This window comes from Sciurus carolinensis, unplaced genomic scaffold (assembly GCF_902686445.1).
Source record: "Sciurus carolinensis unplaced genomic scaffold, mSciCar1.2, whole genome shotgun sequence".
NCBI classification, from domain to species: domain Eukaryota; kingdom Metazoa; phylum Chordata; class Mammalia; order Rodentia; family Sciuridae; genus Sciurus; species Sciurus carolinensis.
In genome coordinates, this window is record NW_025920193.1 from 455,129 (window position 1) to 527,217 (window position 72,089).

At 37.1% G+C, this 72,089-nt stretch overlaps 1 pseudogene; it reads left to right on the forward strand.

Annotated features, from left to right (window-relative positions):
• Positions 1 to 24,779: 24,779 nt before the first annotated feature.
• Positions 24,780 to 47,775, forward strand: LOC124974949 (flavin-containing monooxygenase 5-like; annotated as a pseudogene).
• The last annotated feature ends 24,314 nt before the right edge of the window (positions 47,776 to 72,089 follow it).

Genomic DNA, 72,089 nt, shown 5'->3' on the forward strand with positions numbered 1-72,089 from the left:
TTATACTGAATAGTGGGAATTGTTATGCCATATTTGTATATGCTCATATCTAGAATACACCTTCAAATGTGGAAAATAGATAATAAATGATTCTCATAAGAAGTATGGGTATAAAATAAAACTTTGTAAAGTCAAATGGGCATACTTCAGGAGATGCCTGAATCCACTTATGACTCTAAATTTGCTCTGATATACAAGGAAAAAGAATACTCTCAAATAATGAAAATATTTGAAGAGTTTGCATCCCCAAATACTGTGATATTTCTGAGGAAAACATAGGCCCTAAGGCTCCTATTCAAAATCCTGTGAAAACTATATGCTCAAAGATGTTCACATCAAAATTAACTTAAGCAACTCAAAAAAGGGGGAACTCATGACTCCTCTCAATAGAATATTTAAGTAAATTATAAATTCTCTTGATGGCATTTTATGCAGCCAGTTGAAAATGATTGTGAATATAATAAAATGCAACATTACAGTGGCAGTGGTACATTAACAAATAGAAACCATATGAGCTATATGTGCACTATAATTTCATTGATATAAAATATACATTGCTGCTTGCAGGTGGTTAGAATGCTGAGATGATACAGTGGCAGTTCACTTTTTTTGACATGATCATATTAATTTCATAAAGAAACTAATTTTCTTATTTAACTATCCCAGTCCAAACTGTGCCCAGAGAAACCCTCTAATAACTTACTTAACTGGATTAAAATCATTCTTTTTAGCATTCCCTGGGGATACAATTTAGAAAAAGTTTATCTTTTATTACCAAAAATCAGATGTGTCTACAAAATTAATTTGGAGTCATTAGTGAATTGTATCAAACATCTAAAAATTAAATAATAACAATTCTACACAAACTCTTCCTGAAAATTTAAGAGGAACACTTTTCAACTTATTCTATGAGGCCAGATTTACCAAAATACTAAAACCAGACAAAATTAATATAAGAAAGGAAAACTTCAAACCAATATTCTTCAAAATGTAGATGCAAAAATTCTAAACATACTTCTACCAAAACAGATTGGGAGTTTGTATATATTTAAAGAATTTAAACTAGAGCTCAAAAGGCAAAGGACAAGTGGAATTTTCTGGCTCTCAGTGAAGTCAGTAGAACAATTTCAATGACTGAGACAAAAGAGATTATGGGAAGGACACCTCACCTCCAGGAATCTGAGTTTTACTCTACTTTCATAATTCTCAGAGCAGGAATAAAACAGGAACATTTTCTTTGCCCAAGAAAGCTAAGAGGGATCAGTGATGAATCTCAGGGAACCCTACTGAGATGTCATATTGTGTTCTGAATAATGCCAAGGTTGATGAAGTACACCTGGATTAAATAAAGTAGCCTTCAACATATCATCAGACTAGCCCACATGCAGCACTGCTAGAGCTCAAACTTTATATATGTGAGGTGAGCATTGTAGGAGATGATGAACTTCTTAAAAGGTTATGAGATCCTTGCTCATTCTCACCAGTGACCACTGGTGAATGTTTCTTGGGATTAGGAAGATTTTATCTTCCTAATTTCTGATCAAGTTGCATGTGATATATATCATAATTATACAAGGATGTCTTTGGTATCCTTCAGTTAAGTAATCCTTGTGTGATTAACCTGAGAACTGAACAAGGTGCCTCACACATGCTAGGCAAGTTCTCTAACACTGAGCTAAAACCCTGGCCGCATACCTCAACCTCTTTTAAGGCCATTAGATGGCTAAGTTGTATTTTAGAAAATAGTGTACTTCCTCTTCATTTCTCTATCAGAGTATAAAATGGGAAGCAGCCCCACCCCAACCCACCTTCACTGAGGAAGGGAACTTAAAATTAGAAGCAATACAGTTAACTTCATAAAGTGTTATTAAGGAGGTCAGAGTCAATTTGATCCTTGGGCAAGTATATATAAACAAAGAGAAAAGTCCTAAGCCTGGGCCCATTAACTGCACTTCTAACTCAAGTAATTAACTCTTCTCATAGGTACATGTCAAAGTTCTAATAAAATAAGGGTAATGACATGATCCTTAAACACCCCCACAACTGGAAAAATCAACTCCAAGATTGTGATCTCTTAATAAAAGTGAGGCATTTCACATTCTAATATAAAAATAGATCTTGTAGCTAGTAGCTCAGACAGCTACATAATGAAATATGAGGAGGTATTTTGGTGGAGATGAACAGTGCTTGTTCCACACTAACATACCTAGCAGGTATTACCAAGGCCCATCTCATTTTCCAGGATGCAGCCATTCTGACAATGGAACCATTGGACCAGTCAGTTAACTCCCTCTAGTTGATAAGGGTGTAGATGAATTCCTAGAAATAAAAAAAATACAGAAAAATCAGAGAGTAGACATATATGTGGGCTAAGCTCTAAGACTCTGAATGAATAACATGGTTTACATTCCCTTAATGTCAAACTTTACTACCCATATCTTTTACCGGAAAGTTCTATGTATAAAAACATTAGCTGATTTCCAAATTACTTTATGTACACCCTTGGGTCACCAATCAAAGCCCTAAAACAGCCTGTTGCTATTATATTATCCACTCAATAGATGAGAAACTCAGCTTGGGATTTGCTCTCTAATACCCAGCTCTTGCCATTGTCCTTTCCTGGAAATGAAGCGCCCCTGGTAATGATGCAACCTAACAAACAATATATGGATAGTTCACATGCTTGATTAATGGCACCTATCTGAATTTGCCATTTGTGCTGTGTTGTTACTAAGGAAATGGGAAACAGTAAAACACCATGACCCTGAATGCTTCCTTTCTGTTCCCAAAAACCTACCAAAATTAATGGAACAATGAGAGCAAACCTGATCTGGAAAGTTCAGATACATATTATATTAAAGGACACTGGATTTCTCTCATGCACACTGGGAAGTGAGTGTTATGTGTAAAAATCTACTTTCTTGCTTGTACACTGGGTCAGTTGCTCTTTGGAATGCTGGTCATATAAGCAAACTAATGCTGATGTCACTGCTTCTTCAGTCTAATGCATAAGCCCCCCTGAATGGGGATGAGCAAAAAACTGAGGACACAGGAAAGGACATATGTCATTTATTTGGGCAGTGCCACTAGGCAAAACACCACAGAAAGAGAGGTACTGCTTGGAGAAGCACCTTAAGAGACACAGATGCTCTCCATCAGTCTGTTGCCATGGAACTCTTCCTGGAGCTGCCACTGATCTGCTATAAGCTTTCCCCAATGAATCATGTCTCCCAAGCTGTCTTCAAGCAGCTTCCCTGGCCTTCCTACAACCTAGCACTACTGGGCTGTAGAGTGTCACATGCTAAAGGACAAAATAAAAGTAGGACTGTATGCTTCAACAGAGAAGCAGAGATAAGAATGGAAATGTATGAGCATCTATCTATCTATAAATAGTTCAAAAGTAAAAGGTTGGAGTGGTAGATAAAGAGTGGCCTTCAAAGAGTTCATGTGTAGACCCCAAAATCAGTGAGTATGTTACTTTATTTGGCAGAAAAGACCACAGACACAATTAAGGTTCAGGGTCTTGAGATGGGAAGATTGTACTGAATTATCCTGGACTACCCAATCTAATCACATACATCTTTAGGAAAGGAGAACTTTTACCAGTTGTGATTAGGAGGTGACTATAGTGAAGCAGACTAGGTACCTCCACCCAAAAGACCCTTGCCATAATTAAGCTTCTCCTCTTGTCAGATCAGCAGGATGTCTTGGGGTTTGAAGCTAGCCCTTTCTTGTAAATGCCAGGTTTGCACATAAAAGGTGTGTCAGAGTTAGTGTGCAAGCTTATTGTACAAAAAGATATTATCTCTGTTTTCTTGATAAAAATTTATGAAACCTGGTCTAGGGGATGGATCAGAGAGCAAAAGTCATGTAAAACCTCCAGGTCCCTCCTCCCACTGGATATAAAGTTCAAAAAATTTCCAAAATCTTTGTTCAGAGGAAGAATTCTTAGGCAAGAGCCACCCTGGACCCTGCAGTCAATAAATCTGTTTCCTGAAATCTCCTCAGGTGTCAAGCCTCTTCTGTCCTACATCAACAAAAGGATCAATATATACAAGTTGCAGGATATTAAAAAGGAGGCAGAGGCCCTGGCATGTTTTTAATAATTACCTTTTTTGTTTAGTTTTTTGGAAGAGTGGTCACACCTGATCTGTTGGATCTCCAGAGTTAGGCCTCTGTCCTAGAACTCCAGTAACAGAAATGTTCAGGCTCTTGACTATATCAAGTAAATGTCTGGGCTATAATATTTTAAATAATTTTGCAAGATATTACCATTGGAGAAACTGAGTAAGATTACATGGGATCTCTGTTGTACTTTTTAAACAGAATGTGAATGAATCTGTAATTATCATAAAAGACATTTAATTAAATATGAAACTATCACCACAGAGATAACAGTATTTAATACCTGAGACAACTGCAAAAATTAAAAAAAATCAAAAAATTTAGGCAGAAAATAATTTAATATAGGGAATTAGGTCACCATAAAATTGTTGGAAGGTCTAGAAGAGTAGCCTCCAGGTTTAGTTTCCTGGTACAACTACTGAATAACTACCATAGAACTGGTTCATTAAGGTAACATCAACCTCCATGACCAGGAATCCAGGAACCAAACTGAAAGCACTGGCACAACCAAAAGCATAGGCTATGTCCGCAAATATTTTACAAAGAACACGAACTACTTCTGTAATTAGGAAAATTAAAAATTTTAACTCACAAAGAGTAGTTTCCCAAAATATTAACTTATTTTGGCAAATAGGAATTACAAGTTACAAGATTCAATAATTATGCCTTGGGCTACTTCTGCTTTCTGTTTCCTTCCCTACACTATCAGTTTATAAACACCAGTTGATAAGTACCCCCACTAATTTTCCTATATACTTCTGCTTTTACTCATTCTATCTCAATCTCTCCATCTTCACACCTCTTGTCTACTCATTTTCACTAACTCATATCCACATGTAGTTCTCTCTGTAGTTGGATATCAACATGCACACACTGTTGATAGGCAAGCACTTAGCCATTTACACTTTAGTCAAGATACGCTGACCTCACAAAGGTCAGTCCAAAAATTTGTACTTATATTGGATAAACACTCTGCCAGACTCCTACTCTTCAGACATACACCTTCTCCATCCATCCGCATCCATCACTCTTCTAAGCAGAACACAGAACTACACCTTTTGTTTCCTTCGAAGAACAACAAAACCTCACAATCCCATGGTATTTAGTGCATAAGTATGAGCTGAATAAATGCTTGCTTTCATACTTTGAAAAGCACTGGTTACTAATCCAGAAACTCAGTGGACAGGGCCCATCTTTGCTTTGTTGTCTCCCGCACCCAAAACCCAATAGCATGCTCTCACTAGCATTTTAATAGAACGATGAGTAAATGGCTATATTATTATTGAGCATGATTCTGTCACTCCTGTCACTCTGCTAAAGCACCACCTCATTCTGGGTCTGATAAATAAGGAAAAGGAGGTTGGAAGAGGCTGAATGGAGGGTGGATGCTGTAGGTCGCTACCCGCACTCTCCAAGCTTAGAAGACCAAGAGGAGGTCAGGTGGACCTGAAATCCTGGAATTGACAACACCTGCGGTAAGGAGCCTACAAACTTTTGCTTGTTTGCATTTGTCAAAATATAGCCTTGAGGTTGATTAACCAGTGGCAAATCATCAACTGCGCCTGCACAGTCAATGGAGAAGAAATCAAAAGTGGAACATGAATTTTCAGTTTTTACCAAAGCAACGACACAGGCCAGGCCTCCAAACCACGGGAACCTGAAGGGCAATTGCACAGCCTGGGGCGCCAGGACACAGATCCTGTTCTGAGACCTGTGCTTCGCGCACCTTTGCAAGTCTCCCCTCCCACCAGCCAGGCCAACTGGATGGGACCTAGGCCCAGCTCCAACACCCATGTGTGCGGCTGGAGCTTGGCACCTTCTGCACCCACCCACCGCCCGCAGACCAAAGGCCCTGGCCCATGGGAAGACTGCCTTCACGACCCGGCCCGCAAAAGGCCAGTGCTCAGGAGTTGTCGGGTCTGAGCGGTTGTTCGCCCAGAGCCCACTTACCCGTCAGGTCACACTAGCTAAGTCCTGCTCCTCCACCCAAGTCTCAACTGCCTCGGGTCTGCCCTTCACCTGTAGTGCTAGTAAGCCAGGCACATCACCCTCCATCTGGCCAGGAGAGGCTCGGCCTGGGGGCCCTGCGCACTTGGCCTTTCCGGTGCTTGGGGCAGGACCCAGCAGGCGCTGCGCAACCGCCAGGGGGCACACGCTGAGGATATCTTGGAGCTGGAGCTGCTAGTCAGCCTCAAGGTTAGTCCGGGAATTCTTGGGTAGAGAGCTGGAATGGCTACTTGGTTCTCAGGAGCGTGCTCAATTCTGTTGACTCTAGTGATAAATTGGTTAGGACGCTGAAATCCCCTGACCTGTTCCATGTTTGCTGTAGGCCATGTGAAAGCCTAAGAATGTAGTGAATTGAAATCACCAAAGATGTTTTGCCACCAAGGATGTTTCAAGGAAACCATTGGGAGTAGAATAACCAATGTGTTAACTTAAGGGTGACTCAACATCAGTTTTGAGTGACTTTATGATGAAGCATACCACTAATACAAATATGATAATAACAAAATAACTGCATTTATTTGTGTAGTTCTATGTGCTATCTGAAGGAGTTTTCACATATTTTCTCATTTAACACTCACAACAACCTATAAATAGGTCCTATTTACTATAACTGAATGGTAATTGGCAAAACAGGGAACACAAACTGTATTATTCTCTTGTTTTATTGTTCTATTTAGTTATGCAAGACAGCAGAATTCATTTTGATTCATTGAACCAAATGGAGTACTTTTCATTGCTCTGTTTCTATACCATGTAGATTCACACCATTCGTGTAATCATACATATACATAAGGAAATGATTTGTCTCATTCCATCATCTTTCCTTCCTCCTGTCCCCTCCATCCCCTCATTTCCCTCTACACAATTTAATTTTCCAACCCCCTCCATGTATCAACATCCACTTATCAGAGAAAACATTTGGCCTTTGGTTTTTTGGTATTGACTTATCTCATTTAGCATGATGTTCTCCAGCTTCATCCATTTACCTACAAATACCATAATTTTATTCATCTTTATGACTGAATAATATTCCATTGTGTATATATACCACAATTTCTTTATTCATTTATCTATTGATGGGCATCTAGGTTGGTTCCACACTCTAGCTATTGTGAATTGAACTGCTATAAACATTGTCATGGCTGTGTCAATGTAGTATGCTGATTTTACAACCTTTGGTATAGGCCAAGGATTGGAATAGCTGGGTTCAATAGTGGTTTAATTCCAAGTTCTCTAAGGAATCTCTATACTTCTTTTCAGAGTAGCTACACCAATTTTCAAACCCACCAACAATGTACAAATGTACCTTTTTCCCCACATTCTCACCAACATATGTTCTTGCTTGTATTCTTGATAGTTGTCATTCTGATTGTAGTGAGATGAATCTTTAAGTAGTTTTGATTTGCATTTCTCTAATTGCTAGAGATTTTGAACATTTTTTCATATGTTTGTTGATTGATTGTTTATATTCTTCTGTAAAGTATCTGCTCAGTTCCTCAGCCCATTTATTGATTGGGTTATATATATTTTTTGGTGTTAAGTTTTTTGAGTTCCTTAGATTCTGGAGATTAGTGATCTATCTGAAGTGTGTATGGTAGAGATTTTGTGTCACTCTGTAGACTCTCTCTTCACATTATTGATTACTTAGGTGAGAAAAAGCTTTTTAGTTTGAATTCATCCCATTTGCTGATTCTTATTTTTATTTCTTGTACTTTGGGAGTATTGTTAAGAAATTCAGGTCCCAAGCTCACATGATGAAGATTTGGATCTACTTTCAGAACCTGTATCATTTTCTAACTAACATGATCAGAATGTTGTTTCCATGTAAGTTAATCTTGGCACTTCCATTTTAGAAGTGTACCCCCTTCAATAAATTCATTGTTAACTACAAAGGAGTTCAATTTAGGTTGTTTTTTTTTTCACAAAAACTCCAACAAATACCATTTTATGAAGCTAATTTTGTATCTTGAGTCTTGGTGAATACTGATTGAGCCACCTTGTTTATGTGCCAAGCACTTATGGTACTAGAGATAGAGGCTACTAATCTCATGGAGCTTATATTTGAAAAGAAAAGGACAAACAATAAATAAAAATCTGGTAGTAATCAATGCTAAGATCACTGCTGAGACAGAAAAATTGTGTCACAGCATAGGGCCATATTGATTTTGTGTAGCACCTTTGCTGTTACCCAAGTCCTACACCAGAGGCCTAACTCTGGGTGTCCTAACAAATCTGAAATGCCCCAAAAACCAAATGGAAAAAAATAATGAGGAAAAGAAAGAAAGAAACTTTAATCAGTGTAGCTGTATTGGAAAGACAGGTGATATCAAGTGTCTCAGTCCTGTCTTTCAGGTTTGATGTGAACTTTGGCTTAAATAAAGAAAGAACTGGGGCCAGAGACAAGAGGTATGTGTAATAAGCAGGCTTGGTCAAACTGTGGTTTGGTTTATCATTTTCTTGAGTTATGATCACACCAAGTCTTACTGGTATTGAGGAAATTGTAGCAGTTCCAGGGGCATCATGGATTATTTATCTATTAGATCTATGACCCTAGAATGGGGGGCAATTTAGTTCCCATGGGACTATACTGCTCCTGCTGAGAGAGGGCAATCTCTTCATGGTTGATCTGTCTGCAAGACTCACTGTGGAAAATTTAGCATAATAACTGAAGACTTTTAGACACTACTGCAGGACCCTGGAACAGTACACAGTAAAAGCATGCAGTTTGCGGGAAATGCCTTAGTTGTTCTGACCCTGATGTCTTTGGTCTTGAAGGAAGCACATTATCAACTTTAGATGAATACTCCTTAAATAATTAATATACTTATGCTTATATAAACTAGTATAGCCATTATGAAAATGCTATGTGGCTCCACAAAACAACTAGAAGTAGAACTATCATATGATCCAGAGTTGAGCAGAAATCTGACCCAAAATTTAATAAGGTAAAAAAAAAGAGAGAAATACTAAATGAAGTCAGAGATGCCAAACTTTATCCTGCTTTTAGTTGTCCACTGGGCATCAGCAAATCCAAGAGTAGAGACAGGGCTTCTTAGCAAAGGCATCCTAAGTCCCTGTTTTACTACCCTATTTGGGTGTTTTCTGAAAACCTTATGATTTATAACTTTTGGTGGCTTCTCTGGAAGATCCTCTGTTCTATGATACTGCTACTGAGTGTTTTTGCATCCTATTCTCTGTTTGAATTATTTCCTCCCATCCAGATTCTTATGCACTAAATTTATCTGGTAAAGTAATGATATCAACCACCTGCCACTTAAACAAAAGGATGCTGATTATTTTTAACTTTAACAAACCAAGTAGACCATTGATATAATGAGTCTAGCATTTAAAATATAGTTGACAAAGGCTAGCTGAGAGACTCCAGGAGTCTGGGCAAAAAGATGATAATTTGGGGGCCAGCATGGTAATAGTGGTGTGGTGAGTAGATAATTGAACAGATAATGCCTAGAAGATTCAGAAATTGAGAATTGGGGAGAAATAGGAGAATAAAAGATGATTTCAAGGATTTGGCATTAGCATGTGATAGAATGGAGTTGCCATATGGAAGGAGGAAGACAGAATGAAGAGTTTGGAGAACATCATGACCTCATTTTTGTGCTGACAAGTATGCAGACATAGGAGAGCTCTCATACATTTCTGGTGGGAATGTAAATTAGTACAGCCATTATGAAAAACACTATGGGGCTCCTCAAAAAAATAAAAACAATATAAATGAAAAGTAGAGCTACCATATGATCCAGCAACTACATTACTGGGTGCATAGCCAAAGGAAATAAAATAAGTATGTCAAAGACATATCATTTCCATGTTTATTATAGCACTATTCATAATTGCCAAAATATGTAATCAACCTAGGTGCCCCTTTGTAGATGAATGAATAATGAAAATGTGACATATATATACAGTGGAATATTTTTAAGCCAAAAAAGGATGAAATTCTATCATTTAGAGCAACATGGATGAGCCTGTGAGACATTAAGTGAAGTAAGTCATACACAAAAAAAAAAAACCACAATTTTTCACTTAAATGTGGAAACTGAAAAAGTTGATGTCATAGAAGTGGAGAGTAGAATAATGATTTCCAGAGTCTAGGGAGAGTGAGAAGAAGAAGGGGATGGAGAAAGAATGGTTAATGGGCACAGTGGTGGAGCTGAATAGGAGGAATAACTTCTAATGCTCTCTAGCACAATGGAGTTCTTATGGTTGATGATAATTAATTGAATACTTCTAAATGTATCTAGCCCAATGTAATGATAAATTTTTGAGGTGATTAATAAATCAATTACCCTGGTCTGAATATTTCACATTGTACACACATAACAAAGTGTCACTGTATTCCATAAATATGTACAATTATTGTGTCCATTAAAATTTGTAAAATACATGTATTGAAAGTTTTTTTTTTCAAAAGGAATTCATGTTGAGAAAAAACAATTCAATTTTGGACAGAGTATAATGAGACAGTAATACATATCCAAGTACAGGTTTTGAATAGTTAACTGGATAGACTATTCTAGAGTTCAAGGGAAAGGGTGAGAACTGAGCACAAATAAGGAAATCATAATTTTAGGATGGAGCTTAAGTTCTAATATCCCCAAGACCATGACTGTGACTGGAACTATAAAAAGAGACTAATCCTTGGTTAACTAATATTTAGAAATTGAGAAGTGGAGGCAGCAGAACAGACTAAGAACAGCCAGTGAAATGGTATGAGAACTAAGAATATAATATCCCTAAGACCAAAGGAATAAGAGTTTCAAAAGTAATGGTCTGCATCAAATGCAGTTAAGATGTGGAGTAAAGGTAGGATAGAAAATAAGCACTAAATTGAACAACATTGTGGTTTTCATTGGTCTTGGAAAGAGATCCAGTGCCTGACTGGAGTGATTAAATAAAGAGAATGAGAGGAAAAAAGGTGGAGACAGACCATCTCACCCCTTTTGAAGAGTTTTGATGTAAAAGGAAGCAGAAAATTGGTAGCAGTAACTACCAGGTCAAGAGCAGTTTATTTTGTTTTAAGATGATGATCTTAGAGCATATTGATTGCTGATGGGAATGATCCAGTGGAAATAAAATCCAATGATACCAGGATAATGTTCTTGAGTGAGAGGAGGTGGGATCTAATGCACAAGTACAGGGATTGGCCTAGACAGTTTGAAAACTAATTTGGTAGTGACAGCACCTGATCTCTCCTGAATCTATTGTCTAAATGAAATAAGAATGGAATCTGGTGAGCTTGTGTGGGAGGGGTGTTGAGGGTTTGAGAACAGAAAGATGTGAAATAGTTGTCTAAGGAAGTGGAGCGTGAATGGACAGGAGGAATATGGTACCATTACCAAGCAGCAGTGAGGGCCACTTGAAGTTGATGGTCAGGAGACCAGGCAGCATGGTGTGTGTTGGTTGCAGATGGGGAAGAGTTAGAGAATTGAGTCTTACCAGGGTTGAATATTTGCCAGATGAATGGAGTGATAATAAATTTGGTCATATCCCCAGTGTCTAGAACACAGGTTAACACGATAGATAATATCCCTGTACTTGTGGATTTCAGGTTCCAGTGATGAGGAAATATAAAAAGAAAAGAAAGTACAAATGAATTATCAGGTAGAATAGTGCTAAGAAGGTAAAGATATTGAGAATAGGGCTGGGTACCAGCTGAGTAGAGCAGGTTGAAGAGGATAGCGCTAGAAAGATGACATTCAAATTAAGGTCTGAATGATGGGAAGCCAGCATTGTAAAATCAGAGGAAGAAAATATAGGTGAAAGGGATCGCAAAGTCAAAGTAATTGAGATAAGATTTGTAAGGGATAATAAATATATTTAAAAATTGGTGACAGAGCTGGGTGCAATGGAGCACACCTGTAATCCCAGCCACTTTGGAGGCTAAGATAGGAGGATGGCAAGATCAGGGTAACCCTGGGAAATTTAGTGAGACTGTCACAAAATAAAAAAATGACTGTAAAATGAAATAAAAGGTATGTAAATTAAAAAGCTATGTAGCTTAATGGTAGAGCAATTACCTAGCATATGTGGTGCCCTGTTTTCAATCTCGACTGCTGAAAGAAAAAAAAATTAATGAAGATGGACATGAAGGGATTGGCCATTGATAAGCACATGGTTGAAGGTGACAGAAACAGATTCCAGGGGGACTCCCACGGTTGTCTACCTGGGATATGGATGTTTGTGCCACCACTGAGGGATTATAAGAGATAAAAGCTGATTTGAGGGAGGGAAGATAATAAATTCACCTTTAGGATGTATTGGATTTGTACCTAGAATAGTGTCTGGCCCATAGGCAGCACTGAAAATGTATTGTTAAATGCTTGAGTCAGGGTCCTTTGGAGCAGTTCAAAGATATAGGACCTATGATTGTTATAATCTTGAGGAAAAGAGAGAATATTTAACAAATGGGCAAACTAATGCACAGAAAGTTTAGAAAACTTGTTCAATATTTTCTAGTGAGTCAGTATTAACTGCCAGAATGAAGTCTAGCTCAGTTCCTTTTTCATTCATTGCTCAGGTTATATAGTCATAATGCTTGTATTAATTCTATTTTATTTCTCCACAAAAGGGATTAACCTCTGACAACAACAACCCAGTAACATTAACAGTAACCAAATCATTTCTTTGATAGATCTTATCATCAACCCCAACCAAAACAAGAAAGATTACAACACAGGATAGTGAACAGGTTATATTTGCTGTCCACTATGTCCATGGTCTCCTGAGTTAAAATAGGATACTAGTTGGCAGGATCTAGTGAGTCAGATATGGAGCTTCAGTAAAAGATGTGACCATAGGAGAAAATGTTTCAGACCTCTTCTTGCATTCATGAACTTGGACTTTTGGGTTAAGATTAGTATTAGGTCAGTGCCCTACACTGAGTTGAAAGTTGAAAGCAACTTGGATTTTCTTTCTCCCAAGCAAGAAAATACTACACTTGACTTTGATGTCATTATATATCTTAGGCATCAGATTTATATAATAAATGTGAAACCCAGAGAGCCTAAGAGCCTGAGAATATATACTAACAAGACTGTGCATTTAAGTATAGCAGGAAGTGCTTTACAGAACTCTTGACCTGAGAATTCTCACTCCCTCTCAATACCAAAGGTAAGGGCACACACTGAAAAATTATCAAAAAGTCATTGACATGATCCAAGATGGCGGCCTAGAGGGAGGCTGCATTCCTTGTCACTCTGTAACTCTGGTTTCAAGCAGAAGATATCTGTTTCTTGGTGAGGCAGTTTTTGCTGCTTATCGATCCCCTGCTGTTTACCCCATTTGTCTGCTGTGCCCACCTGCAGTCTGCCAGCATATAGACACCTTTTTTGAGTGCAGATTGCTCACTGTCCATTACCTATCATCCACCATTTGCCTGCCTCTTGCCTGTCAATCACCTGCTTACACCTATCCATCACCCAATGCTCGAGGTTCACCTCCCAATCATCCGACAACAGTCAGCAAACTGATCGCTGACCACCAGTGGAGCACCAGCTCCTGCTGTTGCCTGGAAGTTCACTGTTACAGTACTTGCAGGTTTGATTACACATGGCTGCCACCATTTTGAGACAACAACCAGGGCCCATAGAACCCCTGGCTGGACTAAATGAGCCCAGTCTCCAGGATCACTCAGCCCAACAGATCACTCACTGCCTCTGGAGGACACACATTCACTGAAGTCTCCCTGCCTCTAGGACTCCCAGACCAACTGATTGCACCCTATCACCAGGACCCCAGACCAAATAATTGCACCCAACCTCCAGGATCCCACAACCACACCAAACACACCCGACCTCCAGTACCCCTGCCTGACCATCTGCACCCCACCTCCAGGACCTCCAGCTGACCACATCCACACCTTGGGCTGCAGCTCCCCATTTGCCAAAACATTTCAAAGCCAGAGCGGCCATCTTGGATAATCCTGGAAGCTGTACCTCTGATCTTTAGGTGGGGCAAATCCCATCCTGAGACACCTGCTGGAAGCTTGAAGCTCATTGTCAGGTACTTCTCATGCATCAGGTTACTGAATACTGGGAGGTTTCATTACTATATGACTATTATACTGTAGATTTTCTTTCTCCTCCTTATTGAAAAAATTTAAGTTTTTATTTATTTACTTTCCTTGCTCACTTTTCCTTTTGATTACCTGTTTTCTCAGAGTCTCTTTCTCCCTTTTTTGCATGCTAACATCCAATTTCTTTTGATTACACTCTCATCCTTTCTATTATATATTACTTCCCTATATTCTTTTCTTAACCCATTAACAGCTACATTCCACATCCCTCTGCATCCTCTTTGTCCTCCATTAGAAACTGCAATCCATATTGCAAATCTGTTTGTTACACTGAAGATAATATTTGAACTAATTCTGTTTATTATGACAATATTGTTATTGTCCTCATAGGGGCCATTTGGTCTTGGGTTCCATAGTGCCTGAATTGGGCACTGCTAATATTGATCTCCCTTTAAAGAAAGGGTTTTGGAAATGTATAGGGCCAATATAAGCCTATAGTGAGAAATCTGCAATACCGCAGATCTGCACTGCTAGAGAGGAAGGTACATGAGCAACATGAAAAAACAAGGGAAGAAAATGATCCAAACAAATGTAGATTCTATATTAATAGAATCCAATGACAGTATGTTAGAAGAAATGTCAGAAAAGGACTTCAGATTACACATGATTAAGATGATATGCGAAGCAAAGAATAAGATAAGAGAGCAAATGCAGGAAATGAATGATAATACCAATAAGCTGAAAGAGCAACTGCAGGAAGCAAAAGATCATTTCAACAAAGAGATAGAGATTCTCAAAAAATAAATAAATAAATAAACAAATGGAAATCCTTGAAATGAGGGAAACAATAAACCAAATAAAACCTCAATGGAAAGCATCACCAAAAGACTAGGCCACTTGGAAGACAGAACCTCAAACAATGAATACAAAATATTTAATCTTGAAAATAAAGTTGCCCAAACAGAGAAGATGGTAATAAATCATCAACAGAATCTCCAAGAACTATGGGACACAATGAAAAGTCCAAATTTAAGAATTATTGGGATTGAGGAAGGCACAGAGAAACAAACCAAATGAATGAACAAACTATTCAATAAAATAATAACAAAATTTTCCAGACCTGAAGAATAAAATGGAAAATCAAAATCAAGAGGCTTACAGAACACCAAATGCACAAAATCACAACAGATCCACACCAAGGCCCATTATAATGAAAATACCTAACATTCAAAATAAAGAGAGAATTTTGAAGGCTGCGAGAGAAAAGCATCAGATTACATATAGGGGGAAACCAAAACAGAGAGCAGCAGAATTCTCAACTCAGACTCTAAAAGATAGAAGGGCCTGGAACAACATTTTCAAGCTCTGAAAGAACATAGTTGCCAACCAAGAATCCTGTACCCAGCAAAACTAACCTTCAGATTGAAGATGAAATAAAATCCTTCCATGATAAACAAAAGTTTAAAAAGAATATACAAATAGAAAGCCTGAGCTACAGAATGTTCTCAACAAAATATTCCATGCAGAGGAAATGAAAAACAACAATGTAGGTCAGCAAAGGGAGGAACTACCTTAGAGAAAAACTACTCAATGTAGAAACCAAGCCAACTTAAAAACCAAAAATAAGCCCAAATGACTGGGAATACAAATCATTTCTCAATAATAACCCTGAACATTAATGGCCTAAACTCATCAATCAAAAGACAGACTGGCAGAATGGATTAAAAAGAAAGACCCAACAATATGCTGCCTGCAAGAGACTCATCTCATAGAAAAAGACATCCACAGACTAAAGGTGAAAGGATGGGATAAAACCTACCATGCACATAGACTCAGTAAAAAAGCAGGGGTTTCCATCATTATATCAGATAAAGTGGACTTCAAGCCAAAGTTAGTCAGAAGCAAAAAAGAAGGACATTTTATACTGATTAAGGGAACCATAAATCAGGAAGACATAATGATAGTAAATATTTATGCCCCAAACAATGGTGCATCCCTGTACATCAAAAAATCCTTCTCAATTTCATGAATCAAATAGACCACAACACAATAATTCTGGGTGACATTAACACACTGCTGCCACCACTAGATAGATCTTCCAAACAAAAACCAACCAAAGAAACCATAGAATTCAATAACACAATCAATAACCAAGACTTAATAGACATATATAGAGTATTCCATCCATCAACGAGTGGATTCACTTTCTTCTCAGCAGCACATGGAACCTTCTGGAAAATAGACCATATGTTATGCAACAAACAGGCCTTAGGAAATGCAAAAAAAATAGAGATACTGCCTTGTGTTCTCTCAGATCATAATGGACTGAGAATAGAAATCAATGACTAAATAATATGCTATTGAATGAAACATGGATAACAGAGAAAATCAGGGAGGAGACAAAATAATTCTTACAGGTCAATGAGAATGATGACAAAACATATCAAAATCTCTGGGACACTATGAAAGTGGTACTAAGAGAAAAATTCATTGCATGGAGCGCATTCCAGAAAAGAATGAAAAGTCAACAACTAAATGACCTAACATTACAGCTCAAAGCCCTAGAAAAAGAAGAACCGAAAAACAGCAAAAGTAGTAGAAGACAGGAAATAATTAATATCAGAGCTGAAATCAATGAAATTGAAACAAAAGAAACAATTCAAAAAATTGACAAAATAAAAAGTTGGTTCTTTGAAAATGTAAACAAAATAGACAAACACTTGGCCACACTAACAAAGAGAAGGAGAGAGAAAACTCAAATTACTAAAACCATGATGAAAATGGCAATATCATGACAGACACCACTGAGATACATAATATAATGAGAAGCTACTTTGAAAATCTGTATTCCAAAAAAATAGAAACAACTGAAGACATTGACAAATTTCTAGAGAAATATACTCCTCCCAAACTGAACCAGGAGGACATACACAATTTATATAGATCAATATTAAGCAATGAAATAGAAGAAGCCATTAAAAACCTATCATCCAAGAAAAGCCCAGGACCAGATGGATTCTCAGTCGAGTTCTACAAGACCTTCAAAGGAGAACTCATTCCAATACTTCTCAAGTTATTCCAGGAAATAGAAATGGAGAGTCCCCTACCAAACTCATTCTATGAAGCTAATATCACCCTCATATCCAACCCTTGAAAAGAGACATCAAGAAAAGAAAATTTTAGACCAATATCCTTGATGAACATAGATGCAAAGATCCTTAACAAAATATTGGCAAACCATATCCAAAAATATATTAAGAAAATCGTGCACCACGATCAAGTGGGTTTCACCCCTGGAATGCAAGAATGGTTTAACATGCATAAATCAATAAACATAATCCATCATGTCAATAGACTTAAAGATAAGAATCATATGGTTATTTCCATTGATGCAGAAAAAGCGTTCGACAAAATACAACACCACTTCATGTTCAAATCATTAGAAAAAATAGCGATAGGAGGAACATACCTGAACATTGTAAAGGCTATATATTCTAAGTCCATGGCCAACATCATTCTTAATAAAGAAAAACAGAAATGATTCCCTTTAAAAGTGGGAACAAGACAGGGATGTCCTCTTTCACCACTTCTATTCAACATTGTCCTCAAAACTCTAGCCAGAGCAATTAGGCAGACTAAAGAAATTAAAGGGAAATGAATAGGAAAATAAGAACTTAAGCTGTCACTCTTTGCTGATGACATGATTGTATATTTAGAGGATCCAAAAAACTCCTTCAGAAAATTTCTAGATCTCATCAATGAATTCAGCAAAATAGCTGGCTATAAAATCAACACGCATAATCATCTAAAGCATTTGTATACGCAAGCGATGAAACATCTGAAAGGGAAATGAGAAAAAAAACTCCATATGCAATAGACTCAAAAAAAATAATTGGGAATCAATCTAAACAAAGAGGTAAAAGATCTCTACAAAGAAAACTACAAAACATTGAAGAAAGAAATTGAGGAAGACCTTACAAGATGGATAGATCTCCCATGTTCTTGGATAGGCAGAATTAATATTATCAAAATGGCTATACTACCCAAAGTGCTATACGGATTCAATGCAATTCCATTTAAAATCCCAATTATGTACCTCACAGAAATAGAACAAGCAAACATGAAATTCATCTGGAAGAATAAGAAACCCAGAATAGCTAAAGCAATCCTTAGCAGGAAGAATGAAACGAAGGTATCGCAATACCAGAACTTCAATTGTACTACAAAGGAATAGTAACAAAACCAGCATGGTATTGGCACCAAAATAGACAGATCAATGGTACAGAATAGAGGACACGGACACAAACCCAAATAAATACAATTTTCTCATACTAGACAAAGGGCCAAGAATATGCAATGGAGAAAAGATAACCTCTTCAGAAAATGGTGCTGGGAAAACTGGAAATCCATAGGCAACAGAATGAAACTAAACCCCTATCTCTCACCCTGCTCAAAAATCAACTCAAAATTGATCAAGAGCCTTGGAATAAGAACAGACCCTGCATCTTATAGAAGAAAAAGTAGGTCCAAATCTTCAACTTTTCGGCTTAGGATCAGACTTCCTTAACAGGAGTCCCATAGCACAAAAAATAAAAGCAAGAATCAACAACTGGTATAAATTCAAACTAAATAGATTTCTCTCAGCAAAGGAAACTATCAGCAATGTGAAGAGAGAGCCTACAGTGGGGGAAAATCTTTGCCAATCATACTTCAGATAGAGCACTAATTTCCAGAATATATAAAGAACTCAAAAAACTCAACATGAAGAATACAAATAACCCAATCAACAAATGGCCTAAGGATATGAACAGATGCTTCACAGAAGAAGATCTACAAGCAATCAACAAACATATGAAAATATGTTCACCATCTTTAGTAATAAGAGAAATGCAAATCAAAACTACACTAAGATTCCATCTCACCCCAATTAGAATCATGATTATCAAGAATACAAGCAACAATAGGTGTTGGAGAGGATATGGGGGAACAGGTACACTCATACTTTGCTGGTGGGGCTGTAAATTAGTGCAGCCACTCTCGAAAGCAGTGTGGAGATTCCTCAGAAACTTGGAATGGACCCACCATGTGACCCAGCTATAGCACTCCTTGGCCTATACTCAAAGGACTTAAAATCAGCATACTACAGAGTACAGTCACATCAATGTTCATAGCTGCTTAATTAACAATAGCCAGATTGTGGAACCAACCTAGATGTCCTTCAATTGATGAATGGATAAAGAAACTGTGGTATATGTATAAAATGGAATATTACTCAGCTATAAAGAAAATAAAATTATGGCATTTGCAGGCAAATGGATGAAATTGGAGAATATCATGCTAAGTGAGATAAGCCAATCTCAAAAAACCAAAGGATGAATGATCTCGCTGATAAGCTGATGATGACACATAATGGAGGGTGGGAGGGGGGCAACACTGGAGGAAGGAGGGACTCAATAGAGGGAAAAGAGGGTTTGGAGGGCTGGGGAGGACAGAAAATATAAGAGATTGAATCAAACATCATTGCCCTATGTAAATGTATGATTACGCAAATTGTATGCTCTTACTCCATGTACAAACAGAAACAACATGTATCCCATTTGTTCACAATAAAAATACATTAAAATTAAAAAAATCACTGAAAACACAGGTAATAGATTGTAAATAGCTTTGCACTGAAACTTGTCTGTGTGTCTTTTGTTTGTTAGAGCAGTTCTTTTTTCCATTTCATTTGTTTAAAGTACTAAAATCGAACTTAAGGTTTTATGTGTGTTAGGAACACTCTCCTACTGTGCTATCCCCATTCCTTTTTATTTTATTTTATTTGGGGTGTGGGTAGTCTGGCTAAGTTTCCAAGGCTGACCTCAAACTGATTTTCCTGCATTAGCCTCCTGAGTGGTTACGATGACAAGCTTGTGCCATTGTGCCCAGATTTTTTGTTGTTGTTTTTCTAATTTAATACTTTTTTCAAATTGGTTACAAGCAATTTCACTGTTTTTGGTCCAGCAGGAAAACATTTTTGCAATCCACCTAGCTAGTCCCTGAAGCCTTTGAGTGTACTATTGCTAGAGTTTACTTTTCTGACAGATTTTCATGTAAGGAGCATATTATCTCAGCAGTAAAATTGCATAAAGCCAAATGCTCCCCCCAATTCAGCCTACACTGAAATCCTAAGGACACTCTGTGACCTTCCTCTTCCTCTGGGTTGATAAGAACCCAAAGTCATCTTATACCCTAACTTCATAAAACCTTGGTCTTAGGTTTGAAAAATGAGCATACTTTTTCACATATATCTGTATTCCTGAGGTACAGTTGTAATATTTAGTCAAGGAAGTTTCCCATTTTGATACCCCAAAAAGCTAAAAAAATGGCATGTAAAATAATCTTTAACCTCAGAGGACTTAAATAATCTGAGAGTGCCTCCAAAATGTCCATGATGTATAGTAATTCATAGTGGGGACAATAGTAGTTGTCCTATAACACTGTTGAGAACACTAAATAGACCACTTTTTTAAAAAAATATTTTTTAGATGTTGATAGACCTTTATTTCATTCATTTATTTATATGCAGTGCTGATAAATGAGCCCAGTGCCTCACACACAGTAGGCAAGTGCTCCACTAGGGAGCCATAACCCCAGTCCCACCTTTTTAAAAAATAAGGAAAAAAACCCACAAATTTGAATTTCCAGGGTAGTGTAAAAGTCCAAAATACTGTAGCTGGAAATAAATCTGGAGATCACCCAACTGTTTGCATTTCACCAGTAAAGACTCAAGATACAAGGATTTATCCTTCATGGTTGAGGTTCCATGGTAATCTCATTAGCTTGTGCAGTCCACAGGCATAGTGTTTTTCCCATTTTTATGACCATAGATGTGGTCTCTGAAAGCAAACAGAATCACAGAATACACTTTATCTTCTCAATTTTAGTTCATGCATAGCCAAATTGGTAGATTGTGTTCCTATTCCCAACACTCCCTCTTCTCCCCTATAGAATTACTGTGCATCCAGACCCTTAGTCATGTGACTTTCTGTGTCTCTCAATGGACAGAACCCGTGTGCTTTGTTTTGGAATGTTTATGAACATGATGTATGAGTTGAAATTTTAAAAGTGCCTGCTTAGATTGTTCCTACTGCCGGCTATGAAAGCTATATAAATCAAATAAGTGCCATAGTGATTAAAATTTTTCCTAAACTTTCATGTAAATATTAATTCATATCATTTAACAAAGTGTATGTGTATAGATTTTGTGTGTGTGTCCTAATATCATCACCTGTAGAGGTGTAACTAGAGTTGTGCCTGCATTCTCCTTCATCATGCCTCTTTATGAGTCCCATATCTCCTTTCCATGTTAAGTCTCCACCTTAGGTCTTCTGCTAATAAGATAAAGGTAACTGTTTTTTAATTCAATGGCTATCTTGCACATGTGTTTGGCCCTCACCACCTAGATTTGCACTTATTGTTTGGGAAATTATCTGCTATTAATATTTTCTTTATATTTTAATTTAACATTTTATTTGTTATGTTTAGTTATACATGACACTAGAATGTATTTTAGCATATTATACATACATGAAGTATAACTTTCCATCCTTGTGCTTGTGCATGATGCAGAGTTATACTGGTCATGAATTCATTTGTGAACATAGGAAAGTTATGTTCTATTAATTTTACTGTTTCCTATTCTCATTTTCCTCCTTTTCCTTCATTCTCCTTTATCTAATATTTTTCTATTTTTCCCTTCCCCCACCTTATTGTGCGTTAGCATCTGCATATCAGAGGGATATTCAGTCTTTGGTTTTCCAGGATTGGCTTATTTCACTTAGTATGGTAGTCTCCATTTCTGACCATTTATTTGCAAATGCCATATTTTCATTCTTCTTTATGCTCAGTAATATTCCATTGTGTATATATACCACATTTTTTATCCATTCATCTGTTGAAGAATATCTACTTTGGTCCCATATTTTAGCTGTTGTGAATTGAGCTGCTATAAACATGGATGTGGCTTTGTCAATGTAGAATGTTGATTTTAACTCCTTTGGATACAAATCTAGGAGTGGGATAACTGGGTCAAATGGTGGTTCTAGTCCAAGTTTTCTGAGGAATCTCCATTTTGCTTTCCAGAGTGGTTGCACCAGTTTGCAGTCCCCCCAGCAATGTATGAGTAAACATTTTTCACCATAACCTTGCCAACATTTATTCTTACTTATATTCTTGATAATTATTATTCTGGCAGGAGTGAGATGAACTATTAATGTCATTTTAATTAGTATTTCTCTAATCACTAGAGATGTTGAACATTTTTTTTGTTTGTTGTGTGTGCTATTAATCTTTTCAAAATAGTATACTCCTCACAGGTTAAGTAGAAGTTGCTCACATTTGCTCTTCTTATGTTCCTTGGTGATAACATGATCATAAATTTACACATAGCTTAAAGAAGAACCAGGAAAATACAGTTCTTCTTTGGGCAGCCCCATTCCAAAGGGATATATGATATTGTAAGAGGAGGAGAAAATATTTTACTGAGTACCTAGCAGTGTCTGCTTCTTGTCTAGCCACTAAAATTCAATGTTAATTCTGCTCTTGATATGCTCACTCCTACCCCAAAGATGACAGCTCCAAACCCATCTGGCTACTGCACCCAACTTGAATTGTATGTCTGGGTGACATGTAGTTGTCTCACTCAGATTCAGTTGTAGCTCCTTGTGGTCCAGTGATTCATTAACAGAAAGAACACCATCTGTGTTCTCCAACACCTGACAAACCTGGTTTAATAGAAACTGGATGGTTGTAGATGAGATGTCCTGTTCTTAAGTATCCCTTGTCTCTTCCACTACCATAGGTCTTAGGAGGGATGGAATGGGAAACTAATTATTCTAAAATCTCAAAGGAGATTTAGGTAACTGAAAAGAAGAACATTGCTTTATCTTTCTAGGAGAAAGTAGCATTAGACAGAAGGAAAGGTACTTGGTGACAAAAGGCACTCTTTCTGGTGGTAATCTGTGAGGACAGACACTAGTTAAATAAAGGTTTTAGTGGAAGAATTGCAGGACAAAGTAAGAAGAGAATTCAGAGCAAAATTAAATAGCATCTCTTTTAAAATAAGAACTACTTGACTAGGTCATCTTAATGTGTCCATTGAAAGATTAGTATATTTTGATGAATAACTTTTGACAGAACCACATCAAAAAGTTAAAACATTCTTCCCAGTGCTGTGGCACTCACCTGTAATCCCAGTGTTTCAGGATGTTGAAGCAGGGGGATCCAAGTTTAAAGCCAGCTTAAGAAAAGTACTGAGGCCCTAAGAAACTTAGTGAGACCCTGTCTCAAAATGAAAAATGATGGGTTGTGGGTCAGTAGGTAAGTGCCCCAAGTTCAATCTCTCATACCCAAACCAAAGTGAAAACATTCATTTTTATTACATATATACATACATATATAAATATATACATATACATACATATATAAACATATACATATACATACATATATAAACATATACATATAAATATATATACATATTTATGCACACACACAACTCCACCTTTGATCCTCTTTTCTTTCATTCTCCCATTAGGTGATGTGGACACTTTGTGTTCCCCATTGTGTGCTTGCTATATTTTTATATAATTTAGACCATATATTGGTTGGTCCAAGGCAGGCATCTTTCTGATGGAGTAAAATAATTCTCCAAGCCAAAGATCTATTTTTAACCATATTTAAAAGTAGTTGAAATGAAAACAGCTACAGTTCATCTAAAAGTAGTTTAAAACATGCATGGGTATTTTAAAGTAAATTCTATGAGTAGTGTGGATCTGAAGATCAAGTCCATAAGGTGGGGAGGAGGGAGTGAAAGGGGTAGGATCCCCCATTTGAACAGATATCCTGCAAGGAGGATGTTCTGTATTTTGGCATTTCTATCAACCTTGCTTGGGAGTTGCTGACAGTTTTGTTTTAGTAAGAGTTTGTCACTTTAAGGGAAAAGCAACAAGTTAAAAGTGAATGTGTAGAGTAGGGGAGCAAAAGAGATTAGAGGACCATTCTCTCTCCAGAGGGAGTAAAAAGGCACTGCCTATATCAGCAGCTGAAAACTACAGAAGTTGTAGATGATTGTTTTGTTTTTGTTTTCTGCCCAATGCAGATTCACTCCACGTTTTCTTCCCATTACGAGAGGGAGAATTGCTGCCAATGAGTGAGTGGGGTGTTGGCTGAAAGGAGGTGGGGCAGAACAGCACTTCCCCATCTACTGCTGCTGCTGTTTGTACTTTGGTAGTTTATATTTCTTTTATTACAGCAGAAAGGCAGATTAACTTCCAGATCGCAGCTGGAGAATAAGCCAGGCGCTTATGGAAAAAGTAAGATAACATTATGGAGCTTCTCAGATATGGGTCCTGTAGGCAACAGGGCTGCCCTATCCTGTGTAGGAGATTCCTTCTGAAGAGGGAAACCAAATCTGGCTTTCCCAAAGTCATCTCTTGTTACAGCATTTATTTGAGTGTCATGGCAACTGTCTTTCTTAAAATCCTTTGACAGATTTGTGTTTTCTGTCTCTTGTCATTCTTTCTTTAGGAAAAGTGACATTGCCATAGCCAGGTGAAGATCTCTGGTGACCATGGCCAAGAAAATAATTACTGTGAATGGGAGTGAAGCCTGTGGACTCTCTTCTGTCAAGTGCTGCCTGGATGAAGATTTGGAATCTGCTTTGAAAGGACTGATGACATTGGAGGGCTTTGTAGGTATCAGGTAAATTTACTTGTCCCTTAATACTTAAAGCCCTCTCTGCAGATGGTTGCATGCAACATTTTATCCCATGTTAGGTAATATGAGAGCTTGATAGTGACTAAACCTGATAAAATTCTGCCTGTTGACTTCTTAACATTCCCCCACCCCACATTTTATGAGGGTTTCTCTTTCACTCTGTTGGCTGCAAAATGCATTGCAGGTGTCCCTTTTTTTCCTTTTCTACAGTCTATGAAATCCACAGGCAACATTTTTATTTCATTAGTTTTTCTGTTTTTCAGAAGAGGGAAACAAGCTGTTGAAGCAGGGAGGAAGAGTAACAGAACAACATATATTAGAAAGCATAAAGGGATTAGAAAATGTAGAGTGTTTGCTTCTGAAATGTCTTAAAGGTAAATGAGCTAGAATAGCCTGCTAACAACTCCTTCCAGGAATACCCCCTCCAATCTTCAATGTTCCTTTTTTATTAAAAAAAAATCCAGGTATTTTTCTGACATTTCTTGTCCTTGAATAAGGTATAAAATTTGATAGTATTGTTTGCTGTAAACTTCTTGTTTTGAGAAGTTCAAAGTCCTTCGTCTTCCAGAAGAGGGTAGAGGGCACCTGCAAATGGGTTTTCTTATCCTTACACATACTCAGTTTTAAAGTTAAATTGTTTTAATATGCACTTGCAACCCTGCAACTTTTTAGTAACCCTGCAACTTGTTAGTAACCTTTGACAATATCATCTATTTAAATGGTATGCTTATTAAGTGCCAAAAAGTATCAGACACCTTCATTGATCTCTAACTTGGTTTACTTTTAAACACATTTTCTGAACAAGTGAATGGAATTGAGGTGTCACAGGTATATTTCACATCATAAAAACTAACACAGTGTTGGCCAGCTACTTAAAAGTGGCCTTATGACATTTCTTAGTTGAACAAATGTGTTGTATCTTGGCTCCATTTTAGGAACCAATTCTGACTATAGTCTTATTCAGATCTAAAATGAATCCCCTTAGCAAATACCTATACCTTTAAAATAATCAGATGCAGGCTGAAAACCCTGTTAATTTGTTTTTAGTAACAGAAAATTCTACTCTTGAAATCCAGTCACACAGTAGTGTAGAGGTTAAGAGCACAGTTTCAGATTCAGAGACTGTCATTTACAAGAAGTATGGCCTTGGGCAAATCATTAAATCTCTCTTCCCCACTGTTTTTTTTTTTTTATCTTAAGAAGGGATAATAGTAATACCCCCTTTGTACAGTGATCATAGGGAGTAAGTGAATGAATAATTACATCAATCACTTATAAAAATGACAGCTCTGCATATGGTTACATGTCAGTTATTATTAATGCCTAGAGTGAGATCCCCACATTTTGAGTATCCTTAAACATCCTAGCCAGGTTTGAGAATTACTGAACAGCAGTGAAATCAATTGAGGCAGGGATAATGTTGGGAGGATAGCCATTATTCTGCCTGATTATCAGTTTTGTGTTTTTAAACTCTAAAGGGATTTGAAGTTAAAATCTGCTGAATATACAGCATGGGGATTTCTTTTTTATTATCCTCTGGGCAAAATTTCAACACCTTATGAACTGCTTCCATAAAAAAATAAACTTTCATCATAATGCTCTGACTTCTCTGACTTTTCTTAACACAGACATACCTATATCATTGATTATTATATTCTAGAACCAAGAATGATGCCTGGCATATATTTCCTACCCAATATATTTATGTTTAATAAGTGAATTTATGAGATGGAAGCTGTCCTGAGTGGCTTCTAAGAATGTTTATGGAGCTATAGACCCTCCTTTTCACATTTTCAGTTACATAGCTGTGGTGACTAAGATATTATAAACATCCTTTAATGGACTGAACATATTTTGCATGCTGCTGATGGTTACCTTGAGAACTTTTTCCTGAGATGTATTATCAGTTCCATGATCATTATTTGGAGTCTAGTTGTCCTTCCATCCCTCAAAACTTTTTTATAATTTGTTAGAGGTTTCATATGTAGAATTGATCTAAGCACTTTGAAATTCCACCTCCACTGGGAACACTGGGAATTCAGGGTTTCTATTTTCTCAATTTTTGTGACAATTTCCTGGGATTCAGTATATTTTTATTTTCTTCTCAGGTAGTACCACTTGCAGTTTTCTATCATGATTCCTCTTTCATTTTTCTATCTGCCAAACAAGGGTTTTCTCAGACACCACCATTTCTAATTTCTGATCATGTTCCACCTATCAAACTGGTATTGTCTCCTCCTTGTACAGCTGAAAACTTTCTAATAATAATTATATGAGCTCTCAAGATATTAATTTTAATCAATTCTTGATCTCTTCATTAACATTAAAAAAGATTGATGGTAGAAAGTAGGTTGTGATATGATATATATATCAGTTTATTTTGATGTTACTTTATGAATGAAATTACTTCAAAAGTTAATAATTTCTTTGAAAATGCTAAGGATTTAATAAATACTCAATGCTATAAAATAATCTTGATATTTTTTAGTCAAACTGCAAATCTAAAAATTATTAAAGCATGCTAAATTGTGCTTTTCAAACTTTAATGTACACATAAATTACTGGAGATTCCAACAAATTAATTTGGAGTAAACCAAAATTCTCCATTTCTGAAAAGCCCTAAGTGATATTTATGCTGATGATCAGATAACTATTTCACATAGTAAAGTTTTAAAGTATAGACCGATAGACAAATAGATGTCATGTGGGCACAATATAATATAAAATGTTACTATTACTGCTTAATCAGAAAATTAAACAATATACACCCTTTAAAGAAATATGTTTCTAAAAAAACATAAATTTCATAACTCCTCCTTTCTCAAAAAATGGCAAAAAAGAGATAAGACAATAAATGGATAGAAAAGCACTTAAAAGGGTATAGTTGTCCACTTGTGCTACATATTTAAGAATTAATCACTGGGAGAACATTAACAAAAAATGATGTCAGCCCATTCATGAGATTCTGGTTGTGTTGATCTGGAGTCCCAATAAAGCTCTCTGCTAGGTAATATAGGAAAAGTGAGCAGTTAACATATTAATTAGGTCAGAGATATAGTCACAATCACACCTTAAATGAATACTTTGGTTGAAATAGGTAAAATAAATAAGAAAAGACTTGAAAGGAGACTTCTGAAAACCTTATTAGCAGTCAGAAAGAAATAATTATGGGGCAGACAAATGAGTATGATCAATTTTGGATTCCTAGACTAAATAATTCTTTAATAAGAATTGGGAGGAAAATAAACCTGAATGTAGACAAATCCAACACTCTGTTTTGTGGATATTTAATGTTTTGTAATACTCAATTTCCTGATATTTATTTATTTCTGTAATATAAAGGAAGGAGAGGGTCCAAATTGGTTAAGATGATTTTCTATAATCAAAAAGAATTTAAATGTAATAGATTTGAAAACCTGTGGTTTGTGACATTTAAGTGACAGAATAATATGCTGGATTCATATTGCATTATTTTATTGGATTAGCACCTTAACCCCATGAAGTAATTAATTGGAGATTTTTGAGGAAGCAAAAAGTTTGTTGTAGGAAGGAAGACACTGAATTAGGGATTAATATCATCTGAACCAGTGCTTCTAGGTTTTTATGTTCATCTGAATCAGTTGAGGATTTTGTTATGTTAGTTCTGTTTCAGTAAGTCTAGGGAGGGGCCTAAAATTCTGCATTTCTAACAATGTCCCTAGTGATCCCCTTTGTGCTGGTTCACAGACCATACTTTGGGTAACAAGGATCTAGAACAGTGGTTCTCAAATTTCAGTTATTTTTTCTTAAGCATTTAACTTGTTTTCTTTTTATTTTATGAATAATGCTGACAGTAACATCCTTCAACAATAATCTTTGCAAGTCTGAATATTTCTTTAAAAGGCTATATAAATTTCAAGGATTTTTATGTACATTGCAAAATTATTCAGAAAATATTGTACTAACTTATACTCTCCCTAGTATGTTTTGATCTAACCCATTTTTACTCATTGAAATGACTGCTACCCAGCAATAGTAACAATGGGGTAAATAACAACTTATACTGGAAAGAGACTTAGTATATTCCCTTGAGAGCAATGTCTCAATATATATGAAAATTCTTGAGACTTATTCATTCAGCTGGAAAGTTCTCACTTGGAATTTCTTGTGATTGCCATCTGATGAGAGCTAAGACTGAATTTAATGTGACTACTTTGTTCACATATTTAGAACTTTAGGTGGGATAGCTGGAATTTCTGGGGGATATTTGAATATTTCTCTATCCTAGATATTTTCTTCCATGTGCCCAGGTTGGGCTTCCTAACAGCATTGTGGTCTCAATGTAGTTGGAGTTTCTATAGTAAAGATTTAGATTATCCCCAAAAAGCCCAGGTGTTCAAGTCTTGGTATCCAATGCAGCATTCTCCAGAGGTGGGTCTTTTGGAAAGTGATTCATTAATTAGAGTTCTGACATCATCAATGGGTTAATTCATTGACAGCTGAATGAATTATTAGGCAGGGGTAGAAACAGTGGAAGTGGTAGGCAGGTGGGACATGGTTGAAAAGCAGATCATGGGTTCGGGGGGTTACACTTGGAGACTCTATCTTGTCCTGGGCCTCTCCCCCCAACCCCTGCTTTCTGACTATCATGAGCAGAGAAGCTTTCCTCTTCCATACCCTTCCACCATGATTTTATGCCTTGCCCAAAGCCAAAAGCAGTGGAGCTGAAACCTCTGAATCCATGAGCCAAAATAATTCTTTCTCATTGTCAGGTATTTGGGTCAGAGCTACAAAAGCTAACTTGTTACATGGCTCCTGGGTTCCACCAAAGTGAGCCTTCTAAGACACCCAGGTGGAAGTTGCAAGTCTACTTATTACTTAGTATGGAAGCCATTCAGTGCCATTTCAACTGTATACTGTTGGTCAAAAGCAAGTCATAAAGATACTGAGATTCAAGGGGAAGGAAGTACACAGAGGCATAAATACTGGGAGATGTGTGGAGGTGGTGTATTTGTGTCATTTGTTTGAATTGGCATTTATTCCAGGAAAATTTTTAACTGTTCACTGGCTATTTGTAAATCATGAAATTAGTTCTCAAGCTGCTATGAATACTTCTAATTTACTGCAGGAAAATCCTGAAGAAGGGAGAGTCAGTATTTGCAAATTGGTGATCATCAATACTTCTAAAGAAATGATGTGCTTCAGTGACTACACCATCCCAGATCATTATCTTATCTTCATGCACAATTCTCAGGTCCTCAAGTATTTCAGGATGTATGTCAAAGACTTCAACTTTTTAAATTATATCCAGTTCAAGGTAGGCAGTTTTTTGCATGTCTTTCTGTTTGAAGTTCTTCATCAAGTAAATGAATAATGTGGCTTCATTTACCAGTGCTTATGTGTAAATATTAGCTTGATATGCTCAAGTACAAAGACTTCACTCTTTGTTCTCTCTCTAAAATACCCCTGGGAAAGTCTTTTATATATTTTGGCTGCAGATACAGAAAGATATCTGCCACCAGTATTTTCATTGTCTTCACTTCACACTCTGCTTATAATAAAGAAGATGAGGGGAATGAAGAGGTATGGGAAATTTAAATATTTCTGGTTCCACAACTTTTCCACTATTGCTTTATTCTTTTATACTTTCTGAGGCACTTTTCAATACATTATTTTATATGACCACCAAAACAACCTGGTGAAGTACTTAGGGACTGGAAAGTTATTGAGGAAGCAAAAAAGTTAAATCCAGTGGAGAGAATAGAACACTGAATTAGGAAACAAAACCCTGAATTCTGGCCCTTGTTCTTACCACTAATTAACTTGTGACCTGAGATGAGTTAATTTCTCAACTTGAATTTATCATAATTTTCTTTTTATGTAAAAGAAGATGATTGTACTGTATGACATTTGGTTTGGTTCCTTCCTTCTCTAAAGTCTGCTGTGATTATTCCATATTTTATAATACTGACCATAAATAGGTAAATCACCTGGGCCAAACCTTCCACCTTTTCTGTTTATCAACAATAAGAAAATTGTAATATCTGGTGACAATTTCCAAAGTCAGTCATTTACAGCCCAGTGGTGCATCTATGACCTAAGTGACAGTTCTTGAACAAGTTTGTTACTGTACTAAGCAGTGATGATGGAAAGACAAAAAATAAGTAACTTAGCTAAGTAACTGTGTTTAAAGACACAGAAAAATGAAGAAAATTATTATCATACATATAAGTAATAAACCAAGTAATAAGTGCTATACAGATCTATACATTGCAGCTCAGAAGAGGGATGTTTAACCCATCAGGGAAGAGGAATCAAGTACCAGGAAAAGTTTTTAGAGAAGATAATGTCCAAGCTTAGTCTTGAGTAGAAAGGAGTTTATCAAATGAAGAAGGAATAAAAGGATGATCCAAGTAGAAGCAACAGTTTGTGTAAAAACACATGACAGGAACTATAAATAGTACAGGATGGTTAAGGCTTAATGTCTCTATTATTCAACCAAGACATTATAGCCAAGGACCTAGAAGCTCATTGGAATGCATTCTTGATGTTTCCTTAGGCTGGCAGAGTAACCCATATTTATTGTTTTTATTTTTGAAAAACTAAAAATTATACCACTGATTTCCCTATATCACAGCCTCTTTCTCTATAATTACTTGTAAAGTGGGCATATGTAAAAGGCAAAGAGAGATTCCTTTGAAAAAATAAGAGCCACTGAAATATTTTCCTGCTCTAACATGAAAGGGAACCTCATAGTCACATGTTTGAGGTTAGTCAAAGAGAACAGGATTTGGGTATCAGAAGACATCAGAGAGTTTGGGGATGTCTGGGGTTAGTGGAGGAATAGGTGTTTAGTGCACAGAGTGTCACAGAAGTACAGGAGAAATTCTGGATTTATTCAGGTGCTACAATGCATTAAGGCAGAGAGTAAAAATCCTCACAAATCCTACTTTTCTAGAGGCACAGGAGAGGACATTAGTCTGTCAACTCCATTTTACTTTATCTTACTTATAGAAGTCTTCTCATTTGGACCACAACCTCAAACAAAATGTTCTTTATGGAGTATGAAAATCAAATATTCTTGCAAGGAACCTAATGATGTGATGGTATCTGTGGTATCAACATTTTGTGTAACATTTAGCAGGATAAGTCATGTCTGGGAAGATATACACTGTACTGGCTATGGTTACAGTCCCCTGTGTATGTTACTTTTCTTTTAGACCACTGTGTACAGTGTGAAGAAGAGGCCTGATTTCTCTAGTTCAGGCCAATGGGAGGTGGTCACTGAGTGTAAAGGGAAAAAGAAGGTTAATGTCTTTGATGGAGTCATGGTTTGCACTGGCCATCACACTAATGCTCACTTATCCCTGGAAAGCTTTCCAGCTGAGTGACCTACCAGAAAGGAGGATGACCCTTAAGCCATGCCTTTGACACTAAGGAATAGAAGGTTATGGTCTATATATTTCTGACAAGTAGAACATGATTGTATTTAGTTTCACAATGACTTTGGTCTTCTTTATTTCTTTCTTTTTTTTTTTTTTTGCAGTGCTGGGGATTGAACCCAGGGCCTTGTACTTGCAAGGCAAGCACTCTACCAACTGAGTTATAACCCCAGCCCCGACTTTGGTCTTCTTAAGGATCAAAAAGGAAGACTGTGGAACTCTTACACAGCATTGGTTCAGATATGGAATTTTTTAGTGATTGAGGAAACAAACAAATATTGAATTTCTAAGTGTTAAATGAAAGCTTGAATAATTTAGTTTCAATTTGGGGCCTGAACTTTCTTTTTCTAAAAAATGCACTTTGTGTATATCCTAGAGTATACAGCAACATATATACTCTAATTGAAATGGGAGTAGGTATCTAAGGGAATAAAAAGACAAAATAGAATGGCAGTTTTCTGAGGCAGTTCGGGTTTGTGAGTCTGCAAATACAAAATACAAACTACTTACGACAAAGGAATCACAAGTTACTATCCGGGGGCTATGGAAGAAAAAATAAGCAAAAGTATTTAGAATGACAAGAATAGCTGAATAAAGGGAGATCATATGGAGAATATGTGCTTCAACTTTAAATACTACAAAAGAATGATTTAAAAAATGATATCCATCATATAAACTCTCATTAAAAAATTATTTTCTGTTCTTTTGCAGGAATTGAAAAGTTCAAAGGACAGTACTTCCATAGTCGAGACTATAAAATCCCAGAAGCAATGACTGGAAAAAGAGTATTATTGTTGGGAATTCTGGAGGAGATCTTGTTGCAGAGATTAGCTACACAGCCAAGTAGGTTTGAGTCAATAATTTACTTTACTTAATTCTATCTTCAGTCTTATCAAGAAGGTAGACCCAACAGATTATGGATGGCTACACATTGCCCATCAGTAGCAGTGGCAAATATGAGGCTTGGTTTCATTGCTTCAATTGGCATCATGATTGATGCTAATGGAGGGGCATGATTACTGGTTAGAGTTCCACTATTCAATTGGCTTTATACTAAGGAATAAGTTCACTGCTTCAGGCTGCACTCAGAATCCCAGTTAGGGTTTGGGGTGTAGCTCGGTGGCAAAGTGCTGGCCTGGCATGTGTGAAGCACTGGGTTCCATCCTTAGCACCACAGAAAAATAAATAAAACAAAGGCATACTGTCCATCTACAACTACAAAAAAAATTTTTTTAAAGAATCCTAGTTAGCCTCTCCCTGGATTTGATGATGACCAGGTATTTTCTGGAAGAGTTTGTATAAATGCAATATTGAGAGTGTGCATTATCCACTGGCCAGAAGAAATGCCATGTTCTCATATAAAGGAAGGCACATTTTGGTAATTAAAAATTTTTACTTAACCGGATGATGGGTGAGTTTCCTTTATGCCACTCAAATGGAAAAAGAAAAGAAGCAATCTAATCTTTCCAAAAACATACAGATATCATCACTTACCCACTGAGCCACTTCCCCAGCCCTTTTTATATTTTATTTAGGGACAGGGTCTCACTCAGTTCATTAGGGCCTTGCTAAATTGCTGAGGCTGACTTTGAACTTATGATCCTCCAGCCTCAGCCTCCAGAGCCACTAGGATTATAGGCATGTGCCACTGAGCCCAGCCTATTCCATGATTTCTAATGAGTCCTATTAGTTGGTAAGTGCTTGTGAAATTCAGAGGATGGAGAGAGAATTCTCAGCCTTAAAGTTCAGTGGTGTTCTCATAGAGGAAGCCAACTTGATCTGGATCTTAAAAATGAATGGACTGAGGAGAATTTAAAAGAGGAGAACTTTTCAAGCACATTAACTTTAAACAAAAACATAGTGGTGGATCACAGTGAGATATATTCTTGGACAGTGTATGGGAAGGAAAATGGCAGGAAAATTTTTTAAAAGATTGTACAGAACTAAAATGCCACACTAGTGAGTTTGAACTTAGAACTTAATCTTGAATAAAGTGGGAATGCTTTCAGATTGTGAGCCAGAATGATGAAAGTAAACAATATATTCCATGCCTTAGGCATTCCTCAGCACCAGGAGTGGGGCTTGAATCCTGAATCGTGTAGGGGACCATAGATATCCTTTTGATGTGTTACACTTTTCTCAAACATCTTATATCAAAGATATGTGGTCAAGCATTAACAAATACATTTTTGGAAAAAGTATGAATCAAAGATTTGATCATAAAGTTTGGCCTGAAGCCTAAACACAGGTATGTTCTCAGGATGGGAATGGAATTGGTAATGGCTAAGATACAAGAACAAGGATTGTTCACAGAGGCTAACAGAGTTATCTCAACCCATACATTAAGACAACTCATAGAATTTGAAATTCAATTTTTACCTTATCAACCACAGAAGATCAAGATCTGCTGGTCTAAAACATTTCTGTCACCTATTCTCATTGGCATTAACCATTTTCTTATTCTGTCAGATATCAGTTCTTTTTATATTGTGCCCAACAACAACAAAAAGGTAGTACAGGGCAGTGTATCATTCAGTCAGTCAACAAATATGGGGCACCTGTTGTGAGCAAGGCATTATATTGGGCATGAAATACAGAGAGAAAAGACATGATAATACAAATATTATATTACCTTTTTTGAAGAGTTTTTAAAGACAAGCACAGTGATGTGTTATATGTATTATCTCATTACCCTAACAAATGTCCCTGGTGGTCTGTACCTTATTTATGTCCATTTTACAGATTAAAAAAGTTGAAACTAAGAGAAACTAAGTAATTTGCCCAAGGAAAATATGAGTAACAAAGGAAGACTTCAGAGTGGATCTTACCTTAAAAATATAAATGAGAAGACAGACAACAGGATATGACAAGCAAATGCATAGGATGCAGAGTATAAAAAAATGAGGTTGTCATACAGCCAGGAGGAGCATTGTAAAATAATTTCTATATACTGACTTTAAATGATTTTTTTATGATTTCTCATTTTTGAAAATGAGAAATGAAGATCTACAGAAAAGCAGTTCAATAATAAATACTTTGAACATTCATATATCTTTTACCCAGATTCACCTACCAAATATAGCCATATTTGCTTTTTCTATTTTCCCTTTTAGAAGATAGGAAGATCCAAACAATATGTAGCATGCATACATACTTAAGTACATTTTTTAAAAGTAAGTCAAAATCATTAATATCTACCTAAGAAAAGGGGCACTCCCTTATATACCATAATACAATTATCACATTTGGGAAATTTAACATTGATAAAATACATTATCTAAAATGTTGGCATATTCAAATTTGCACAGATGTCCCAATAATATTCTTTTATTTTTTCTTTGGGTATTGGGATTAAACCCAGAGTCACTTTCCCACTGAGTTACATTCCCAGTCCTTTGTATTTTTTGAGATAAGATCTCACTAAGTTGCTTAGGGCCTTGCTAAATTGCCTAAGAAATTTGAAATTAATAAGTGAGATGATACTTGGATGCTGTGTTTCCCAACAACTTTTCATTTAGTTATTTAAGCATGAATATCTTTTGTAGTTGCAAAACAAATTGAGGTGTTATGAAATAATAAGAGGTAGGTAAATAGTGTCAGCATGTAGCATTCTAATTATAATATCTTAGAATAGCAAAAGGCACATTATAGCCTGAGACCTGCACATTGTCTGATATATCTAGAGTATATGGCAAAGGTAGAAGAGTAGTTGAATATATCTCTAGGTCTATCAGATAAGAAACTTTTTGCATGCTCTGCTAAATAAAAAGTTTGGGGGGTTGGGGATTTAGCTCAGTGGCAGAGCACTTGCCTAGAATTTAAGCAAGTGAGTAACATAATAATAAATCTGTAATAAAAGTATTGTAGAATGACCACAGCACCTGACCCGTTAATATTCTTTCTAGCTTTTTATTTTCTTTTCTAAATTGAGGATCCTAAAATAATTTTTATTTGCCTTTCTATTCTAAGGCAAATGGTATAGAAGGCAGATAGAAAGGGAGCCCTAAAGACAGCTGTAATAGTTCAGGGGAGATAGGTAGGAAACAAAACTATTCTGGGTAATCTTCCTTTTTAAGGGATAAAGAGCATAGACTTGGTAAGCAGATATGAGACAATTTTGTGACTTGGCCATCTATGTAAATGGTGGTACTGCTAGTGAAAGGGAATAGGTTTAGAGAGAAAAATGAAATCATGAGTTTGGGATGCAGAAAAGATTCTTCCTAAAGGTTAGAATCAAAGCAAATTAAATCCAACAAATCATGTATAGTTGTAAACATATAATATTTCTGAGGCTAGGCCAGGAAGATAATGGACTGAGGACTGTCAGAGCCTACTGACTTAAAATTCAGAAATTAAGACTATTAAAAAACTCAATTAAGACTTTTTTTTAAAAGATCCAAGATACAGAAACTTGACTTACTTATTTTGATACCCTTATTCCATGCTGTCTCTAGAAAACTACTTAACAGATCCAAAGTATCCCAACATACTTTATAGAAAGCTATTTTAATAGAAATTCTAAAATACTAGACTGTATAACATTGGTCAAGTCACTTCACTTCTCTTGACTTTGGTTTCCACATCTATACAACCTAGATAATGACACCTATCCTATCTCCTTCATAGAGTTTGTGTGACTGTCAAGTTAATGCATGGAAATGTAATTTAAATTCTAAATTGCTATATGGATGTAATTTATTACACAGTTTGGGAAATTAAATTCTAAGTCTACCTCTTGGGGCTTTGGAATTAGAAATGGAACTGAACAGAATATTAACAGACAAGTTCTGCCAGACTTATTGATATGTGGAGAGAAACTATTGGCCTATGGCCTTATGATACCACAGAGTGTTAGTATTACTTAAGAAACCACACATGTATTCCTCAAATAAGACTCTTCTTCCTTCACTTCTCCAGTACTTTCCCCTTTCAGTGACTTCTAAGGTTCAGCTTATGCCCTGAAAAGCTGATATAAAGTAGAACTGATATAAAGTAGAACTTTTCCAAATTTCATTCATAGAGTGAGTGGAAACCATTGAAATATGGTTTAACCACCTCCACTGAAGCAAAAATTTACTTACATGATATATTTCTCTCTTTCCCCTTCTTTCCCTCACTCTTAGTCACTCTCATTTCTCCTCTTCATTTTATCAGCACTCATAGAGCTCTGAGCCAGCATCCAATAGTAAATGATGATCTGCCAAATATATAATTTCTGGCTTGGTAAAAGTGAAAGGAAATGTGAAGGAATTTGCAGAGACAGCTGCCATATTTGAGGAAGGCTCCAGAGAGGATGACATTGATGCTGTTATCTTTGCCACAGGCTGTGGTTTGCCTTTGCTTTTATTGAACATTCTGTCAAAGTTGTCAAAAACAAGATATCCCCATATAAATATGTCTTCCCCCCAACCTAGAGAAGTCAATCTTGCTATCATAGGCCTGATTCAAACCTTAGGAGTCATTATGTTCATTGCAGAGCTCCAAGGACACTGGGCCACTCAAGTATTTAAAGATAAGTGACTATAAAAATTGACAACTTAATTATTTGATGATGTTTATGTGTTTATGTATTTGCTTTTAAATAGCAGTATGTGTGACTGAAATCTTGAGGATTGCATAATATCTGGCATACTAGAATGTTTATTTTTAAGTGGCTCTAAAGTAGTAATTTATAACCATAAACATATATCACCTGGGATATTTTCCAAACAAAGAGATACTTTGATCTCATCCCTTGTGATGCTTATTCAGTACATCTGGGTGGGACAGGCATAAGATTTTAGACCAAATTCTTCCCCAGATGATTCCACTCATCTAAATTTTGGACAACTGGCATGTATTTGTGAAGTAAAAGAATGACATCTTTCATTATAGAGAATGTCAAATGTAGAAATGGTGTGACTTAATTTCAGACAGCAAGTGAACACCTGGTGGGAGAGTAGTCAGAATGTAGAATATTCAACTTTCAAATCCTCACACCCCCTTTACATACCTTCTTTCAGTTTTGACTAGGAGTACTAGAAAAAAACTTTGAGGTTTGGGATAGTAGGCTCAATATGAGTCAGCAGAGAATAAGACTTCTAAAAGGCATGATTAAATCTAGCATCATCAAAATAATATTATGTCCCCAAACACATAATTGTTCTCTAAACTAATCAGACTACCACCTGAAAACGTTATAAAAGTGAAATTGGAATTCATTGAATAAGGAGAGAGATAAGAATGATTTAAGGAATGTGAAAACATATCATTTGAAATACAGATGAATTTGCTGGAGAAGATTAGGCTAAAGAAGTTAAGATCTGGGGGAGATCTGAGAGTTCCCTTCAAATATTTGAAGGAATAACCTACTTAGCAGCACAAAGAGTCAAACAAGAACCAAGGAGTGAAAACTTGATGGTTGCATAATACAGCTTAACATTAAAAAATAAAAAAGACAAGACCTTTTCCTTTTTTGTCCATATAAAGGGTTTTTTCTTAACTTATTGTTTTTAGATATACATGACAGTAAGGTGTATTTTGACATATTATACATACATGGAATTGAGTGCAACCCATTCCAATTTGGATCCCATTCTTGTGGATGAACATGATGTGGAGTTACTCTGGTCTTGTATTCATATATAAGCATAGGAATGTTATATCTAATTCATTCTACTGTCTTTCCCATTCTCATCCCTCCTCCTTTCTCTTCATTCCCCTTGTCTAATCCAGTGAACATCCATAATTTTCTTCCCTACCCTTCCCTGTTATGAGTTATCATCCACATATCAGAGAGTACTTTGTTCTTTTATTCCTTGGGACTGGTTAATTTCTTTTTCTAATTTTTTTTGGTGTATATGGACATAATACCTTTATATTATTCATTTTTTATGCAGTGTTGAGGATAAAACCCAGGACCTCACACATACAAACCAAGCACCCAAACATTGAACCACATCTCTACTCCTGATTTATTTCACTTAGCATGATATTCTCCAGTTCCATCTATTTACTGGCAAATGCCATAATTTCATTATTCTTTATGGCTGAGTAATATTCCATTGTGTATATATACCACATTTTCTTTTTGTATTTATCTGTTGAAGGGCACCTAGATTGGTTCCATAGCTTTGCTATCATTAATTGAGTGCTATAAACATTGATGTTGCCGTGTCACTGTAGTCTGCTGATTTTAAGTCCTTTGGGTATTAACCAAGGAGTGGGATAACTGGATAACTGGGTCAAATGATGGTTCCATACCAAGTTTTCTGAGGAATCTCCATTCTGCTTTCTACAGTGGTTGTACCAGTTTGCAGTCCACCAGCAATGTATGAGTGAACATTTTCCCCTATATCCTTGCCAACATTCACTGTTACTTGTATGAACTCTCAGTATAGTTTTAATTTGCATTTCTCTCATTACTAGAGATGTTGATCATTATTTCATATTTTTTGACCATTTCCATTTCTTCTGTGAGGTGCCTGTTTGGTTCCTTTGCCCATTTATTGATTGAGTTTTTGGGGATTTTTGGTACTAAATTTTTTGAGTTCTTCATATATCCTTGAGATTAATGCTCTGAGGTGTAGATGGTAAAGATTTTCTACCATTCTGAGAGCTCTTTTTATTGTTTCCTTTGCTGCAAAGAAGCTTTTTACTTCATGCCATCCCATTTATTGATTCTTGATTTTACTTCTGCTTTAGGAGTCTTAAGGAGGATGTATCATGTCGGTTCATAAGCTGACATTATAGAGAGTTGGGTCTACATTTTCTTCTAATAGGGTCAGAGTTTTTAGACTAATACCTAGATCAACAAGACCTTTTCTTGGGCAGCCTCTGAAATTGTGAGAAATCCAAACATAATAGCAAAAGAATGTCATATGGCTAGATGGCCATTTGAACAGAGGTGAATGGAGGAGAGTTAAGCCTCAGAATAGAGAGAAGCCAGATGACTTTGAAGTTTCTTTCTAAAGAAGAAATTCTTTGATCCTATAACTATCATAATAAAATTTGTTATCATTACTAGTATTTAATTAAAACTTTTCAGTGTTTTCAGTTGAATTATAGCTTACTGTTTACTAGTGAGACCCTCCTGATGTCAGAGGGAAAAAATACAGTGCTATATAGTTAATATGTAAAAAACATCTTTCCAAATGTCTGAAATGTCTTAATTTCTTATAGTCTCTGCAGATCATGTACTACTTAAGAGCACTGGACCACCAAATGCAAGGTCCCATGGTTGGCTTAATTCTAGTCATATTAAATGGATATTTTAATTAGATCAATTAAGTAAGGGGAGAAAATTCATTAACATAGGTCAGAGCATCTTAGTATGCTTGAAGCAAATGGGACTCTTATTCCATACCCAAGTAACTTGTGAAGAAAAATTGGAAACATGAGTATTTGGAAGAATCTGCATTATGGGTACAAGAGTAGGTGATCTGAAGGAAAATGTACAAAAATTTCAGGTTCTTATGGTTACAGAAGCCTAGCACACATTCTTCCAGCTTTTACAAAAAAGAAGTCTTCAAATAATCCTTATGACTTTACCAAACTTCCAACAGGAACTCTGAGGTTTTTATTCTAGCCATGACTTACCTGTTTACCTACCAAATTCTTGTCTTTCTCATTCCTGAATTTTATCTTCACTAAGTTTATCTTTAACCTAGTTTCTCCTAGTCTTTCAAGCCTGCCCAGCTCAGTCTGTCCTCTTCTTTGGTCTGTCTTCCCTCTACTAAATTCCATTTTCCATCTTCCTTCATTCTCTGGAATGATTGCCCTCTTGTCAAGGGAAATATTCCACCATTTTCTAAAACACTGAACCCACATTCTTGCCATGAATGAAATCAAGTTTCTTTGTTCTTTGCCTGTTTTGCCAGTCTTACAAGGGTTCTTTCATTCAGCAACTTTCTTTCCTTGAAAACCATATCAAGTTATACCAATTCTTTGTATTACCAGAAGGTATAATGTCATAGGGTGACATTTAGGTTCCACCACAGATTGGTCTAACCTGCTTTTTCAGGTTCATTTTTTACTAGTCTTTACCACACATCACGTCTTCTAGAAGCACTGGATGATTTACTTACTAAGTAACAATATAGCAGATATCCTTCTAACCAGAGCTTTTTTTCTGATATTCTACTCTTAGTATGCCCTCCCTTTACTTTCTGTTTATACAGGAAAAACCTATGCATATTTTTTCTCTCCTTTATTAGTATATTGAAATATCTTTAAATAATCATGCTTATTTACCTTTCTATTCCAAGGATAGACCAATGCCTAGCACATAGAAGGTATCTAATAAATGTCACTTCTAATGAATACAGTATGGCCATCAAGCAAATAAAGTTCCGAATTCTGTAGTAGAAACTTTATAAGATCTCAGGTTATCAAGTGCCTTGGCCAATTTCTCTTCATGTTAAAAGGCTGAACTTTTCTGGAAGACCAGTATGGCAGCCATACCTCCTTTTCTTGTAACATTATACCAAAATGTGCAGGGCAATCAGGATTTCAGAAAGTCAGGATTACACAAATACAATATGCCTTACTCCTGAGAGTAGACATTGAAAGACCCATCTCCATAGAGCTTAATTTAGGCTCTCTTCATTCCCACATTGTCTTGGAACCCTGGAAAAATAAACTTCAATTACTCACTGTTCTTCAACAACATTGTTCAGCAAACATTTACTGATCTCTCAGTATATATGATCTCCTAGGTGCAGAAAAAAACAGAAAATCCCTATTTTCATGGAACTCAGAGTCATAGGAGGAAGACAGGCAAGAAACATTTAATGTGTTAATTCACTTCACAGATATTTACTTCATCCTAAGCAGATGGTCTAGTAACAAAGTAGAGGAGCTACTATGGGAACAGTGGGCAACAAGAATCCAATTCTTCCATGACTATACACTAAAAGAAAAAGGAAATTTTGATGTATGAGTGCAAATATCACCAATATTTATATAAAGTTAGGGGGAAATGACAGTAACTTGAGTTCTGGGTATTACAAGTAATTGAGAATATTGGGAAATAATGTTAAAGGAATTAAGGAAAGGACTGGGGAGACAGCTCAGCTGGTAGAGTGCTTGCCTCACAAGCACAAGGCCCTGAGTTCGATCCCCAGTACTGGAAAAAATAAATAAATAAATAAATAAAGTAAAGGAATTAAGGAAAATAAAGTCAGGGGTATTAATAGAGGTGATATCAAGAAAGTTCTTGGCTGCCATGCAAGTAATTTTTTTAAATGTACACTATAGAGAACAACTGAAAGTTTTTAACTGGGACAGGAGAACTCAAATCAGATTTGCAAATAGAATACATGTTAGAGGGAGTAAAATGGGAACGCCAGTCCAAGTAAGACCTCATGAAGCCTTTAAATCAAAGTAATGGCAATGTAAATGAATAGGAGGAGACAAACTTGAATGAAACTTCATAGAAACTTTTAAAAGGATTTGGTGGCAGAATACATTTGGGGATAAGAGAGAAAAGAATCTGCCCATGTGCTGTGGCCATAATTGTAATCGAGGAATATAAAAAGGGGGGAGAAAAATTTGGAGGGAAATAAGAAATATGATACAATATATGTCTAAACAAGGTAATACTGAAACTTAATGAACTCAAAAATAACTGCATCACAGAATGTTGTAAGTATATTTGTTCATCAAATCTTAACAGATTTTGTTATTGTTTATGAACTGACTCCCTGTCACCACCAAGAAATCTCTATCCCCTCCTCCTCCATAAAGTTTCAAACTAATAAGCAAGATTTACTTGCATTTATTTACTCCCTCTGACATGTATTCTAAATTGCAAATCTGATTTGAGTTCTCTCCCAGTCAAAATCCTTCAGTGGTTCTCTATAGCCTACATTAAATGCAAATTTCTTGCATGGCAGCCAGGAACTTTCTTGATATCACTTTTATGAATACCCTGTAAGAAGTAATTGGAAATAAGCTCTCAAAATGTATTTCTTGAGCATCCTAAAAGACCTGTGATTAATTTCAAAGGAAACATTCCCATTCTTCCTTATTGATTTATAAGTAATAATTTCTGTAGCTAAAATGAGAAAAGATATCAAAAAACACAGTAAGCTCTGAGTATTGAATTTCTGACTTCTGTGTTTCAGGATGAGCATATCAGGATAGTTAATGCAGTGTGCCCAGAAAAGGGCAACTAGAATGTCAGAGAACATGAAACCTGTTATATAAGGAACTCTGTGATGCTTAGTCAGATAATGAGAAGATTAAAGTAGTTATGACAGGTCCTTTTCATATATTTCAAGACCTGTCAGGTGTTAAAATTCAATTCTGTGGCTCCAGAAGGAAGAGCTAGTTCCGATGATACAAGTAGAATAGAAGTAGTTTTGGGGATCAGTACAAAAAATAATGTTCCAGCAACTACAGAAATCAATTATATCATCTCCTAAGGTCTTGGAGAGTGAGGTCTCCAAGACCAGAGACTTTTAAGGAGGAATGAAATGATCACTTGATATTGTATTGTAGAAAGAAGGATTGGACTGAGTAAGACACATTCCTGTACTGAAATTCTACATTCCAGAATTTTATATAGTAGCACTTTAGGATTGTGGCTTAAATTTTCTACATGGAATAGTGCCTATATATCTGGTCATAATGCTATATATCTGGGCAAAGGCTAATTGTTTGAGCTAGATTTGTTTATATGAACTTAAATGTGATTCTGCCTTTGTCTAGCCATGTCCTTGGTGTTAGATCCTACTACAGGAACTGTTTATACATTAATGCTTAAATTTATTTGTCAAGATTTGGTATTATGAGTTACATTTGGCCTTACCCCCACACAAACTCCTATCTAATAAAAGATGATAGAAGGTGAGGCTTATCTTCATAGGACTTTAGCATAAAATGTGATTGAGAATTTATGATTACTTCCTTTACTCTCCATTGTATAAAAGACATTTGTTATTAAGATACCTGTGCAGGTGAATTTCTCCAGTCCCCTTCTTTTTTGAGATGGTGTTTTATTACATTGCTCAGACTGATTGAACCCCTGGACTCAAATTATCCTCCTACTTCAGCCTCCCAAATTCTGGGATTGCAGGTTGTGTCACCACATCCAACTCGCCTTTGATCTTGTATCTCATTTTCCATGTGCTTTTAAGACCATTTGTCATTTCCATGTGTCCATATTTCATTTACCAATTCAAAGACTATGCTAGGGAGGAGGCAGGTATTTGTTGGAAAGCAGAGTGCAGTAAACATGTTAAGACAAAGCAGAATAAAGTAAGCTACACATATTGATACAGGTGAATATTCTTTATCTGAAATACTTAGGACTACAGGTGTTGTGAACTTCATATATTTTCAGAGTTTGAAATATTTGCATATATATAATGTCCTATCTTGGAGATGGAACCCAAATCTAAAAATGAAATTCACTTATTTTTTATATGTGCCTTATAAACATAGCCATAAGGTAATTTTATACAATAGTTTTAATGTACCTGTTTTTTGATTGTGAGCTATCACATGAGGTCAAGTGCTGAATTTTCTACTTTGACAGTGTTCAAAGACTATTGGGGTTTGGAACATTTCAGATTTCTGTTTTCTAATTAGGTATGCTCTACTTATTATATTTTGATGGTGGCAGGATCAGGTAATCAAGCAAACTATAATCTCTTGGGTACAGAAAATTATCCTATATTTCTTTGAATTTCTCATAACACTGTAATTGTTAATATGATCATTGTTTTTACTGAGGTAATTTACAATCAAATTTCAATTTTTTTTTCTTTAGGGCTAAAGAAATTTTTCTCACAAAGTGAAATGATGGCAGGTATAATTAAAATTCAAGAGGAAATGGCAAAAAGATAAGAAATTCTCCCAGGATGATGTATGGTAACTCTACATATTTCTTAATACAAACAATATTTTGCTGCATTTCAGTTTCTTCTTGTTAATTTGATAATTCTGATTAAAAATGGAACAATATTGTTAACAACTGAATGGGGAAATATCACCAACAGTTTAAATGCAAATGAGAAAGGAGAGAAAACTCAAGAAAAGGGTATAAAGACTATGTTTAGTACTTAAAAGAAAAGTTATGTAGAAAAAACTCATGGAGAAAGAAGTTAGGTATGTTATTTTGGGAGGAATTACTTGAAGCAGTAATAGAGCTGCCAAAGGAAGGAAGAATATGTTCAGTTAATGATAATTTCAAATCTGTTAATTAGAATTACAAATCTGAAGTGACTATCATCAGGTGAATAGCACATTCAGGTTAGACTGGCTTGGAGCATAAAAAGTCCATGTGACATGGAAAAGTAATAACATCAGTTGGCTGCTTGGTGCTTTGGTGAACAACATGATTCAGAAGTCTGAACTTGAGCTCAATCCTAGGGTTATTTTTATTCAGAAAAAGTGGAAATTGATTGTTGAAGTCCCCAAAATGGTGGTTTTCTGCTACTGACTACACTAGCATAACTCCCGTATCTTGGAGGAAGATAAAGTAATTTTTTATTTAACCTTCTTATCTTTACCAGGTGCTCTCCTATTTTCTTCCTCTCTTTCATTGCCAATACATCTAAAGTTTCTACATCCTATGTTTTCAGGCCTCTCCCCTTTTTCCCCAGAGTCCCTGCATTTTAAACTCACCTACTTACTCCTGACCCTGTTCCCTTGAAAGTCATCCATGACCAGCTTCCAATCTCTCACTACTGAGCTTGGCATTTTTAAGCCTTTTCCCTTAGAGTGCTTTCTTTCCCTTCTTTTCTGGCACTAAACACTTTTATTTGGAATTTTCTACTGTCCTTCCTTTGACTTATTCTTGTCCCACCACCTTCTGACTATAATCAGTCACCAAGGATATAATTTGAACTTTATTAAGCATTGGCAGTTACATTCAACATTTCATGTACATGGAGCTTATTTAATCCTCATAACAATCCTGCAAGCCTGGAACTAGTGAATCCTTTTGTGAAACCTTCATGAAAACTCCAGGTCTTGACCTACTGCTATAAGATAAATAAAAGCATGCATACAAACACCTGAGTTAATATCATCTCCAGAAAGCAAAGCTCTCAAATTCTTTCCTAATTAATCTCTTCAAAACTCCAGCCCCATTTTGATAAAGTACTACTTGACCATCTATCAGTTCCTTCAGAATTCCATCTCAAGAATTCTACCTAAACTTTATTTTCTAATCATTTTTTTCCTGTCCTTGGTTTTGGATCCCTCAATCAGCTTAATTTGACTTTCCTCTTATTTCCTTTGTGTTATGTTGTTCTTTCTTTTTATTACAGAAAATAGCAAGTGAAAGTCTCCTAGTCACACTTCTTCCACATATTTTACTGTTCACCACATTTTTCCACTAAAAAGTCTCTTTAGCTCTACAAAAGCACTTTCTATAATCATTTCATCTGGTTCCATCTGGAGGGCCACTTCCTTTTGTAGGATAAATCACCCTCCCTCATCCTTTCAGGATTCCATGTTAACATTTTCCCTGGGAAGCCCTGATCTGTGAACACCCAGCACCCCACCACCATTGCCCTCATAAAATAATTGAGAATTCCATGTTTGAGGATTTCTGTGGTGAGTTCCCTCTTTTGCATCAGTCTTCTAAATCTGGAATGCTGTCCATTCTTGTTTTCTACTAATCTAGGCAATGACCATAAATATTCTTTGACCCATTCCTGCTTTATTCTTTCACTTTGCTGCTGTTCCCTGATTTTTAACACTTTTCTTTGTTCTCATCTATATCTTTCACATCCTACAAGGACCAAGTATAGTCCTCTCTTAAGTGCCCTTTTGTACATTTCTGTTATCAGTCAAACCCACAATATTTAGCAAAACCCTTGAGTTCTGTTACGTGTATACATATCTTATCTCTTACTAGTAGATTTGTAAGATCTTTAAGGATGGTGACAAATATCTTTTTTTCACAATTTACTACAGCTAACAGTCCAATATAAAATCAATATCAGCAATCAGAACTCACTGATTGATTGATCTTATAATTGATTGCCTTGTTGATAGGCCATGACTTCTATCTTCTCTACTTTTGGGTACGTGAAGAGCCAATATCATACGATTCAGGGAGTCTACATGGACAGCATGGAAGGGATTACTGTTTTGGTGGGAGTCAAGCCTAATATACCTCTGGCCTTCACTGACCCCAAACTACCATTATAGTTATTTTGGGGACCCTGTACTCCACTCTACTTTAATCTACATGTCCCTGGAAAGTGGGATCTGGTTTGAAAAACCATCTTAACCACAGATGATCATATCAGAAAGCCTATGAAGATAGGAGTAATTGAAAAGAGTAATTCCTTAGCTTCAAAAAAGACAATGGGCAGGTTTATGCTAGCTGTTATTTTCTTTGAGGTGATTATGGTTTATTTTTACATGTCCCATTGTCAATGCCCTGACTTTCATTGGGAAGCTCAATCTAGAGATGGCTTCCAAACCTAACAAGATGGAATAACTCTCAGCTTCAAATTTCCCAGAAAATACTTTTATGTCTCTTTCAGAAGCATTGATCCTCTTTCTGCTTTTTTCTATAATGAAATCCTGGGTTTTCATTTGTGTTTATTCATCTCCCTTTACTCTTGTAATCTGTCACTTTTTTCTTTCAATAATTTATAGACTGTGAACTCAGGGACTTCTTTAGTCATTTTTATATTATGTCCTTAGGCATGTTGATTATCAAATATTATGGTGGAGACCCTAAATCAGCATCTCTAAAAAATGTCTGACTCCATGTAATTATTCTGATAGAATTTGATTTTCTATTAAAAGCTCAATTTTTGTTTGTTTTTAATATTATAACTAAATATATGTTTTCTGAGAGATAAGATAAATAATGGTCTTAAAATAGTTGTCTATGATAAGACATTTTGTTTTACTTACTATTTACTAATGTACCTGATAAGTAGTCTATTTTGCTCCTCTACCTAAGCAACATGTCTTTATTTTCTTAATAAAGAAATTGCTTTCAACTTTCTAGGCTCATAGGTTGTTTTAATAATTTAGCATCAACCCATGGGTTCTAGTTGGTTTAGACAATTGGGATTTTTTTAAATGTAGCTGTCCTATCTTTTTTGATCTCAGTTCCCAGATTGAATCTAATCAGAGTTTTACTTTATGAATTAAGTAGCTGCCAACTATTGTAATGTGAACTGCAAATGTATTTTGTCTCCTCCTACTATAATTTTCTCCCATTCCTTCAAGTAGATTTTAAGTAATAAGAATTCAAAGAAGTTATGTCTAAAACATAGGAATATTTTTCTAATACCTCTTTTTCTTATGTCATACCGTGTAGTTCTAAAAAACAGAGCAAAAAATAGAAAGCAGGAACTTGGGTTTACATCCTGTGCTGCTGCTGATATATTTTTTTCTCATATGTTGAAGTTTTGCTTTGTTCTAGTTCATGAGAAATTGTCAACTGTCAAGCACAATGAACTCCACAGAGAAAGGTGCTGAAAGTACCAGTCAAGTGTATATCCATTAATGGCTGTTGTGCAATATGTTTATAAGTTTGGTTTTCTGCCATTTTTTAAATAAAATTACTCTTTTAATCTACATTTTTTATTGTAAACAAATGGGATACATGTTGTTTCTCTGTACATGTCATAAAGGCATACCATTTGTGTAATCATAAATTTATATAGGGAAATGTTGTTTGATTCATTCTGTTATTTTTTCCCTTCCCACCCAACCCTCCCACCCCACTTTCCCTCTATGCAGTCCTTCCTTCCCCCATTCTTGCCCACCTCCCTAACCCTAACTCTAACCCTAACACTAACACCTCCCACCCCCCATTATGTGTCATCATCCACTTATTAGCGGTATCATTTTTGACATTGGCTTATCTCACTTAGCATGATATTCTGCAATTTCATCCATTTGCCTGCAAATGCCATAATTTTATCATTCTTTATGGCTGAGTAATATTCCATTATATATATATACCACAGTTTCTTTATCCATTCATCAATTGAAGGTCATCTAGGTTGGTTCCACAATCTGGCTATTGTGAACTGAGTAGCTATGAACATTGATGTGGCTGTATCTGTGTAATATGTTGATTTTAAGTCCTTTGGGTATAGACCAAGGAGTGAGATAGCTGGGTCAAATGGTGGTTCCATTCCAAGTTTTCTAAGGAGTCTCCACACTGCTTTCCAGAGTGGCTGCACTATTTTGCAGTCCCACCAGCAATGTATGAGTGTACCTTTCTCCCCACATCCTCGCCAACACCTGTTGTTGCTTGTATTCTTGATAATCGCCATTCTAATTGGGGTGAGATGGAATCTTAGGGTGGTTTTGATTTGCATTTCTCTTATTACTAGAGATGGTGAACATTTTTCCATATGTTTGTTGATTGCTTGTAGATCTTCTTCTGTGAAATGTCTGTTCATTTCCTTAGACCATTTGTCGATTGGATTATTTGCATTCTTGGTGTAGAGTTTTTTGAGTTTTTATAGATTCTGGAGATTAGTGCTCTATCTGAAGTATGGTTGGCAAAGATTTTGTCCCACTCTGTAGGCTCTTTCTTTGCATTGCTGATGGTTTTCTTTGCTGAGAGGAAGCATTTTAGTTTGAATCTATCCCAGTTATTGATTCTTGCTTTCATTTCTTGTGCTATGGGAGTCCTGTTGCGGAACTCTGGTCCTAAGCCAACATGTTGAAGCTCTGGACCTACTTTTTCTTCTATAAGATGCAAGGTCTCTGGTCTGATTTGAGGTCCTTAATCCATTTTGAGTTCAGTTTCATGCATGGTGAGAGATATGGGTTTAGTTTCATTGTGTTGCATATGGATTTCCAATTCTCCCAGCAGCATTTGGTGAAGAGGCTATCTTTTCTCCATTGCATATTTTTGGCCCCTTTGTCTAGTATGAGAAAATTGTATTTATTTGGGATGGTGTCTGTGTCCTCTATTCTGTACCATTGATCCACCTTTCTATTTTGGTACCAATGCCATGCCGTTTTTGTTACTATTGCTTTGTAGTAGAGTTGAAGATCTGGTATTGCAATACCCCCTGCTTCACTCTTTCTGCCAAGGATTGCTTTTGCTATTCTGGGTTTTTTATTCTTTCAGATGAATTTCATAATTGCTTGTTCTATAACTGTAAGGTACATCATTGGGATTTTAATTGGAATTGCATTGAATCTGTATAGCACTTTTGGTAGTATGGCCATTTTGACAATATTAATTCTTCCTATCCAAGAACATGGGAGATCTTTCCATCTTCTGAGGTTTTCTTTAATTTCTTTCTTTAGTGTTCTGTAGGTCTCATTGTAGAGGTCTTTCACCTCTTTTGTGAGATTGATTCCCAAGTATTTTATTTTTTTTGATGCTATTGTGAATGGGGTAATTTTTGTAATTTCTGAAGATTCATTACTTATATATAAAAAAATCTTAGATTTATGTGCATTGATCTTATATTTCACTACTTTACTGAATTCACTTATGTCATCTAAAAGTTTTCTGGTGGAATTTCCTGGTTCCTCTAAGTATATAATCATATCATCAGCAAATAAGGATAGTTTGATTTCTTCTTTTCCTATTCGTATCACTTTAATTTCTTTGGTCTGTCTAATTGCTCTGGCTAGAGTTTCAAGGATAATATTGAAAAGAAGTGTTGAAAGAGGGCATCCCTCACTTTTTCCAGTTTTTAGGGGGAATGCTTTCAGTTTTTCACCATTTAGAATGATATTATCAATGGGCTTAGCATACATGGCCTTTACAATGTTAAGGAACGTTCCCACTATCCCTATTTTTTCTAGTGTTTTGAGCATGAAGGGGTGCTGTATTTTATCAAATGCTTTTTTGGCATCTATTGAAATAATCATGTGATTCTTGCCTTTAAGTCTATTGATATGGTGAATTACATTTATTGATTTCCTGATGTTGAACCAACCTTTCATCCCTGGGATGAAACCCACATGATCATGGTGCACTATCTTTTTAATATGTTTTTGTAAGCGATTTGCTAAAATTTTGTTGATAATTTTTGTGTCGATGTTCATTACGGATATTGGTATGAAATTTTCTTTCCTCGATGTGTCTCTGTCTAGTTTAGGTATCAGGGTAATATTGGCTTCATAGAATGATTTTGGAAGGGTTCCCTCCTCTTCTATTTTATGGAATACTTTGAGAAGTATTGGAATGAGCTCTTCTTTAAAGGTTTTGTAGAACTCGACTGAGAACCCTTCTGGTCCTGGACTTTCCTTTGTTGGTAGGCTTTTGATGACTTCTTCTATTCCATTACTTGAAATTGGTCTATTTAAATTGTGTATGTCCTCCTCGTTCAGTTTAGGCAATTCATATGTCTCTAGAAACCTGTTGATGTCTTCAAAATTTTCTATTTTGTTGGAGTATAGATTTTCAAAATAGCTTCTAATTATGTTTTGTATTTCAGTCTTGTCTGTTGTGATATTTCCTTGTTCATTCCAAATTTTAGTGATTTGGGTTTTCTCTCGTCTTCTCTTTTTTAGTGTGACTAAAGGTTTATCAGTTTTGTTTAATTTTTCAAAGAACCAACTATTTATTTTGTCAATTTTTTGCATTGTTTCTTTTGTTTCAATTTCATTGATTTCAGCTCTGAGTTTAACTATTTCCTGTCTTTTACTACTTTTGGTGTTGGTCTGTTCTTGTTTTTCTAAGGCTTTGAGTTGTAGTGTTAGGTCGTTTATTTGTTGAGTTTTACCTCTTTTATTGAATGCGCTCCATGAAATAAATTTTACTCTAAGTACTTCTTTCATAGTGCCCCAGATATTTTGATATGATATTTCTTTGTTCTCATTTACCTCTAAGAATATTTTAATTTCCTTCCATAAATCTTCTGTTATCCATTCATCATATAATAGCATATTGTTTAATCTCCAGGTGTTGGAGTAGTTTCTGTTATTTACTCTTTCATTTATTTCTAACTTCACTCCATTATGATCTGATAGAATACAAAGTAGTGTCTCTATCTTCTTGTATTTGCTAATATTAGCTTTGTGGCATAATATATGGTCTATTTTAGAGAAGGATCCATGTGCTGCTGAGAAGAAAGTGTATTCGCACTTGGTTGGATGGTACATTCTATAAATGTCTGTTAAGTCTAAATTATTGATAGTGTTATTGAGATCTATGGTTTCTTTGTTCAATTTTTGTTTGGAAGATCTGTCCAGTGGTGAGAGAGGTGTGTTAAAGTCACCTACTATTATTGTGTTATGGTCTACTTGGTTTCTAAAATTGAGAACGATTTGTTTGACATACATGGATGAGCCACTGTTTGGGGCATAGATGTTTATGATTGTTATATCTTGCTGATTTATGCTTCCCTTAAGCAGTATGAAATGTCCTTCTTTATCCCTTCTGACTAACATTGGCTTGAAGTCCACATTATCTGAAATGAGGATGGGTACTCCAGCTTTTTTGCTGAGTCCATGTGCATGGTATTTTTCCCCATCCTTTCACCTTTAGTCTATGGGTATCACTTTCTATGAGGTGAGTCTCTTGCAGGGAACATATTGTTGGATCTTTCTTTTTAATCCAATCTGCCAGTCTATGTCTTTTGATTCATGAATTCAGGCCATTAATATTCAGGGTTATTATTGAGATATGATTTGTATTTCCGGTCATTTGGTTCATATTTTAAATTTTATTTATTTATTTTTTTTGACACACCTTGGTTCCTCCTTTATTTGACAGTTCCTTTAGGATAATTCCTTCCTTTGCTGATTTGCTTCTTTGTTTTTTTTCTCTTCCTCATGGAATATTTTCTAAGAATGTTCTGTAATGCTGGCTTTTTCTTTTTGTAAATTCTTTTAGCTTTTGTTTATCATGGAATGATTTTATTTCATCGTCAAAGTTGAAGGTAAGTTTTTCTGGTTATAGGATTCTTGGTTGGCATCCATTTTCTTTCAGAGCTTGAAAAATGTTGTTCCAGGCCCTTCTAGCTTTTAGGGTCTGGATTGAAAAATCTGCTTACAGCCGTATTGGTTTCTCCCTGAATGTAATTTGGTTCTTTTCTCTCACAGCTTTAAAATTCTGTCTTTATTTTTTATGTTAGGTATTTTCATTATACTGTGCCTTGTTGTGGGTCTGTTGTAATTTTGTGTATTTGGAGTCCTATAAGCCTCTTGAACTTGATTTTCCATTTCATTCTTCAGATTTGGAAAATTTTCTGATATTATTTCATTGAATAGATTGTTCATTCCTTTGGTTTGTTTCTCTAAGCCTTCCTCAATCCCAATAATTCTCAAATTTGACCTTTTCATGATATCCCATAGTTCTTGGAGATTCTTTTCATGATTTTTTACCAACTTTGTTTTCAAGGTTAAATATTTTGTCTTCAGTGTCTGAGGTTCTGTCTTCCAGGTGTTCTATGCTATTGGTTATTCTTTCTATGGAGTTCTTAATTTGGTTTATTGTTTCCTTCATTTCAAGGATATCTGTTTGGTTTTTTTTTTTTTCAATATCTCTAACTCTTTATTGAAATGATCTTTTGCTTCCTGTATTTTCTCTTTCAACTGTCGATTGGTGCGATCATTCAATGCCTGCATTTGCTCTTTCATCTCTTCATTTAATGCCTGCATTTGCTCTTTCATCTCATCATTTGCTTCCCTGATCATTTTAATTATGTACATTCTGAACTCCCTTTCTTTCATTTCTTGTGCCATGTTTTCGTTGGATTTTATTGATGTAACATCTAGATTTGTTTGGGGCATTTTCTTCCCTTGTTTTCTCATATTGTTCAGGAATCAGTGGGTCAATAAGATATTGCAAATTTCCTCTATTGACTTATAATGTCCCTGAAGATTGCTAGTATATCCATTCTTATCCTTCAGAAGCCTGAAGTCTTGGAGGAAGTTGATGATGCGGTGCTCCACAAGTAAGCTGCCTCTCTATGGTTGGTGACCCTCAGGTGGGGTATATTCTCTGATAGTGGGCAGAGGTGCCTCCACTTGTTGACCAATGGTCATCCAAAGGGGAACTAGGCTGCGGGCTGAGGCAAGGCCTGTTTGTGCCTGTGTCTCTGGTTTTACCATCCTTGTGGGAAAACCTCATCCGGCAGGGAAGACTCACCCGGTGGGGAGGTCTCGCTGGTCAGTTCCCCTCCTAGAGGTTCCCCTCAATCTACAACTAACGCCTGGGCTGGGCTGTCTTCCTCTGCAAAGTTCCCAGGGGCCCGGACCTACCTTCTTGGCCTGGGAGCCTCACCCTTCACAGATGAGTCTCCTTAGGCTGTCTCTCCTCAGAGAATCTGCCTGCAGCCCTGGAAACTTCTCTCCACCCTAAGCGTGTCTCTGGGCGGCTCTTCCAGCAAGAAGCCACCTAGGTCCTGGGACCCTGCTCTGCACCTAATCGCCTGGCTATGCGGCCCCTCCTCTGAGCCACCACCTGGAGCCGTGTACAATAGCTCCGAGACCCAGAGACCCGCCAAACACCTCTTCCTCTGGACAGCCGCCCGGTGTTCCGACGCAGTCACTAGGAGTCCAAGCAACTCACTTCACGTCTCCTCCTCCCGCCAAACCCCCATAGCCCTAGGCAATCACTCTGAGTCCAAGTGACCGCCCTGTTCCTCCTCCTCCTCGGGGTAGCCCCCAGGGTGTTCAGGAGCGGTGACTCGGAGACCAAGCGACCCACCACGCTCCTCCTCCAGGCAGGCCACCGTTGTTCAGCAGCGGTTGCTTTGAGTCCAAACAACTCACCACTCGCCTCCTCCTCTGGCAACCACCTGTAGCTCTGATGCAGTCACTCCTGGACCAAGAGACCCACCACGTTCCTCCTCTTCCTTCGAGCAGCCCCCCGGTGTTCAGAAGCAGTCATTCTGAGTCTAAACAGCTCACCACGCAGCTCCTCCTCAGGTAGCCGCCTGTAACTCTGATGCAGTCACTCCTAGTCCAAGTGACCCGCTGAGCTTCTCCTCTTCACCGGGCAACCCCCCGGTGTTCAGAAGTGATCACTCTGAGTCCAAACAGCTCACCACGCAGCTCCTCCTCAGGCAGCCACCTGGAGCCCCAGTGGTTGGTCCAAGTCCAAGCGCTGTGCTGAGCCGCCCCCTCTGCAATGATCCCATTTGTCCGTGTTTACTGCTCCAGCGGGGGGGCTGAGGGGTGTCTCGCCGGGCAACTCTACTTCACAAAGTTCCCTGTGTTCTGGGGCTACTGCCCCATCTGGGATGCCCCTCCAATGGGATAGACTCACCTGGCGGCTTTGAGTTGGTCCCAAGTCTCTCACTATCTCCTCTTTTGAATCCTGCGTCCTGGAGCAACATGAAATGCAGCCGCCCTCTAGTCCACCATCTTGAAACCTTGAGAGGATCAATTTTAAAAATAGGTAAATATAAGTAAAGTAGGTGTTTTGATTACTAATAATGTGTCAGTGTTGGTTTATGAGTTGTGACAAATGTACCATAATAATGTGTAAACCATAAGGAAAAGTAGGTGTGGTATATCCAAGAACTTTGAAATATTTTTGCAACCTTTCTTAAATCAAAAACTATTTCAAAAATAAAACTTACTTTAAAAAAAGAAATGTATTTATTTGATTCAGGATTTGACCCAGAGCTACAGTCTAGTGAAATTTTCTTAGAGGAAGAATATTAACTATACCATTCATTTCTAGTACTATGTGTTTACCTGATTACTCTCAAATTAAGTTGATCTAATAAAACATAATCTAAGTGAGCAGGAGGATTTGATAAAGTAAAGAGAAACAGCAATGAGGAACTCTAGGCATCATGAGGAATGAAGAAGACATATACCCCACTTTGCTTTTTATGTTGATTCTGCTCCTTTGAAGTACTGGACACCACCTCTCCTCATTGTAGTTATTTTCATACCCATTTACTCCCCTTCATTCTGTAAATATTTTAGTATCAAGCTTTGTGTCTTTCTCTGTAAACATAACTACTCCTGCAGTTGACATTAGTACCTAGGTTATAACTTTCATCAATCCACCATATTACTTAGGATTATATTTGGCTATATATAATAGAAAATTCCCATAAAATGATGTAAACAAGACTGAAACTTATTTCCCTCTCATATAAAAATGTCCAGAGGTATACAGGCCTGATATATAACAGCTCCATAGTTCTTTTTTCTGCCGTATTATTCTCAGCTTCCTCATGGTCCAAGGTGACTTCTGGATTTCAGTCATTCAACGAACAGTCACCCAGAAGGGAGGAGAAATGTAAGGACATACCCTTTCTTCTAGCTACCAGGGAAGCTAATAAATGTGTCTTTATATAGAAAGGGAACATACCAAGGTTATTGAAAAGGAAGAGGGAATAAATATTAAATTGGGCCTTTAACACTCTGTCATCTCATTTTTCAGTTTTGTAACCTTATTCCAATGATTTTATGATCCATCTCACCTCACCTACCTACACCTATTGTCATATATAAGGCAGTTCCAATAAATGCAACATCACTGAAATCTCAATGTCATACATCCTATTCTCCAATCCATCTCTTACCTACAAAGCTCATCCTCTCTGGTACTTGCCATCAGCCAGTTCTTTGACTCCACTGGGTCCTCCATCAATCTGCTCTTCATTTCCCAGACAAACAGGTTTAAAATCCACCACCCAGCATTATAATCCCACCCTGCTGTGCATTCTCAAATCCTTTGTTGCCCTTCTCCATACCTGCTTGGATAAACTTTACCTTTGTATATGCCTAAATACACAAAGCTAAATATAGTAAGACAAAAGTACCACTATGGTGAATTGGTTTGTCTTAAATTTATAACCACCAAACATACCTAGACCTTCAGTACAATCTGCCATTAACACTTAGGTTTTCTATTCAATTCTCTATCCTGCTATTCTAGTTGATTATTTCACACCTCCTACCTGTTCAAACTTCAAATACTTGTCTCCTCTCCTCAGTCAGCTAATCACCTTGTGACTGCTTTTCTTCATCTAAGAGAACAGAAGCAAGGCTCATGATATAGCTCAGTTGGTAGAGTGCTTGCCTCACATGCACATAAGCCCTGGGTTCAATTCCCAGTCAGTCCCTGGGGATAGAGAAGGGAATTGGAGGTGAGAGGGAAAAAAGTAAGGATAACCAAAAGGAGGTACTCAGGAAGTCAAGAATGTGGAGGGGTGAGTAAGCAGTTGTGGTAAAATTGCACCTCTTCCCTTAAACTGTTTTTGATCAACATCAAGAAGATGAGTTCACAAAGGAACAGAGCAAAAAATGGGGGGTGCAGTGTATATTAAGTAGATTTTTTCAACTTCATAATACAAGAATGGACTTTACAACAAAGAATGCCACTCACTCAGAAACCTATGTGACTTGGAGTTCTCCAGCTTTGGCTGCCTTCCCCATAACTACGCCTAAGTGGCATATCTTTTAGAAATGTAGTGAGCAGTATTCCTGTACTCTTCACTCAGCAAATGTTTACTGAAAGCTTACTCTCTACACAGTGTGCACAGAATATGAAAAGGGATCAATCTGGATCTATGCTGTTATCAGCTGTCAAAGCAGTGATTCTCACACTTTAAAATACACTTGTTAAAATGCAGATTCTATAAAAAAAAACTCTACACCAAGAATACAAATAATCCAATCAACAAATGGGCTAAGGAAATGAACAGACACTTCACAGAAGATCTACAAGCAATCAACAGATATATAAAAACATGTTCACCATCTTTAGTAATAAGAGAAATGCAAATCAAAACTACCCTAAGATTCCATCTCACCCCAATTAGAGTGGCAATTATCAAGAATACAAGCAAAAATAGGTGTTGGCGAGGATGTGGGGAAAAAGGTACACTTATGCATTGCTGGTGGGGCTGTGAATTAGTGCAGCCACTCTGGAAAGCAGTGTGGAGATTCCTTAGAAAACTTGGAATGGAACCACCATTTGACCCAGCTTTCCCACTCCTTGGTCTATACCCAAAAGACTTAAAATCAGCATACTATAGAGATACAGCCACATCAATGTACATAGCTGCTCAATTCACAATGGCCAGATTGTGGAACCAACCTAGATGCCCCTCAATTGACGAATGGATAAAGAAACTGTGATATATAAATATACAATGGAATATTTCTCAGCCATAAAGAATCATAAAATTATGGAATTTGTAGGCAAATGGATGAAGTTGGAAAGTATCATACTAAGTGAGATGAACCAATCTCAAAAAACCAAAGGACGAATGATATTGCTGATAAGCGGATGATGATACATAATGGGGAGGGTGAGAGGGCAGCAAGAATGGAGGAAGGAGGGACTGTATAGAGGGAAAAGAGGGGTGGGAGGAGTGGGGGAGAAGGGAAAAAATAACAGAATGAGTTAAACATCATTACCCTTTGTAAATGAATGATTACACAAATGGTATGCCTCTACTTCATGTACAGAGAAACAAGATGTATCCCTTTTGTTCACAATAAAAAAAAAAGCAGATTCTGGTTCTGTACATGAGGATGGACCTCAGATCCTGCTTAGATTGTAACAAGCTCCCAGGTGATATATGAATGCTGCTGGTCTGTATATATAACACATGTTGAGTAATAAAGTTTTCTCATAGGGAAGGATAAATCCCATTTTCATAAAATCTTGGTCTCCTCCCAACCCTAGAATTGTCTGTGACATTTTTATACATTTTGTGTGCCTTCTAATGTTATTTTTTTATTGCTTTTTCTCTTGGAGTTTATTTCTTCTGGAGTTAATCATTGCAAAAATGCTATTTCTTAGCTTATAAGAGCAGTCTCCTTCTAACAATTGACTAATTTGTCAGGGTATATCTACTATTAGACACTCCATCTCACATTATTCCCCAGGACCCCAATTTGGGCTGACTAGTCCTTCCTGTGGCTCTGCACAGTATCAGCCTCGAACTTTGGCCCCTAATTCCCTCTGTCTGGAGATGAAGTCCATGGTATTTTTCCTCTCCTGATCACCGCTCAGAGAGACGCGACTCATAAAATGTTTCGGCACACCTGATGCTGCGTGAGGCAACCATAGAGAAAGGTGCACTGGTCCTGTGGCACTGAGCCCCTGGCATCCTCTGAGCTGTCCACTCGCCAGGCAGCACAGGGCCCACAACTCTGGTGCTTTGGTTGTGGTGTCCCCACGGGGTGGTCCCTGTCCAGCACCCCCGCATGGAAGCTGGAGCCTGTGTGCACCCACCATTGAGGTGGCAGCATCTAGAGAGGCGGGCGGGCTGGGGAGCCATGGGTAGCGGGCGGCAGGAGCGCGCAGGAGTGACCTTGCGCCAAGGGCCTTGAAGCCGTTTTAGGAGGAAACCCAGATCCCTGGCCACGATTTCGGCTTCAATTTCAATAAGTTTATTGGTGGCCTTGTCTGCCCAACGGCCAACACTCCCGTGGTCCCAGGAAGAGGGAGCGCATCGCTGGAGGTGATCGGGGTGCGGGAGTGGGCGCGGTACTGCGAGGGAGTCCCAAGGGCGGGTTTCCCTAGTGGGGGCGGCGGGAGACCCGGGAGGTTGCGGGAGTTCCTGTAGGTGGGAAGGATGGGGACCACAGGGCATGGTTTCCTGTGGTGGAGATTTCCTTCCCGGGTTCCCAGGCACAGAGGCGGGGCCGGGGTGCCCCTCACATGGCTACTGGGGTGTTCTCACCGGGTGTATCTCTCTGCACCAAGTGGCCCCCAAATCGAGTTGCAGCCATGGGAAACACCACCAGTGACCGGGTGTCTGTGGAGTGTCACCGCACCACAGCTGCTCGCGCAGAGGGCGACACACCATGACCTGTGCAAGGAGCACAAGATCATGGTGGGGAACATTAGCGACCCAGGGATCTTCAGCCTGCTGGACTGCAAGGTAGTCGTCTCCGCGCCCCCTACTGTGGTTGTGCAGCTGCTGCTTGGCTTCCGGACTCCTCCTCCTTTCCTTGGCTCCTTTTCATCACACTAAACTGGGTTACAGGAATATTTTTTTTAATTAAAGTGATAATCCAGGGAGGGAGGCATTGGATCGTAAATTCTTCTTGTGGTGCTGCCTCAATATAAGGCACACGTGGAATTCTTGTTTTCTTGGTGGTTTGACCAAGCCTTGAGCCACAAATTTAGGGCAGGAACCATAGACTTCTCCCCTGTCCTCACCATCCTTGAATCTTCTAACAATTTATAGGTTGTACGCTTTGGTGGAAAACTTGAGGGGGTAGATTGTTTGAGCCACTGGCCCTAGCTCAGTTGCTTACATTTTCCTTGAAATGGCTAAGTGATTTTTTTCCCTGTAATTTTCTGTTTGTTTGGATCCTTTTTGCTCTTTTAGGAACTCTGTACTTTAGGTTCTTTTCCTCTTTGGCATGACTGTGAGCACCCACCACTTGTTAACTAGAATACTTGTGCCTAGAATTGGAGATCCATAAAGGCCATCAATTAGTTGACTGTTCAGTTTTTGTCCTATATTTTGTAGTTGTGGTGACTGTGCTTTCAAGCCAGCTGTGTGTTCAGGCCAACTTCTCAAGAGGGAAAGCCAGTGATTCCCAGATAGCTCCACTCTACAGTAGTCCTTCAAAATTTTTCCTTAGCCTACAAGCAACAATTCATTGCTTCCCTGAAAGCCTTGCTTTCAATTGAAGGAGTTACAGGAAGAGGTCAATTGTGTTACCCCCTAACAGAAAAGGCAGATGGAGCTGACAGCAATGTGAGTACCATTCTAATGTTTCTAATAACTTAGAAGGGTCAGCATAAATACATTTAATTCTTTCTGGTAGGCTGTTCAGGGGTGAAATAGAAAAATGGAGGGATTGAGGAAATTGGGGAATATGTTTGAAGCTTTATAGAGAAATTAGTTTTATTTGCCACAGCAGTAGTACATAGAATTTGGATGCTATGGTTTATTTTTTTGGATCCCAATTGGGAACATTATCATAGATGGAGAAATAAGAGTGTTTGAAAGGTGCATTTCATGGGATTTATTCTCAGTTCCTTTCTTTCCTCTCCCACTTCAGAACTTCTTCCTCATCATGTGGTCTGTCTACCCAGCTATCTGTATTTACTTCTTTAAAACTTTCACAAGGTGATCAACCTCATTGTATTTTTACCCCCTTTCCTACATCAATGACTCAGGATTTAAGTTCATCATATTTGTCAAACCATGACTGAAGTCGTTGGTGTCCTGAATTAAAGTCAAATTGTTCTGTGTGAACTGGGGCCTATTCTGAATGATTCTTTCCCTCACTCCATTTGGATAACAAGAAAATGGTTCATATAATTCTTATGGTCCCATGCAAATCTAAGAGTTTTTTTTTTTTTTTTTTTTTTTTTTGCAGTAGCTGGGGATTTGAACCCAGGGCCTTGTGCTTGCAAGGCATGCACTCTACCAACTGAGCTACCTCCCCAGCCCCTCTGAGGGCTTTTGACTGACCCTTTTCTTCCCTGTGTTTTACTACAACCTCTTCAAACCATAATGTTAATTGTTGTTTTGCCTCTTTTATCAGTGGTTCTGCTGTTTTATTAAAGTAATCAAGCTTTTTTTTATAGTCAGCTGCATTCAATCCTACCACAGAAATGTCATGTCATAAGTGGAAGGTCTTTGTTCCAAATGTTGGAGCATTAGTAGTTTGTGGCTTTCAGATTCTAAATGAAAATCCTAAGTAGTAAAATAATTGACAGAAACAGTGGCAGTGGGGCCTCCATTGGATGACAGACTTTTGCAGCAGACTAATTCAGTGGTTCTCAATCTTATTTACGTATTGGAATCACCTGAGATTTGTTTAAATACTTTGTGAAATATTTGAATCATTCACAAAGTAGGGAGAACAGTATAAAGAACCCTGTGTACCTCTTACCAAGTTTAGAGATAGATCAAAGCATGAATGAATGTGTATCATCCATACCCTAATCTACTATTCCTCCACCAATTTTTTCCACCAATTTTTTGAAGCAAATTCCAGATGTCATAACAAATTATGATGTACCTCAAAAGATGAGGCTTTTTTCCCTATTTTAACATAATCACAGTCTTATCTGGGATGATTTTAAAAATATATTCCCAGATCCTATGTCTGAATCAGAATCTTAGGTGGTTATTCTCAGGCATATGCAAAACTTCCTGTCTGATGCAGCCTGTCAGAATGCATTGCTTTTAGAGTATGGATAATACTTTTTTTCTTATGCTAATTCCTTGTAATATTGTAAAAGCCTTTCAGTTTTATTTTAATTTTATCTTTCTTTTAGTTAATTAAATAATTAATCTGTGCTTCTGGGACTGGAACCCAAGACCTCATATATTCTAGGCAAGTGCTCTATCACTGACCTACATCCCCAGACCTTGAATTTTATTTTAGATCATGTGCCTGGTTTCTCAGACTGTAGTTTTGAGGAATAGTGAGAGGCAGTATGGAAAGTAGACTTTTCCATTCCCCACCACCACCACACACAAAAAATTCCTAAGTAAATTAGCCATTTTTTTTAATGCACTTTATTTTGTTTGGTAATATCTTAACAGTGTAAAGTCCTTTTTACCTGTTACCAGTTTAAGGCAGGGCTTAGCAAATATTTTCTGTAAGGGACACATGGTAAATATTTTAGAATATGTAGATAATACAGTCTTTCACAACTGCTTCCACGGTGGCATGAAAACAACTGTAGATAATAGGCATACAAATGAGTGTAGCTATTTTTCAGTAAAAGCTTTATAAAAGCACCTCACTTACTGGCTGCAGTTTGTCAACTACTGGTCTAAAGGGATGATAATAAAGAAAAAGAAAACTAAGGAGTTAATATTTTTCAGAATCCTGCAAGCTTTATTTGATTATATATTTTGATTATATAATTATTTTTGTTAAAGGAAAATGTTTTTATTGTCTTTTGCTGTTTGAGGTGCCAAAATTTGCATTCCTATACCTCAAATAGACTAAACCTGTCATAGGTGAGCAAGTATGATTTCATAACCACTTTTTGGTTCTAGTACTGTCTCTCACTAGCTAGGCCAAGTCCTCTACCACTAAGCTACATTCCTACCCACTATTTCTCCATTTTATAAAATCAATGGTCTTTTCTTAAAATTTTAATTAATCAACTGATAAATCTGTGGTTCTGGGTCTTGAACCCAGGGCCTCACATAGGCTAGGCAAGTGTTCTGGCACTGAGCTACTTCCCTAGACCTTTAATATTAAATTTTTAATGTCTCTTCTTTGTGTAACTTATTGTCTAAAATAGAGTTTATAATTTTTTATAAAGTTTGGTATCTGTAACTTTCTTTACAGTTGATTATTGAGATCTGTTTAGAGTTGCTTGTGAAAAATATATACCTGACTTAATTTTTAAAAATATAGCCATCTTTTGTTTTCATTTTTTTCTCTCTCTTAAGAGGTACTCAGAAGCTTGTTATACTTGCCTGCCTATGAATTAAACTGGCAGCAGGGAGTAGGGTTTTCTTTTTCTTTTTTTTTTTTAAGGCCAATCTTGAGGCTCTGAAAGGGTAAATAATATATGCAAACTCAAAAGTTAGACTATGATTTATGCAGTACTTATCATTTGACCATTTTTGGTTCAAGATGAGTTCTTTTTCTATGGTTTGTAAAAATCTGATTTATTCTAATTTTAATGCTTATTTCCTTAGCTGAAACCTAGCACCTCTCTCTACTCTAAGAAGGAGAATGATCTTTTTAAGAGTTCTTGGGTCACAATTTATTCTACAGATAACCTACTCCTTCTTACAGCTTCCTGGGGACAAAGAGTTTGTATCATGTCAGCAGGATTTGGATGACTCCATAAAGCCCACCCAGCAGGCCCAACCTACTGTTATCCACTGGTCTGAAGGAGGCAAGGAGGTCTTCATTTCTGTATATTTCACTAACTGGAGCACCAAGATTTTCCTGATTAAGAGGTGAAGATAATTGTCTTGGTTGACGCTGAGGGATCCAGGAATAGAGCATGACCTGTTATCCTTTCTAATAGAAGAGAACAGGCTAGACTTCCCATCTCCACCCTCTAGATGCTTTCTTTGGAATATGTCCTTTTCTGTGACCACTTAGTATCTATGGCATTATTTTTTAAACTCATTGTGAGTCAGATGCATTACCACTTAGAACATCATTACCTCAAGAGAATTTATAATAGCTTTGTGGGTGTATTCTTTAGGATGGTGTTACACAGGTCTTTTCTATGCTTGGAGGAAGCCTGTAACTGACAGAATCTGTTGCTGTGACTTCTGCACTAAAGCAAAATGCACCGTAAAATTCAAGGTGGTAGTGTTATGTGGTATTTGCAGAGCAATGATGAATTAACTGATTATTAGAATGGTCCAGATAACCAGATAGGTTATTTTCCAGTAATAGCTCACCAAAATATGGAAAGTACCTTAAGGACTCCTATATCCCAAAATCTGTTAAGGTGCTCATACTTGTGAGGGATCTGTTCTGCTAGAGAAAAATATTTATACCAAGATGAACCATTTTGGGAGATCATTGACTATTATTTTTAGGCATTGGTTTAAGAAACAAAGTTGTTGGAAGGGTTGGAAACATATGTCCAAGATTATATAGATAAAGAGATTGGATGCATACATTATTTTTTGTACAAGGGACACAGTGGCTTAGGGATATGGGAAGTCATTGGTATAATACTATAATTACCACTTAGTTATCTGTATTCTGTCTTCTAAAGGAACTTGACTGACCTTCTGTTTTCTTCTCCGGCCATAATGACTTCATTGCCATCTTGGATCTCCCTGTGGGGAGAAAACCAATACAATTTTTTGTAGTTGAACAGTAGGTTCATGATCCATCAGAGGTAAGGCTTTTATCTCCAAAGGTCACCATGACTTAGCAGCCTCATTTTAACTATCATTGCTCTCTGAATTGATGGTAGCAGTTCCCTTACCCTAAAGGATTCCTTTCGATAAAAGATGGAGATGCTGAGGGTGATCATTTGTAACTTTTAGTAGACACAGAGCGGAGGATGGGTGGAGGAGAGGGATTTGAAAAGGGAATTCAAGAATTTTTTTCTGATTATTGTTTCAGCCTATGGTTACTAGTCAGGTTGGCATGATTAACAATTTGACCCATGTCAAGAAATCCAATTTTGAGGTGTTTGATGCTTTAAAAATAGATTCTATGGAAATCTCTGAGACATCTTGTCAAGGTAATTTTATAATATTTTCTCTCTTTTGCCTTGTCTTTCTTGTAACACAGAAGTGGTTTTTAAATTTCCTTCTTGAAAGTAATCTTTTAATTTTGTTTTTTATTTCCATTTCTCCTCAGGAATCTTCTGAATCCTTTATATATGTGCACATATTTCTTATATAAACATTTAGATCCTATTCTTTATACCAAAAAATTTCTGTCACCATCCAGTGGGACATAAAGACACATACACCTCAGAATGTCATGAAGGAGCTTCTCTTTTATTCGGATCACAACAACAACCCCCAAAAAGCAGTCTCACCCTCAATATATAAGCAGTCTCATGCATAAGCAATTTTGATCAGATATGTCCACCCAATCCTGTTAAAGGTCAAGCAATCAAAAGCTCAAGCATACATGTAGCCAATTGTAACAGCTTCCTGTTTTTCTCCAGGCATACCAAGCATGCCCTTTGGCTCCCTGTTGACCCACATCTCCCCCTGTTTGTTTATAAAAAGACTGTGCCTGTCTTAGGACTGTCCATGACAGAGCAACATCCTAACCCATCATCAGAAAATGAAGATTATATCTTCATTCCCTGTCTTAGTTTGGTATGAGCTTTTCACGAATCTTACCCATCTCTGACTACCGGTCAAGCATAGCCAAACGTGGGGGGACGTTCCCACACAACCTGCTATGTCATAGGAGCCATTTGGGAAGGGTGCTAAATCAGGAGAAAAGGGTACAGTAAGTTAACCTAATGTGAAATTAGTGATAAGAATAGGAGGATATAGATTGGAAGAGTTAGTAAGGAGCAAAGGGCAAGGCCATGCCTTTACTATCCCCCATAGGTAATGCACAGCTCCTCCATTAACATGGTGAGGGATCATCAACAACAGTAGTTGGAGGAACTTCCATATCTTCTTGTTGTTCTTGATTTTCTATTGAGAAAACCTTGACTAATCATTCAGGCACCCAAATTGGCGATTGTACATCCTGTGGGAAAACACAAACAGATCCTCGGGTCCAGATTAATACTGGATCTGGGCCTTTCCATTGTCCCAATAGAATGTCCTTCCAGAGCACTTGAGGTATATGTTTTTTATTAGGCTCTGAATGATGGTCAGCAGCCAATCGGCCCTCAGAATCAAGATTTTAAAAATCTTAAATGAACAAGGCAACAGATAATTTGTCTTTTGGGGATCTGTATGATGCCCCTATTCCCCTTTTTGTTTATAAAGCATGTTTTTAAGTGTTAAATGGGCACACTCAACAATGCTTTGTCCAGTAGGATTATAGGGAATTCCTGTGACATGTTGAATACCAAAGGTGGAACAAAATTTTTTAAAGGCCTGGGACGTATATCCAGGACCATTATCTGTTTTAATTTGTTTGGGGACTCCTAGGATAGAGAAAGAATGTAAACAGTGTGTTATTACATCTTTGGTTTTTTCTCCAGTGTGAGCAGAGGCCATAATAATTCTTGAAAAGGTATCTATTGACACATGGATGAATTGTAGTTTTCCAAATTCTGAAAAATGAGTTACATTTATTTGCCAAATATGATTGGGCTGAAGCCCTTTTGGATTCACTCCTAACGAGGGGTTAGGAATAAGTGTAGAACATTTAGCACAAGACTTGACTAAGTCCCAAGCTGTTTCCTTAGTAATTTTATAGCGTGTATGTAGAGTGGAAGCATTTACGTGAAATTTGGAATGAAAAGTTTTTGCATTTTCAAACGTATTAAAGATGCGTGGGTCTCTGGTGGCCATGTCTGTTAAATCATTGTGTAAACTTAGAGGACCTGGAAGGCCAATATGAGCCCGAGCATGCCCAATAAAAAAAGGGCTTTTTCGATCCCAAATAAGTTTTTGTAAAGATTGTAAATACTTAGTGATGGTGGAAGTGAGGGAGAGCAGACCAGTTAATTCTAAATTTTGAATAGCATTAACAAAGTATTTGCTATCAGAGAAAAGGTTAAAGGGCTCATGGTGGGTTTTGAATACTTCTATAGCTACTAATAGTTCTGTTTGTTGTGCAGATAGAGTATTAAACAGCAATGTTTTGTAACATTATTTACAGTAATAGCACCCGTACCATTTTTTTGATCCATCAGTAAATATAAGGGTAGCTCCTATAATAGCTCCTATAATAGGTCTTTTTGGGTGACTTTGGGGAAAATTATAGGATGTTGACTCCAAAATTGAAGAAGAGGATCAGATGGCAAATGATTGTCAAACACAGCAGAAGTGCTAGTAAAGACTATAGCCCAAGAATTTGAATTATTAATAAGATATTGTATCTGATCAGTAGTGTAAGGAGTAGTTATTGTCAAGGGATGTGACCCAAAGGTGGAAAGGGATACTTTTAATGCCCTAAGGATTAATTCTGCCACAGATTCAGTAAACAAGGATAAGACCTTTTTAGGGGCATAATTCATGTGAACCCATAGAATAGGACCCTTTTTCCAAAACACTCCTGTGGGTAACTTATTTGTGGCCAAGACAATGAATGATAAAGGCTTAGCTAGGTCAATATGATCAAGATGGACCTTCTCCATAGTGTTTCAACAAGCTTGAGAGCTGTTCAAGCCTTAGGGGTAAGCACCCGCTTAGAAAGGGGATCAGAATCACCTTTAAGAGTGTCAAACAGGGGGTCCAAACTTGAGGTGGGTAAGTGAAGGTAAGGTTTAATCCAGTTAATGTCACCTAATACTGCTCTGGCAGATGCACAGAGGTCCAAACCTGCAATTCCTCTTGTTTGTCTACTTGGGGAGTCAAGGAGTATTGGGTCTGAGGTACGGACTGGATAGTCCCATATATTTTTGGGCCCCGAGGCCAGGGGCCCTGATTTCCATTTTTTGGAGGTAAAGGGTTACCATCTTTGTCTCTAGTTGATTTACAGTCACTTGCCCAGTGTTTCCCTTTTTTACATCAGGGACATAGTTTTGGCACAGGGCCCTGGGGGCAGTCCTTTTTTATGTGTCCATATTATTTACACCAATAACACTGTTGACCTGGGTGGGAGTTGGCATTGCCTCTAAGACCCTGTGCAAGTACTTCAGCCATCACCTGACCTTGAATAAAAGCCTCATTAATATCCCTACAAGCCTTTAAGTAGACTCCAAGGTATTTGTTTTTCTGAGGTCTTATTGCTTCTTTACACCATTTATTTGCTTGCTCATATGCAAGCTGTTTGACTAAAGGCATAGCCTGGTCTACATCTCCAAATATACATCCTGCTGCTTGAATCAATCTGTCTACAAAATTGGCATAGGGTTCATTGTTCCTTGAGTAACCTCAGATAACTGTCCTTGAAGATCGCCATCACCTGAAAGCGTTTTCCAAGCTTTAGTGGCAGCTGCACTAATTTGTTGATACACACCGGGATGGAAATTAATCTGATTACCTTGCCCTTCATATGGTCCTTGGCCTGTCAGCATGTCTGGATTCCATTAATGATTGCCCGCAACCACATTACATCAGGCAGTATCAGAACATAACTCCTGGTTAGCCACCTTCCACATAAGATATTGTCCCGCAGATAAACATGCTTTTGCTAAATTACCCCAATCAGTCGGAATAAGATTTTGACTTGCAACATTCTCTAATAAATAAATGGTAAATGCAGCTTGTACTCCATAGGACATAACTGCCTCTTTTAACTCTTTCACTAATTTTATATCTAATATTTGATGATCTCTCTGATTGTTTTGATCTTCAAATACTGGGAATATTGGGAACACTGATCGAGATTCTACATCAGCCCACTGTCTTGGGGCCACCCCTGTGCAGCAAGTACTTGCACCCCTACAACTTGGAAAAGAGTGGTGACCTGGATTATAAACCAGAGGGCACAGCATGGTAGGGGCTAAATGCCACTGAGAGAACATCTTTTCTAGCTCTGTCTCAGATAGTTCCTGTTCTTCAGAGTCATATCCCTGTTCTGAGTCTGAACATCTACTTTCTCTTTCAGAAGTTCAACTTGATTGTTCTTCTTTTACAGTTTCTAATATCTCTTTCCCTTCTATTAGCTGTTCTTGAGATTTTGGTTTTTTGGAAGTCAGACAGAAAGGAACTAATGTCCATATAGGCAAAGTACCAAGAGGGAGAGGCGTTAAGAGAGCCTTCCATGCGAATCTGAGAAATTTAAACAGAACTAAAGAAAAAGTAACAAAAATATTAACACAACTAACACCTTACACACATTCATTTACTACAGGACGTTCTTTCCTGTCTCTTGGGACAGCCTTCTGTTAAGTTCCCTCACTAGGGGAGCCTTCCGTTAGTACCTTAAGGCCACTGTTTCCTCAAATAGGGAAACCTACTAGTTGACTGTGCTAGTGAAAACTTTTCTCCTTTATTACTTACCTGAGCGCTCACCATTCCCCATACGGGCCACCAAATGTCGCCATCCAGTGGGACATAAAGACATGTACACCTCAGAATGTCATGAAGGAGTTTCTCTTTTATTCGGATCACAACAACCCCCCAAAAGCAATCTCACCCTCAGTATATAAGCACCCTCATGCATAAGCAATTTTGATCAGATATATCCACCCAATCCTGTTAAAGGTCAAGCAATCATGAGCTCAAGCATACATGTGGCCTATTGTAATAGCTTCCTGTTTTTCTCCAGGCATACCAAGCAGGCCTTTGGCTCCCTGCCAGCCCACAATATCAGTCTAGTGTACTTTAAATTTTCAATCATGTATCTACAGTAAGACATTTATTTTGCATTGCAGCCCAATACACAGTAATATGTGATATAATGTTTGCTTTTATTCCCTGTGATGTATTCTTTTCTGTGTTTTAAAATGTATTTATTTATTATTTATTTATTCATTTATTTAGTTTGGTACTGAAATTGAACTCAGAGACCCTCAAACAATTAAGCCATAACCACAACCCCTTTTATTTTGAAACAGGGTCTCACTAAATTGCCGTGACTGGCCTTGAACTTGAGATCCTCCTGCCTCAGCCTTTTGGATCACTGGGATTACAGGCCTGTGTCATAGCACAGGCTGCTATTGTATTTTTTACAGCCCATTAGTGGGCTATAGCCTATTGTTTGAAAACTCTTTCTAGTAATATTTTAAGTTTTCCATTGACCTTTGGTGGTATCACCCAACAGAGACTAGATGTGCCTTGTTTGTCTTACTAAGCTGCCTCAGCTTAAACTGCCAGTTTGATAAATCAGTTGGCAGTTCTGTAATTTTATGAGACCCTACAAGTACAGTAGTCATTGGGGAAAAGTAGCTTAAAAAACAACAACCACACATACCATATCAGGCAATTCTTTTGCATATAATCAAAATTTTTTATATTTTTTATTTTAAAAATTCCCTGGTATGGGAAAAGGTCTCTATGTACTTTTGTTCCTTTTTCTTTTTTTGTTTCTTGCAGTACTGAGGATTAAACCTAGGGCCTTGTGCTTGCAAGGCCACTCTACCAGCTGAGCTATATCCCTAGCCCCTTTTGTTTCCTATAATATTATTTTTTCCAAGACCTTCATCTCTACTTAATTTACTATGTCAGGAATGCAAATATTCTCCAAACCACATTCATAATTACTGTTTTCCTACTTTACAGTAAGAGTAGCAAAACACAGCCTGTCTAAGGAACTGTGCACTGTATTTACACTGAGTATTCTTCCCACTTTGAGTTCAAAACCCACCTGTGCTACTAAATAGTTTTACCATTGTGGACAAGGCCCTCAATTCTTTTGGTTCTGTATTCCATAACAGTAAAATCAGGGGTTGGACTCTGTGTTTCTCAGCAATCACAAGTCCTGAAGTGGAACATATTAATAATCACAGGGCATAAGGGTGACATGTTGTTTCTAAAACTGCATAGTATAATAATTATTTAGGAAATTTTGAATAATAATGTTTTCATTATATAAGTTCTCAAAGTTAAGGTAGACATTCTTTTTGACTGGTGGGCAGAGATTTAAAAGGGTTTAAAGATACCAAATTAAATTTTGTGGCTACTGGTAACTACATTTTTGCTTTATATGATTCTGGCAAAGCAACTAATGAATAATAGTCAATCAGAACTATACAGAGAGAAGACCAGTATACTTTTGATATTTCTCACTTCCCTCTTTCACCTAATTTCTTAATCCATTCAGGTAAGCCTTAGAACACATTTTTATTGTTTTAATTTGCACTGTTTAGTGTAACCAGTTAGTTAATCAATTTGTATTTTTTTGGATTATGATGAATGATGATAAGGAAATTAAAAAACAACTATTCTGTGTGCTTCCCAGCAGTGTTTTGTGGATTACATGACATAATAAGTGAATGTGCTTTGGAAAGTTTTAAGATATTGTATAATATTACTATAATTATTACTTTCGCTTTTGCTTCATATATGTTTAACTGAAATCAGTTCTTTAAATGAACTATTATAATCTTCTACTGGAGACTATAAAACATTTTTTTAAAATCTTTAAACAAATTCAGTTTTCTTTATTGTTAATTTTTTCTTTCTGGGATGCATTATTTTTTCCATTTTTGAAGTATAATTTACATACCATAAAATTCATCCTTTTTAAATTGTATGGTTTCATAAGTTTTAGTATATTCAGAGTTGTGCTACATTATCACTATTTCCAGAGCATTTTTATCATCCCCAGAAGAAACTGTACCCATTTGTAGTCACTTTCCATTTCTTCCTCTCTCATACTCCCATCAACCACAAGTCTACTTTCTGTCTTTATGAATTTGTCTATTC